Source organism: Pseudopodoces humilis, chromosome 16 (assembly GCF_049639895.1).
Source record: "Pseudopodoces humilis isolate 2021_Gansu_Grassland_sample_001 chromosome 16, ASM4963989v1, whole genome shotgun sequence".
Taxonomy (NCBI): Eukaryota; Metazoa; Chordata; class Aves; order Passeriformes; family Paridae; genus Pseudopodoces; species Pseudopodoces humilis.
In genome coordinates this window covers 13,855,056-13,912,427 of record NC_142215.1, presented here as the reverse complement: position 1 = coordinate 13,912,427, position 57,372 = coordinate 13,855,056, and the positions used below count along the sequence as shown (strand labels likewise).

The following is a 57,372-nucleotide window of genomic DNA, read 5'->3' as shown; positions in this document are numbered from 1 at the left end:
ATGTTCAAGCCTGGCATCATCGTTACTGATGCATGCCTTTGGAAATATATTTGGAAAGGAATATTGGAATTAATATTCATTACTCTGAATACACAGTTGATAGATGAGACTTACAGAAGGAGCAAATGCACTTTTTTGCAAGGCATTTTAAAACTGCTAAGCTGGGTCTCTGAGTTTTTGTGTGTGTTGCATGGTTGATTTAAGTGATAAGAATGCTTCTAAAAGCCAGGTCCTGCCAGTGAGTCTTTCATTCTTAGGGCTGTTTGTTAAGACTGGCCTGCTTGGACATCTGTTTCCCGAAGTGAGCAGGGTGGACTTCGATTTTATCAAAGCATACTCGGAGTTCCTTCCTCACAATGCTCCCCCACCACCCCCATGACTTTTTATAGAAGTGCTTCTCCCTGTAGCTAAATAGCACTGTCTGTGCAAAGGGCATTAAAAGAAAATCCCTTGGAGCAGAGCCCTTCTGCAAATCCTCACAGAGGTGGTGGTGGTGATTTAAATCTCTGTGTAGGGACAAAGACCAGAGGGGTGGAATAATGGCTAAACAGCCCATATACAAGTTTCATGTATATTTTAAAATATAAATTAAACAAATCAATACATAAACTTTCTAGCTAATATTTGACATAATCTTATTTGTACCTATTTATTCATCTTGCACTTTTTAATGTTTTAGTTATTAAAGTATTCATTCGCTTTGTGTGGAAGCTTATATAGCGTAGTCAGAATGGTGTGAGCCTGACAAGGGCATTAAAGTCCTCTTAAGCCATGAAACTTCATACCACACCGTACCATTCATGTAATTTGGGTTTTAGTGTTCCAATATTTCTTTCAGGAAAAAAAAAAAGGAAGGAAGAGGTTTTTATTTCTGAATATTGGAGGTTCATTATTACAGAGAGGTGATGAAAAGGACAGCAGCCATTCTGTCACTCTGAGCTGTGCATGCTGTGACAGGAGTAAGCACCTGGTGGCTTCCAAGGTGTCAAGTTGCTGTATGGAGTGAGACAGGAGTAATTCCAGTGAGCACAGAGTGGGGCACCACTATAGGCACTTGAAACTGTAGGAATTACTTCATTTTTATGTTCAGGTATGGTGAGACTGAATATATTACAGCTTGGACTTTATTCCACTCTGATATCAGAAATTAGTGTAATGGCTGTCAAAACAGGGACAGAACTTGTTTGGGTATATGGTTTGTGAAAAATGGCATCTGAAGTATCTTCATATCTGCAAGAGTTCAAATTACTGAATGTTCTTTTAATTTTCCTCTTGAATCTGTCAATTGTCAAATTGTCTTATCTGAGGATATACCAGCTTCTCTTAGTGGAGAACTGGAGAATGTTTTTTCACAAAATAACAGTAGAAGTCATCAAACTGTAGTATTCCCATTTCTTGAGCTTCAGCACAATGTAGACACTTCTGACTCTTCTTCCACCTGCTTTTCCTGAAGTAATGCCTGTTTCTCCTGAACTTTAAATCCCCTTATCAGCCTTCTTACCAAGTAAGTGATAGTAATTTGCAAGAAATGCCAATTTTGATGTCTGAAATGTTTCTAAGAGTGTAGTTTCTGTACTGGAGGAGTACAGTCCAGTTCTTTCTAGCCTTTGTCTCCTGCTCTGTCACCCTTAAACATCTTCTGAAAAAAGCTTTTTTTGAGGATTTGTCTCAGGAAGCTTACAAAATTCATAGCTTAGAAAGTTGATGATAACTGATGTAAATGCAATTTCAGTGACAGTATTAAATTATTCTCTAAATAGACAAGTACTTTATAAAAAAAGATAACCCTGAAACAGAAGTAAGTGGTAGGTCTTCAGCTTTTTGCAGAAGCAACAATTCAATTCTAGAAACAACCTAGGGAGATGCCTAATTTGAGTTAGCCACACATACTTCTCTCTCCATTTACTCTCATTTTCCATTGTGCTTTGGAAAACTAAAATGGCCACATTGTCATTTGTTCCTTGCCTGCCACACTGCAGGACATGGTCCATTGTAACTTCATGCCCCTAAAAATGCTGTCACTGGGTCTCAAGCAATTGAGTCTCTCCAGTGGATTATAGCTACTGCAAATGTAAAATATCAACCAAACAAAAGGCCTTGGTGCTTACCTCTCTCAGATACTTTCGGCTGAAATTTCCTTCTGTGTATGCTCCTGATTTGACTCAGCCATTGTACTTAAGCAATTGATTCTTACACAAACACAGAATATATTACAGAGCTCTCATAAAATAATTATGTTGCAATATTTAAATATTTGAAACAGCAACCTGAAGCATAAAATTAATCACTTAAATTATAACTTTTGACATACAAGGTAGAAATACTTTTGTGTTTAAAAAACCAGTTTGCTTCATTGAACAAAATCAAAGCACAAATCTTTGTTTTCAGTGAGGAACTAAGGATTCTTCCTCATGGACTTCGTATTCAAATAGACAAATATTTATCTAATCAAGATGATACTCCTAGGAGCCATTTTAAATATTGGAACAGCTTCTGGAATTTACATCTCAGGGTGGACAACAATTCTCATTTGAGATCTCAGTATGCTTCAGTTCCCATTGTAGTTTGTGAGCCTTTCTGATTCTGTATTGAGTATTCCTGTTTGTTTAAAGGGATGGTAATTATTGAAAATAGCTTGTAAAAGAAGTTAATATTCTGAATGGTTGGCAGAGATGTCTACATTCAACATCTGATCACTGTTCACTGCTTGCAGGATCTGCTCAGCTTGTTCATTTGTCAGACTGTCTAAATAAATCCCACTTTATTCCTGATAATATCTGGATATTTTGATTAAAAATTCTCTGCAATATCTTGGTATTAAAAAATATGCTTTGCTTCAGATCTTAGCACTTTCTTGCACGCTTCTTTTCCCACTTAGAGAGCATTTAATACAAATTGAATTCAAAATTCAGAGTTCAAGAAACCTTAATTTTTAATGATCTTGTGCTTATCATAGTGACAAATGAATACATATATATTGATTTCTGTTTCAGTACACACAAGCCATAGAATAAAAACAATCTGAGACAATAATGTTCCTTTCTGACAAGGAAACAAAGGAATATTCTGACAAAGGAAACAAGGGAATTGTATATGTTTGACCTTACAAAGCTTGTTTTTATGCTCTGAAACTGTTTGAAGGTTTAACCATTTTCATTTATTCTGGCAGTTTCAAGTCATGCCAAAATCTGGTACACAGAGATTTAGAATCCAAAAATCTCAGACCTGAACAGATATGATTTAAATGCAAAAATTAACTGAACTTAGTTGTGCTAGAATTTTGTGTAGTATACTAAGCATAATTCAAATAATTAAATTGATAGAAATTTAAATCAGTTCTCTAATTAAAATAGTTAAATAGCAAAGCATTTTCAAAGAGAACAGGGTTTGTTACAGATTTCTTGGATGATACTATTACAGGAGTTTTCATATGGTTATTACAGCTCAAGCATTTTGTATTTTTATATCTATTTGTTAGTATTTTATGAACTATTTAACTCACCCTTCATTAGGAAATAATTTAGCGAAGTTTAAACTGATAGTCATTAGCTATTAGTGTTTCAAAGTATTTATTGGGAAACAAAGTTTCTTTTTTCCCTTAAATCCAACAAAATTAAATTTTTCACAGCTTATGGCAATGATTTTGTCAAATAATATTTTTATTTCTGGTGAGCAAATTTTTTTTCAGATTTTAAACAATTAAAAATTGACAATCTGTTGCCTTGATGAAGCTGCTCACTGATAATTTTCAGAGTGTGCTCCTAGATGAATAAAGAGCGTATTTCAGCTTACTATTGAATGACAAAAACTAAATATCTTCATGTATTTTTTTCACCATCTCTGAAACTGCTAGGATATTTGATGCAGCTGTGAATTTTTAAAACCTTTTACTAGATGTATCATATTTTGAATATTTTGGCAAGGAGTTGCCTTTTTGTGTTCCTGCTCATTTTCTGTCAGATGCTTCTCTCAAAGTGATCTTCACACTTCACAAATGTCTTCTCTTGGGATGGATGAAGGTGAATGTTGTCAATGCTTTGGGGGCAAAATGTATATCTGGAAAGAAAAGACAGCATGTGAGCATAATATTGGTTAGAAGGCATAATGTTAATTAGAATCTCCCAATCTTTAGCCAGTTCCTTATCCTGCCTTTTATAGGAAGGTATCTTTCTGTTTTTAAAGGCTTGTGAGGAAAGAGTTGTATCTGCCTGCCAGATCATAGGTACAGAGGAAAAGAGGAGCAGGGAGCTCCTGGGTACTGAGTGCATTGTGCCTCTGTCTCCCTGGTGTCACTGTGCTTGTTCTTTGCAGCACATCCTCACAGTCACTTGTTCTATTCTGTCAGTGGGGCACTGGCATTGTTCCAGCTCTTACTGTTCCCACCATGGTTGCCCTGTTTGGGCTGCTGGAATACTGGTATTTAGCTGAGAGGTTGCTAAAAATCCGCTCTGTAGGATGCTAACATCAGCAACTGCATATGCTACAGAAATACTTGAAACCAAATGTTAGAATGTGGTATTTCATTGCTCATAATGGTCTGTTTGTTAACTGCTTTTTAAGTTACATCTCAAGTCTTTCCCGTTAGATAATCTAACAAAGGAACATTCATCATATGTACAAAGATCACAAACATCTAGAGGTTGAGATAACCAGAGATAAAATACTGTCAGCTGTTCAAATGCTTGAGAAAGCACAAGAGAAGTCAAAATACATTTCATGTTTACTGTCTTTTTTAATTATTGAATTTCCAAAATTGCTAATTCTGCAATACACGATGTTTGGTCTTCTGAGGAAGGCAAAAATCTACAGACCTATTTTCTTTGAAGAAAATACTTTTCCTTGAGTGTCCTTTGTTTCTCCTTTTAGAACCACCTAATAACCTTTCATTCCCTCCCTAAACATTAATGCAGTATTTCAGTGATAACTGAATGTCACTGCCCAGATTGCAAAGAACAAAACACAGCACATAATCAATGTCCACTAAAAGCTTGGGACAAACTGCTTCCACTTGCAACAAAAAAAAACCTTCCAAGGAGCATTAGGTACCTGAAGATACCAGCATTATTTTTTGTCAGTATAAGTGCCCCCCTCAATCATTTCCTAGATAAGGAAAGTAATACATCAGCAGTAATTGGTTTGTGCCAGGTTACCGGCACAGCTGCACTGGACAAGAGCTTCCTGGTTAGGAAAATGACTTCTCACCTTCATACCTTTTATCTCAAGGTACAGGAACCTGTTCCTAAACAGAGCTCCCTAGTTTGCATTGTGTGCTTTGCTTTAATTTGCTTTGCCAGCTAGGTCAGTACTGATTTTGGTGATATTAGAGAAACTCCTTTTATTTTAATGGCAGGAGCACGTGCCAAGTGCCAGGTCAGGAAAACACCTCCAAAATACACTTCTAGGAGGATTCCACCTAGGAGAATATGATCCTTTCTCTGTCCCCCAGCATACACACAGATTGTCTTATGAAATGTCTCTTCAAATCTGTCTAATTTGTTTTTTGTGTCAATATTAAGGAGATACAGCTCTGCCAATAAGAGTTGTTCTGCAGGAAGTCTGCACCAGTTGTGGTGGTAAGAATGGGAATATACCAAGGAAAAATTGCCTTCTAAGACTGAGCCTCAGATACAAGGTAAGGTATGCTTTTCTCATTAACCTTAATTAAACTGCTGAGTTAAAATTTCTCAAAGGATTAAAGCAGTGAGAATCATTATAAGTTTTTTTATTCTGTCTTCTGGATGAAATTTCTCTGTATGAGTAGGCAGTTTCAAATGTGTTGTTAGCATTGCTTTATGTAGAGAACAAGGCTGCTCAGACTTGGTGATCCAGTTTCAAAGCAATAAACAGGGAAAAGAAGAACACAAAAAATAATCATAGGACTGTATAGTACAGCACATGATCCTTCTAATGAGTGTTTTCAAGAATGGTGATGCTGAGTTTCTCTAGGAAGTAGTTATTTAAATTAAAATAATTAAGAATTGGCATGTTTTTTGTAAGTAGGAATCTGAATATTTCATTATGTTAATGTTGGAATAATTATTTATCTTGCATAATATCTTGTTTCATTGAAATTTCATATGGTCCTTAGGGAGTGAGGTAATTACATTCATTGGTGTGACTGCTGGGGCTGGGATGCTTGTATTTGAACTGGGATAACCTGTGTGCCAAACACCTGTGGTGTTACTGAGTGCTCTCATTACACTTACTTGTGCTGTGTCTCCCCTGCTTTCACTCTTACTGCCTTCACTATAAGTCCTGGTCGACGCGTGCCTTTTGTCCATGGTATTATGGTTTGAAATGTGTCCCAGATATTTTCCCAAACTGGAGTTCCTTCCCATTTCAACTTTATCATTATGATGTCACCGATATCAGTGTCCAGGGTGATGAGAAAGGAGTAGGTTTTATTCCCAGTAATACCTTCAACTCTACAGAAAACAAGGTGAGAACAATGCTGTCTTAAATTATGCTGAATTAAAGTGAAAAAAATAGTTTTTTTCCCCCTGAAAACCAGAGAAATAACTATGTTTCCTTCTCCAGGACAAAACATTAATGTCTTGAGAATGTTCTTCCTCAAAATGCAAAAAAAATGATGAAAGATGAAACATGCTAGGAAAGAAGCAGAAGTGGCAGAAGCTTGAACACTGATGAAGCAGTAGTGGTTTCTGACAGCAAAAGAAAAGGTGTCGCGTAATAGCATCTATTACAATTTCTGCCTGCTAGAGCAAATGCTGACCCACACTCTTGCCTTTGCTTTCACTAATACAGATAGTGTTCATCGTGATAAATATCCAAAACTCTTTATCTTAATTACAGCTGATTTTTTCATTTGTGTTTTAATTGATTATACCTCCCTGTCTTAGCCATGGGCTGGACCAAAGTAAGTGGACAGAAAAATTTCCAAATTTACTGATTGTGTTCTAACAACTTTTTTCTGCACGAACTGTATCATCACTGTAAGAACTTGTGACTTTCAGGGAGTATGAGTGAAGAGAAGACAATTTCCAGTTCACATTCACTTAGCTGTACTAAACCATTTCACTCATAGCATAGATTATCAATGTGATATGATATTACAAGTTGGCATCTTTTGTCACATGCACAGTTACATGTGACACAATACTCACAGTGGGATATGCAGCTTTTTAGCATCCTCCTTAGTCCCTGCCAGAGACATGGTGAAAGCTGGTTCTATCTGCTTGCCTTCGATTTCATTGATGATGTGGATCTTGAACTGATAATGATACACTGTAGGAAGGAAGAATTTGCAAAAAGTGGCAAAATGCATGGTCAAAGAATCAATAGATTTCTTAGGCAAAATATTTTTGCCTTTCAGACAGAAAGTTGATGGTTATTCCATTTTATTATTCAAAATAATTTGTTGAAATTAAAACATTGTCATTTTTTTCTGGTTGTTGCTGTGCTGTGTAATCTGTTAACCTTTGAGGTCCTGTTGCTTTATTTAAAGGATGGAGAAAAAGGTAATCAGTGTGGAGTTTCTTTTTGGGATAAAACATTCTTCCATGGGAAATATTTCAGCTTTTCTGAAGTATAATTGTCAGAATGTCTGGCAATCCCTCTATCTAGTGACCAGGCCAATCCTTGTGACTGGGCATGACTAGAGATGTATGATACAGATCAAAGACCTTATGCAATGTGGTCAGGCTGTTTCTCTGATCAACTGGAAAATTGCCCTGCCAAACAGATGACTCACAAACTTTCCTTGACTGCATAATGATACGTTGTGCTTAAAACACATCTGTTAACAATGTCATTAATGCTTCAAGGTCTGGGCTTGAAGCTCTAGAAACAACACTGTTTAGGAAAGTCTGAACTGAGTATTGTCAGCATGAAAAACACCTAAGAAATCATCAGTCTTCTATATTGTAAATTATGAAAAAGAAAACCCTGACAACATACATTTTGAGCATGTGCATACAGATACTGTCAGCTACATTTGAATGTCCAGAACTCTTCTATCTGGTCATTCTTCCTGCAGCCTTCTAGACAAAACTGATAGATTTAGCTATGAAGGAACATTATTGCATGCTAGTTTTTGAGTAGAGCCTCTTTACCCACTTCAGTGTTCACTGCATATGAGAATGGCTCCCCATACTGCCAATGGAATCATCTTTTTCTGCATATGCACAGATACATATATATATATATATATATATATATAATTTTTTTTTTGTGTGTGCAGCTCAGCATGTTCATGATAGAAAGTATTTGCTGGAATAGATGTATCTTTTTGTTGTTTTACAGTTGTTGCATGTTAGTGAACAATGTCTTTTCTTCTCCAAATGTGTCCCTCAGTGGAAAACAAAATGGTTGATTTTATGCCACAAACCTGATGAGGACAAAGGCAGAGGGGGTTGTCTATTTAGTTTTATAACTAATCTATCTTTCTCTGGGTTTTCTCTCTGTGTAAAAACTGCTTTTTCAGTACATGATCCAACACAGCCTAAGGTTTTGCTGTGATTATGGTGCTTACTTTAAGGAAAAAGCATATAAAAACTCAAGGTGCCATCACACCTTTATTATAAATGTTAACTTCTGTGTAACAAACTGAGGGTTTTGTTTGAGCTGGATTGATGTATGCTTCAGAATCTAATGTTGTTAACTTGAAAATTAAATTTTGTGAAGACAGAGAGGATTGTGAAGTGTAATGCTGAGTTTCTAAAATTTCTTCTGTTTGTGCTTCTCACATGATCTTCAAACTTTTTTTTTAAAAAAAAGCATTACAAAGATGACTTTGTAAGCACCTTCCCACAGTTGCCACTTTGTTTTAGAATTTCTGTGAAAGGAGATCATTGTCTGGGGTACTTTTACCCACATATGTAGCAAGGATGGTTTTTTATGCAAAACCAGTTCTAAGCATAAAAATGCAGCATGTTTAATTGAAATCAAAGCCAATAGGACAGAGATATTTTACCCCAAGCTGAAACTAGCTCCATATCCAGAGAGGAACACAACATAGTGATCACATCTCAGCGCCCAGGTGTGAGAGCAGAGGCAGCACATCGCCAGAGCCTGTCATTCCCTGCTTCTGAGAACCTGACCCTGACTGTGCTGGAGCAAGATAACATCAGGAACTAGACACAGCCTCTGGAGTTTTAAAATCTACTCCAAGTACCTTCCTGAGCCATTTTAAACAGTATTAAGAAATTCAGCAGGTTCAGCTGCTCTGAGTATCATTCAGGGCTGCGCAGATCCCTCTGGAGTCATCACTGAATATTTCACAGCTGTGCTAGTGGAAGATTTCCAAAATTATTTTAAAAGTACCTGAATTTATGTTGGGGTTTGGTTTGGCTTGTTTGGGTTTTTTCTTAAATATGTGATAATGCTGCTGAGTAACTGGGCACTGTGGGGAGACAAGTTGTATAATACAAGCAGCCTTTTAAAGCCTTTCTCCTTACCCCTTCAGTGTTCGAGCCGGGGTGCACGAACGTGCGAAGCGCGTCCCAGGGCAAGGCCCGGGCCGAGGGGCAGGCGGGGGGGAGAGCCCTAAAGGAGGAGGGAGGGTCAGGCCTGGCACAGCCCCGGCAGCCGGTGCGGGGCTCCCGTGTGGCCGGGGATGTGCCGGGGCTGTGCCTCAGCCTCAGGGCAACTTTCCCCGTGTGTGTGTGGCCTGTGCCCGCGATCGAGCCCTGCCCGCGCCGCTGCTCCCCACACGCCTCATGGCAGCCGGGGAAGGCGGTGTGAGGAGGAGAGCCGAGGGCCAGGAGCCTCTGCACTGACAGCCCCTGGGAAGAGGTTGCTTCGTCCTGCTTGTTCTCACTTTAAAATGTTCGTAAACCTTTCCAGTGGCAAGGGAAAGTCTGCTCAACAGCAGCAGTAGGCTCTGGCGGCTGAGTGCAATGGAGGCTGCTAGGAAGGCTTGCGCCCCCTGTCAGGCCGTGGCCCCTCTATCTGATCACACAGCCAAAGATCCACACTGGCTCGATAAAGGAATGTAGAGCTAAAGCCAGTGCCAGTCTTAATTTTAGTGCTACAGTTCAGCCTTGTAAAAGTCTGTGCTGTTCTGTTGTCTGTCCATTGTTTGAAAAGTAGTAATTTATATGTCATTTCATAGTCTAATTGCAGATAAAATTTGGGCAAACACGGAACAGGATGTTTTACAGGCTTTCCAGAGTAATTATGCTGCCTTTTTTGGCTTGGCTGTGTGCCTGCATATGTTACAACAAACCTGAACAGTCCAGTTGTAAAAAAATCCTGCAGATCAGGACCCTGGGCATCTGTGAGCCTTGGGCACCACAGCTTGCCTGGGGCAAGTATGCAGTGTGCTCTTTTCCCCAGAAATATGAGAACCAGGATTTTGATGAAAGGGCATCAAGATGGCCTACTGGGATTCTCAGTTGTCTCAGCAAATTGATTATTCTCACCGATTTTATACGCTTTAATGAATGAGTAAATAGGATCACAAAGGTTAGGTTCAGGCTTCCACTTTGCGATCAATCTGAACATGGTGAAAAGTATTCCCACAAACCTTTGAAGGGCATTCGCGCTCTTGTTTTCAGAAAGAGTCGTCTACTTTTGGGCAGCCTTTCCTCCCTGATGTTGTAGCCCAGGGTGTTACACCGGTTCTTCCTACAGCTGAGGCACAGTCCTTTGTTGAAAGTGTTGATGTCATTGCACCAGTAAGCTGTGCTTTGCTTGTCCTTGTGCAGCAGAGAGTCGATGAACAAATGAACTGACCTCTCATGAGCACATTTCACAGTTTGAGTGATGCCTGAAAAAATGCAACAACAAAATTTTACATGCCCTTGTTTCTTTTCACCATATCAACTGCAGAGAAGTACCATAGCCAACTATAAACTGTAAATATATGTTATTGTTTCCCCACATACACCCCTGCCCTTTGCCATCTTGGTTTTGCCTCAGAAATTGTAGCAATTTTACTTTTAGGATCATTCAAAAACAGAATGGCTGAACTTTCATGATAAGAAACTTTCTGCTTAAACTTCTCTAGCCTGACTGTATCAAACTGTAAATATGAACTTTTATTTCATTGTTCTGCCTGGTTTTGTCAGTAGAAAACCTGAGTTGATGTGTAGTCTTTCAGATTATGCCACATTGAAGACAGCAGTCTCATTCTGAATTGCTGAGCACTCTTGGATTTTGATCCTTAGACAGCAATACCATATTTTGTCCCTATTAGACTGGCAGACTCTTAAGCTGAACTTTTCTTGCAGTTACTACTTGGAAAAAAGGACCAAAAATTTTATTAAACACAATAAAAATATTAAATAGGTTTGCTATTATGAGAAATATCAGGACCTTTTTCAGTATCTTGCATCAGTTTCTCTATACATTTATGTTTGAGTACATTGGAAGTAATCTTCTATAAATAAAGGGTAGCCTGGAACACTGGCAATCAGGTCCTAGAGAGAGCATCATCTGTGCTGCCGAAGGACGTGGAGTTGGGAAAAGGTGAACTAAGGAGGCAAGTAGTACAGACCTGTGTTTTATTTGATTTGAAGTAATTAATGGCACACTAGACAAATTTGGCTTAATTAGAATAAATTTTCTCATCTCCCCTGCCACTGAAACAAATACCATTAAATTATTCCAAGGTGCTCAACAGCAGGATGCTCATGGCCTCATTTTCAGGAGTGCTAGGCAGCTCAATAAAAACAGTCAGTAAAAACAATATGAACTCAAGACATGTAAAAATCAGGTAACTGATCTCTAAACAAGAAAATACCTTGCATACAAGGGGTGATACCACAGCTATGTAGTTTCCCAGACAGACTCAGTACAGCTGCCCCGCTGCCTCCCACTGTGTGCCTTTGGTTCTTACCATTGATCCCGTATTGTGCAATGTGGTTGTACACATACAGGATGTGACAGCCTGGCTGGAAGGTGCCTCCGTTGGGATAAAAGTCAAAATGAGCCACAGGCTGCTTGATGCCAACACTGAGGCCCATGTGCTGTTTAGTGAAGGTATGAATTGCATCTACAAAGTTTGCATCATCTGGAGATAAACGGTCTGTTGGTGACATTCCTTCAAACAAGGGACCGGCAGGGTCGAGGCCTGAAATAAATACAAGTAATCCCATTGTCATATACTGCAGAAAGACTGTTCTACTGTCGCCCTGAGAATCAGACCTTTCAATATTATTTTCATAATTTCTAGCCCCTTTCCCAGGAAAGTAACTATAAACAGGTGTTTATACATTCCATTAAAGATATGCCTTTTGATGGACGTCTCTCACGGCCAGTGTGGCTGGGAAGGTGGTGACCTGACTATCCAATCCCTGGTCGGGGTTGAAAACCTATAAATACTGAAAGAACAAATAAACTTCTTCTTTCACCACACCTCAAGCTGCGTGTGTTTGAATCATTTCATGTCCAACAGTGACGTTCTACCACTCTGTGATAAGTCTGTGATAAGAATCTGAAAACAGACAGCACCTGGTACTTTACAAGGTCTTTCTCTGATGGAAAATAAGAACGCTTGTCCCACAGAGGGTGTACATGGTTACACCTAGAGCAAACACAGGCGCTGTAACAAACACTAACTGGGACCTGCACAAGGACACAGGCCCAGAGACAGGCGTGTTTGTCAGAGACAAACTGTGCTTGCTGCCAGTGTCACTTGAGGGACCTTTACATAATTTTGTTATTTCAAACTCTAGAGGTTATGTGTTTCAGAGGTCCTTTGGAAGACACCAGTCCAGCAAGGTTGACTTTTAGCCCATATTTGGGACCTGAAATTTTTGCCACAGGAGAGTTGTTCTGAATTCACTGTATAGGCACTGTCTCACAATTGAAAACTCAAGCATAGTCAGACAATTTCCTTAATATATTTCTTAAATTACTCGCTAACAATGAATAGTATTTTAATGACTTTGGGTCAAGACAGTGGCTAAAGATCCAAGGTTAGTGGTTAACATTTAGTTTAAGGTGTTACTGAGAATGGATAAGAGATAAATTTAAGCAACTTGCAGCTTGAGGCTTTTGTTTATTATTTCTAATAGTCCCCATGCTTGTGTGTTCTTTATGTCAAAGTTTAGACTGAGATAGGAAAGTTCAAAGATAGAAATGCTATGAGACTTAATTTTCAAAAATATTTTCATTAAGTTTTCTAAATCTAATTTCTAAATCAATGAGGTGAAACTTCTAAACTGTGCTGAATACTGCTGTTCAACAGCTAATTGTCAATATGAGGTTAATATGTCAAATATCTTCATAACTTGATTCAGTTGACTGTTATTTTCTTAAAGGTATCAATCTTTTACCTGTAATTCTTCCAATCTTTTTTGTACCATTGATGAAACTTCCAGCAAATCCTGAAACATGAGCTCCTAGGCTGTACCCAATTAGATGAACATTGCTTCTGGAAAACTGAACGGATTCCTGGAATATAGTGGCAGCTTGATTTAGATAAAGAAATGTAAAAAGTAAACAGTGAAATATCTATTACAAGCTAAGAATACTGTGAATTATAACACAAGAAATTTGTATGTTGATAGTGGTTGAATGAGGTGCATGAATCATTCAGTAAATTTCTACTGGCTGAGTGTTATTCCTTCCTTTTCATGCAGCAGGAAAATGCCACACATCTGGGCACTGCCACTTACCTTCTATGCACAGGAAAACCATCAACACAGTGGAATTTTTGTTGTTTGTTGCAATAGTCATTCGATGCAGATGCTCACTGCCTTTTGTCTGCAGCATTTGGCTTTCCTATGATTATAAAATGGATTTCTGTTCTTTAAATTTGGCGTAAAACAATCCTCTATAAAAAGTGCCTTGGTATTTTTTTGCCTGAGGTACTAGTACAAGCCAAACTAAAGGGATTAAAATATTGATCAGACATGTTAAATGAAACAGCAGTGTACAAAGATGTGCGTCTGATTTGTAACAAACCTATTGAAGCAGAATTGCCCTTCTTTCTACCTAATCGATGCTATATACATCTTAAGCATTTCACCTGAGCTGCAAGGCTCAAAGTTTTTCTGACTTGTAAAGAAAAATGTGGCATATTTTGCTTGCAGGAAAGGAAAACCTCACTTTTGATTTCTTTGTGGATGTTGCCTGTCCCAGTGGAGTGGCTGTGCAGTCTCAATAGCAATCTCTTCTGAAGATGAGGTGAAGCTTGGCAGACTTCTTGTGAGGAAGACAGCTCTTAGAAATCACAGGATCTGACCAATTTTCTTGTCAGATGATGCTGAAAAGGATGCTATTGAGGCTGTAACTGATCATGCCCAATTATTTCTTGGAATAAGAGCACTAATATTTACTTATTGTTTATTCTTTATTAAAATGTTGTGTGGCACTTCAGGTTTTGTTACATCCATTGAGAAATAATTTGAAATAATTTGAAATAATTATCTGCCTGTTAGCAGACAGAAGGATAGCAGAAAGATAGTTGTGGGAGTTGAAATGAAGGGATTTTAACTGTTAAACTGTGGAGGGGTGCTTCTCAATGTGAGGAGCATTTACTGGTTGGATACACTCAATGCTGTGAAAATTTATGGTATATTTGAATTCTGGATCACATCACAGTACAAGAGTAACTACAAGAGTAACTATACTGGAGGAAGGAGTAAGTGACAGGAATCTTATCTCACCTCTAAAGATACACAAAAATATTTTCATAAGCAACCACTTGTTTTTTCCTCTTGCATGATGAAAGTTTTATGAAGTCATATGAAAGTTTATGGAAGAAAAATGTGCACTTCATTAAAGAAATGTGAGTGACTGAAATGAAAGCATTAGCAAACATACTATTTCAGAAAGGTTGTGGAAGTATAAGAACAAGTAAATACATCTTTTCCAGAGAAAACGTGTGTTGGTCTGGGAGTTCTCACCTCCAGCCACTCCACGAACTGCGCTATCTCCTGTCCTGTGGTGCGTGTGTTCTGTACAGCAACGGGATAGTGCTGGTGAGCCAGTGTGAGCCAGTCTGCAATGATCACATTCATTTGGTTATGCTGAGACTTCAGAGCTGCTGCCATTTTCCAAATCCAGCTTTCTAATATCCCATCCACCTGTTATAATTGAAGAACAAACCCAAATAACAAGAAAACCATTGTTATGGGAAAGCAGTCTCTGCCAAATATTTGTTGTGAAAAACATAAGGAAACAAAAACCTGAGTAGGGAGGGATTAAGGTTGATAACTAGATTTTAGGGACTTCAGCCTGCTTCAGTGCTGAGAATCTTTAGGTTTTGGTGGACCAAAAAAATTAAGTCAATATAATAAGGGTATAATAGAGTATGTTTTGTAATAGGAGCTATTATAAGTGAAAATGATGTCCCCAAATACTTCAGCTCATCCAGAGATAATTAGTAGTATTGGTTAAAAAGACAGAAATGCCCAGGAAATGTCTGATTCCATTCAAGAGCAGCTATCCCTGTAAGTATAAGCTAAAAGAATTGGTGGCAGGAAGCTGGAGGATTGCAGACCTGTGGGCATTTGTTGTCTCTAGCCATTCCATTTTGAGAGCTGCTTGTTTTGAGTCATTCTTTTTGAATACCTGGTTACAGTTTTGTCACATCAAAGCATGTTTCTGATTTGATCGACTAGAATTATTATTTAATCTATCAGACTTAATTGTTATTCTAGTTGTATGTATTTACTCAATTAATAAAATAGCATTATCTCTTCTAGTGTATTAGAATTTGGGAGTCTCAGGTCTGGGTTTCCACACACACTCCTCTAAGAGCCCAGAACCTCTGCAAATTAAGTTAATGTGAATGGTGAACTTCAGTGATAGCAGCTTCAGGACCACAGTTTGAGGAGGGTGTAGGTTTTGAACAAATTTGTCTTTGTGAGCTTTGGCTTTTATTTACTAAGGGAATTAAATATATCTCTGTTATTTGCTAAGGGAGTTACATGCATCACGGGGGGTGTTCAAAGTTCCTCTGCATATTTGCAGATGTGCAAGAAAGATCCATTGTCCCACCTTATGTGATTCCATTGGTTCTATGAGAATTCAAGGATCTGTTAAAATGACTCAGTTTCTTATCCTGCCTACTCTTTTGTTCCTTCTCCAACTGAGAAGCTGATGAAAAGTCACTCTTAGTATTGGCATGCTTTTGAGAAAGATTTTTTTATGGTGAATTGGTTTTTTATGGTTTAACTAGAAGCAGTTCAGTGCTAATTCATGGATGTTGAAGGCTCTGCTTTCAACTGAAGGGGCTTGTGGAGAAGTTCTTTTTAAAGGTGTATCTGTGAGAAAGATGTGGGGATATTGTGGGTACTATTCAAGAAGTCTGTAAATATCTGGCAGTGAACATAGAGAAATGAAACTGGTATTCAGCTCTCCAGGGCATAGCACATTAAAAATTCAGCTACTTGTTCAAGCTCTGCTGGCTTTAAACCAGGGCTGAATTTAATCCTTGATATGGGAGTCCCATGTGAAAAATTGCTCATAGACCATTCCTTCAGAATCTGTTGGGAATATCCACTTTGTATTTTTGCTAGCCATGATAGCTACCAGTGAAATCTATCATCTTTCTACCACAACCTTACTTCTGAAGTTGCTTCTGTAACATAATGAGAAGGAAAGTATATCAAATGGGATGTAATATGAATTAAAAATAAAATGTGAGTTCATACCGACCAGCCATGGACTATCATCACCAGAGGAAGAGAGGCATTGAAACCGCATTTGTCAAGAGTCTCCAACTGATTGACAAAAACCCGGCAGCTGCCTTCTGCTGTATCTGTATAGAGTCGAAATTTGGTTTCTAAGTTTTGCTGATATTTCTTTGCTGTAGTGTGTTCACTCTGTGATCCCAGTGCCTCTGAAATTAAATTTGTGACAACAGTCATAATAGGAAGGAATTGAAAACCTGAAGAGTTTTTCAGTAGAGAATACCTAAAATCACTAGTGCAACAGTTTGTAAAACAGTAAATGAGTAAGCTTGGAATTCTTCCTGTGTATAATTGTTGCTTGTTCCAGCTGGGCCTAAGTTGGACATTTTGGGTCAAAATAGTGATCTCTTTCAAAGTCTGAGATGGTCTTGATGTGCCTCTGAGTCCCTCTATGTGAACAGTAACAGTTACACAGGAATAATGATCTGATTGCTGTGGGCCTCTATAAATGCACAAGGATTGTAAGATCACAGTACAGGTGTGATGATGGACCATGGAGTGCATGCACAGACAGGAACATTCAGAGGCTCTTAACTCTGCAGAGCATTTCTACTGATGTTTATTTGCTAGTAATTGCTGAGCAAGCATCATTACACTAAAATAACAATTTTATTCAGGGTTGTAACTGCTTAGAGACCTGGGTGGCTGCTTAAAACTATTAGACCACATCATGCTTTTTTTTTTTCCTCTGAAAAGGCAAGATGAAATGTTTACTTTTAGTTGTAATATTTTTGATGATTTTGATTTTAGATAAAATAGCTTGGTGCATTTTAAGACAGCATTTTCAAAAATGTCAAGTAAGAAAGTGAGGGCAGTGTGAACTGTGGTCTTACGACATCAGGAGCTTAGAAGGAAAACCCATAAAATATAGAGCAATTGCAGAATAAAAATAGAATAAAATAAAGCACAAGCTTACAAAAAGCACCTTGTGACATACAAGCCTGTCTAGTAAGACCTCAGAATATCTATTTAGCTGAAAAAACTCCATATAATAAATATTATTTAAGCTAGAAAAAATGGGGTTTAGTGGAAGAGAAAATGTGATGAACTAGACAAGAAAGAGGTTATACTTTCTAGTATTGGAGAGGAAACATTTAGATTGGAGACATTTTACTAATGGATTTCCTTGGGGACAGTTTTAAAGCTAATCTTGTTTTAATATTTCCATTAAAGAAGCAACAGGAAAGGTACAAAGCTGACAAAACATGGGAGGCCCTTGCTAATAGTGAGAAGACCAAACCATTAAATGTTAAGAGCTAGCTGACAATTTGAAAATACAGCAAGAGAAACCGGTAGAAATCTCCTACTATGGAGTGCAGGGTCATACAGTTTTATGTATTTATATACAGTTTTATGTAAGTTGATAGGAATTTCTCTATAAATGAGACTCATAAATTGCAAGTGACACAATGATAAAAAAACTTGACTGAAGTAATCAATAACAAAACTGACCATGAGTCACTGCTGTCATTTGATTGTGAGAAAGGAAAAGATAATTCCAAGATGCATTAAGGTTTTGTTAGGAAGAGAGGATGTCAGTTGTAAGTTTAGTCCTTTGTAACCACATCCAGAACAGTATGCATAGCTCTTGTTGCCAGGTGCATCTGTGAGAAAGATGTGGGGATATTGTGGGCACTTTTCAAGAAGTCTGTAAATAATTGGTAGTGAATACATCAGAGAAATAATACCGATAGTTTAATTTCAAATGAAGTTGGTGGTTCAGGTTCCATCAATTCTATCTGCAACAGCTGTTCACCAGCACCACTGAAATGGTCAGGGAGGAGGCTTTTGTTTTAATTAGACCTAACAAGTAATGAAATATTGGAGATGAAAATTAAATATTTGATTCAATGAGAAGTTAAAATTATCTGTCTTGTAACATCACTGAAATTAGTTAAATTTTAGTTCTTATTTTTCTTGCATAAAAGTTCTTTAATAAAACATTAATATCAGAAAGATTGTATTTTGTCTTCTAAGACAACACATTTTTTCTTTTTTTTTTTTTCTTGTACATTGAAACTCTTATGTCTGTAGATGTTTTTAGAGAATACCTAAAATAATAGACTTTTCATTTCTGTATTGTATCTGCAAATCTATCCTGGCTTTCTGTGATGTTGTTGTCTTGATGAGATTTTGGTAGTTTACAAGGAACTTGTGATTCATTTACAGGGGAGCCTTTCTCCTGCAAATGTGTGTTGTGACATGAAACTCTTGTGTTTAAATATCTGCAATAGTAGCATCTTGTGATGCAAAGAACTCCAGTGTGGAAATGTGCTGGGTTTAGGTTAGACTGTCTTTTTGCCAGATCTGTTGTTACAAACATTATTCCAGGTTTAATTTCAGTGTAATGATAAGACATGATAAAACACATATTTAATTTGTTTAAGTGTGTGGCAGTTCTGGCAAGAAAAGTCCTAAGCTGACCTGCACTGGATGGGCACTGTTTTCTATTTGTTGCTAATTATTGTTGGTTCTAATGAAAAGGCAATGTTATGTTTCATAGCATGGGAGACATTATTGAAGAAATTTATTCAGCCTTGTACACAAGCTGGAATTTAAAAAGCTTCAAAGTTACAGAAGGTTTGGTTGATAAAATTCATAGTTTCAGTCTCTCACATTTTCCATTCAGGACAGTTTTAATTGTCATAGGACTAAGTCTGATCACTTCTCTCTTACAATGTCCACTTTAAAGAATTTCTGTTGGATTTTTTTTTTCTCTTGCCGAGGACTTAGTTTCTGAAGTAATATCAGTAAAGGGTGAATCTACATAAAGAGCTGAAAATTAGAAGAGCTTTAATAATGTTGATATTCTTAACGTCTGGTTTATTTAGCCTTTGGTGAGTAGGCTCTACACAAAAATCAGCATTGTGTTCTATTTCTAGCGTAAAAAGAAAAACAAACAACAAAAAAGTAGCTTGTGCTTGTTCCATTGTACACATCCTTTCTTTGTTTAATGCCTTGTTTTCATTCTCTTTTTGCTCTCTCAGTGTTTGTGCAATGCAAAGGCGCTTTGTCACTCTGTACTGTTTGTACATTGTACAGAAAACAAGTCTGACTAAAAGCTGTTTTCTTTAGACACTGGCTGGAAAGTGCTGCAGTGCTTTAATGGCTGAGCATTGTTTTGCTGGTAAATCTGGGAGAGGGGATTAAAAATACTGCTTGAACATCTTGGCTATCAAAAGTTAAAAGTTCCTCTAGGATCGGATGTGTAATTCAACAAGGAACTACTTCAATCTATTAACCTGTGTAATGACTTGGAGAAGCAAATAGTGTCTGAAGCCTGGTTTCCACAACAGACTCTTGCTGAAGGTGTCATAGCAGTGACTCAGAGACTTGGCCTCACAGAACTGGGAAGTTTCATAGGTCAGATTGCAAAAACAATACAATTCAACTGCTCAAGATTTTTTTCATGGTAATTACAGTAAAGCGTACAGAGAGCTCTCTGGGCCTCCAAAGAGTTGTGCTTTGGAAAAATGCCAGGTGAGCAGGTTGCTGACTTAATTTCCTTACTTTCCTTTTTCTCAGAAGATCCTACTCTGACATGAATTCTTTCAGCAAAGGCAATGCAGTGTGGCCACACTGATCTATGTGCTTCCATGGATTACCTTCCCACAGAACAGCGCAGTGATCAGTAGCAAGAGAAGCTATTGTGAGTTCTTCACACCCCTGCAAAGGAGGTTCAGCCTTTTACCTTTATATTAACAATGTTTCTGTGAGGTGCAGTAAAGACTGAAAGCTGGGTTTGTAAACACCACTTCATTGCAACATAGCAGATTCTTATAAAATGTTTTGGAGTTAGTTTTGGGCAGACAAACCCAGCTCATTTTTATATATGACCTGAGATAATAATGTTTTCTTATTGAAAAGTAAAATGAAGATAGAATCCCAGTTGAACAAAATAAGCAGGTTAATCCAGGAGACTGACTTGGACTGAATCAACCTAAAAGATAAGAAGGTGTTCCTAAATATAGAATTTTGGAGTCCCTTCTGAAATTTCCAGATGTGGTAGCACTGCTTTAAACTTGCTAATGAAAACTGCAGGAAACTAGACAAAGGTCTAGATGCTGTCCAGGGTTTGAAACTATAAATATCCTATCCTTTTACGGGAGAGAGATCCACAATCGAAATATATTTATGTATCGTGTCTTAGGTATAAAAATACAGTTGCAAAATATCTGCTTCATAGCACAAAAATTGCCTAAACATGTGAAGTAATGAGGATGAAGTATAGTAGAACTGTCTAATGTTTAAAGCAAAATTTTAGTATTTGCTAAGTCATATACTTTAAGTTCATCTTATAGTAGAGCATAAAAATATTAGTATTTCCAAGTAAGGAAAGTAGCTTTTCCACTTAAGAAAAATAATGTTCAGCATCCTTCTTCCTCTCATGGAACTCGAATTGAAGAGGATATTTCAGCGGCTCTCACCTAATCCTTAGACAATTGAAAAGTTAATTAAGTAAATCTGAACAGAAGTTGAAATTTGGGCTCTTGGCATGTTAAGAATGCATAAAAATCACACATCAGAGTGTGAACAGGCACTGCTATTTGCAGGTCCTGGCTGCCTTGTGACCCCAGCAGCAGCCTCCCTCCATGGTCATCAGTGGATTTGTCTGAGCCCTGATAAACCTCCTGCGTCTTTTGGGTGGCTTTTCCTGCTTACAGGGAAATGTTTCCAAGAGTACTTATGTATTGTAATCATATTTTAGTGTCACCAGTATCCAATATATTGCAGAAACAAGTGACACAACAATTCCCAAGAACCAGAAAATTCTGTTGTAAAATTGAGCAAAGGCAGTGATGTGTTAATGATTTTGTTTGTGCCATGGAAAGTGGAATATATCACAGATCCCCCCATTTCCAATAGCAATATTTTTTTTTTTTTTGGTACTTATAAGAGGAGCTAATTCCTTGGCAGTGTTCAAGTCTCTCAATTTGACAAATTCTTCCTGTAGAGCTTTTCTTTTTAGTTGATTTTTATTGTTCCTGTCACTTCAAGGTTTTTGGATGTCATAAACTAATGGTTGATAATTCCATCACATGTAGTTCTTAGGGGAGAACTCTAAAACATGTAATTTTATTTTTGGGGTGGGATGGAGAGAGGGGATCCTAGGCCTTTTTGATTGTCCAGAGTCCCATGCAAGATAAAACAGTCAAAACTAAGGTCTATTGTATTTAAATTTTGTTATATCCTTATGTAGTTCCTTTGTGTTTTCACTCTCTTTAACTTGCTCACCTTGCCGAATGAAAAGTAGATATCACTTAGCAAAGAATGAATGAAAAAAAAGCAAAAAAGCATGACAAGGTTATGACAATCGGCTTAAACATCTGTTTAGAAAAAGTTGTTTTGAAAAAAGCTTTCCTTTCTCTTCAAGTTTAAATGAATGATGAGATTAGATACGAGTAGGTATTAGATGAATAATTAGATTCTCTATCTGGAAAGTATTCTGCGCTGTCATTTCTTGTTTCTCTTGTCCTGTGTGCATGCAGGCATGCCAAAGGTGAGTTAAACTCACAGTGAGTGTAGTTTGTACCCAAACAACCACAGAGGGAGAGTAGAGATGATTACCTAACTGTTGTTATCCCTCTGATAACACACTTTTAACTCTCTGTAGGGAAATCCAAGAGGAGAGCACATAAAATTGCACCTTTCATACTGTTTCATACTGGAGAAGGATGTGTCTGGAAAGAGGCCAATCCAAAATTCAGGTTTTGTTAATGAGGCAATGGCACCTTCAGTGGAAGATGTGTGAGGTGCCTGGTCAGAAATTAGCTCTGTGCTTATCAGGGATGATTCTGCCTCTCTGTGTTCTTTACCATTAGAGTGCAGAGGATACCTTCTTGTTTTCTTTGAAAATCTGACCCATCCAGTATCTACCAGAAGCCAAATTTTGTAACCTACTTTCAGAAGTTGCCTATATTAAAGAATTTGATAAAATAACTTTGTCAGTTATGTAGCTTGTGCTGCTGTTTATTTGAAATTGCCTCTCCTGGATGCATCTGGTCAGGTGATGGAGACAGGAACTGTGTCAGTTCCTCAAAGTGCCTTAAGTGGGACAATTTGCGGATCTGGAGAGTAAAATGAGAACATCAAACAAAAGTCTTGCTAGGAAACCTTGCAAAAGATGGCAAAACAGATCAAATAGCATGTTTTGGTTTCCACTTGCTGTTGTGTGTCTCAGCTATTTAGAGATAACTCTCAAGTAATTTATGATTCAAATAATACATATCTCTTTAATGCCTTCAAAAGAGGGAGAAATAAAATGCAGTGGAACATGTCCTTTAAGAGAAAAAAAAATAGGTTATCCTTTTGCTTTTCTCTGATTTATCTATTTTTTTATTTATACATGTTAAATTATCGGAATATGTATTTTTTTCCCACTTCTTTGTGAATTTGCTTTACTGTCATTGTTTTTGAACACTGGGTTTTTTCAAAATTCTCTAAAGAACTACCTCTTTTTGATTCCTGTACCATACTAATTTACTCTTTCTCTTCCATATAAAACCTCCCTTAGTATGTGAAATTTCAAAACTTACTTTTCACATCTCCTTTAGAATCAATTATCAAAGTGAAGATTAGAACAGAAGGCAAAGAAATAACACCCACCCTCCAGACTGTTTCCAAACTTGGAAACTGGAAGTGCCTAAGAGAAATTCAGTGAGGATTCCTGAGCACCTAAACAGCTCTGCTGAGTCAGGAGATCTGGGAGCTGAGCTGGGGGAAGTGCTGTGTGTACAGACTCTCCCTGCTGAGTGTGCACCTCCTTTTGGCAACCACTCTTGAGGGTTGAACTGGGAGGGCCTGGGTTGCATCACAACATGTTTGATGTAGAGCTCTACCTGGCATTACTTTTGACTTACATTTTGGCTGGTTGTTAGAACAAACAACATGTGAAAAATAATAGCTTTTGGAAAATGTGTCCATTGAAAACTTTTAATTCCTTTTCACATCCAGCTTATCAGTGTAAATACTTCCTGTTCAGCATTATTAATTATCTGGAAGTAGTTGTTAATCTAAAGTAATTAAAAAATAATGCTGAAATCAGAATTGACCGACAGCATGTTTAGGCTAGTTTATGTCAAAATCTTTGAAGTCTTAATCTGCAATTTTGTTACTGTGAAGTTTTGGCTTTTTATCTAGTTTGGGCAGGAAAATGTTCGTGGGATATGAAAATATCCTGCTCAGCTCTTAAAAAGTCAAGTCAGGTTTTACTGACAGGGGAGAGATGGTAAGAGGTAAACAGGAGATCTAGATCAAAGGATTCAAAGCTGTGCATATACTTGCTTATAACATCATCATTTAGAACATTGTTTTTCTCAGTTTTTTTGTTTTTCTCACCAAGGGACCAGGCAAAAACTCTATTACTTATGTGCATATCCCTTGGAATCATTTCCCATATGCTGGTACTCTCATGACAGGTGTAAATTTTGATTTAAAAAATAGACTGTCTTGAAATAGGTAAGAAATTTTTTGAGCTGTATTTTAGGGTAGCTATGCTGGAAGTGGGAGTTCCTTTTCTTCTTATGGCCAGCCTTTTTTTGTTGTGATTCTGCAGTGAAATCACTTTTCTGGTGCTGTCAGAAATCCAGCATGACTTCTGGATCACAGCATTCCATAGTATGAGGAGAAGTTAAATACATGGACTAAGAAATGTGTTTAAAGTTCAGAAAAACACAAAACAAAACCAGAAGAATGAGAAGAGAGAAATATCAGCATCTTTAGAATATTAGCACAGGAAGGCATTGCTGAGTAAAACTCCCATCCTGGGCCATGGAACAACCCTGCAGGGCAGGTTGCTGGAAAATAGATTTATTCCCTGGAAGGCAGAGCTGAAGTGGGGAGTGGTGGGTGTAAAACAGTCATATGTATGTCTGCACAAAGCTAGTGAATTGTGGGTTTATTTACTTATTTGTTTATTTTTTGTTTATGAATTTTTGGTAGTGGCTATCCCACCAAACTCCCCTTGTGAATATTTATGCTTGGCAGCCTTCTGGTATTCAGAAGGAGACAAATAGGACTGTCTCTGTTTGCAGAAAGACAGCGGGGAAATGAGAGGTCAGCAGGGCCTGGAAGATGATTGAATGTTGCAGTGGAAAGGAGGTAGAAAGAGAGGGAAAGTGGATACTCAAGCCTTGTTAAGTGGGGGAATCTGCCTGGATTGAGTAGAATTAAATCTCAGGCTACCAAAGTGGGCTTTGTTCCATTCAGGGACTAGGACTAAGCATCCAAATGTCTCAGTCTGAGTGGTAACTTGGCATCTGGTCCCTTAATTTTTTTCTACTTCCAAGAAACCTCTGTCTTAGAGGAAATATTGAGAGAATTTTAAAGGATATGTTCTTGGGAGCTTTATTTTGCTTTAATTTCCCTCTCCTCCCTTTCTTCTTATCTCTTTTTCTCTTGCCTCTCCAATAAGTTCCTGTTTTTTTCCTTTATGACCTTTGATTTTTTTTTAATAATTATTTTTTAAAATATAGAATTGTTTTGTTTTACTGTTTTTGTCTGAAAGCCTTAGTTATGCCAAAATAACTGAGGGGAAATCCTGTTTTTGCAGCAGATAAAAACTTTTTGCTTTGACAATCACTAGGTGTGTTCATCTAAGCAAGAGTTTGATGGTTTCACTGATATGGTATTAAAAGGCTTTGATCATTTTAAGTGTATCCTGAATTTCTCCAAACTGATCTTTTACAGTAGATGCCTGTAGGTATTTCTTCTAAAACTTCTGCAGTGCACACTGTTTACAAAAGTTATTTCCATGAAATTCTGTCTTTTAGACTTTTTGTCAAATACTGAATGAATTTGTTTTAAAATTAAATTTAAATAAAGTTTAAAATTAAGAGGAAAAAGGATTTACTTGGGATGTATTTTAAGTACATTCTGTCTACAGAACTAGTCTAAGAACTTTTGTAAATGCTGTCATGCAATTTTTTGGACAAGTTTCCTTGTGTAGATGAACAGAGCCCAGGTTATAACAATAGTTCACAAAGAATTGCTCAAGTACATTTTTTTAGTACTGTAGTGCTCTTCTCTTTTAATAAAAGGGGCCTCACAACAGTTTCCTACAAAGATTTGTCTGTGTAAGTTTGAGGTGAGCCATTACTAAAGTTGGGAAAGTTGTTGAGCTCTGCAGGCCTTTCCAGGAGTCCTGTGAAAACTATTACAGAAGATAGCATTTTGTAGAATGCTTGATACAATCTGCATAGTACATTGCAAAATGCTACTAAAAGTATAAACAGCACAGAAAACTTCTAGTTGCAGTTTTATCCCTTTTGCCCATAACACCAGACACCTTTGCACATCATGATTCCAGTCATAGGGAAAATATGTACAAAATGATAAAAACTGTTTTTTAAAAGTCACGATGCTAAGGTCCAGTGAGTTAGATGGCTAGACATGTGATTTGTGTCTCACTCAAAGCCTTAAATCTCAATTTCAAGTGAAATAAAGCTGCCTCTTGGCAGCACTGCAAGGGCACGCAGTGCTGCAATTTTAACCTGTTACTGCAGTGATGGGGAGAATTCAGGTTCTGGGCCTCTGGCAGTATTTGAGGTTTGGGTGCAGAATTCCAAATTTGAGATGGGCAGAGAAAAAAATACTTGTTTTGTTTCCTGCTAACTTCAAAATGTGTAGGTTTTTAAGGGGTTCACAGATGAAAACTCTGGAAACAGTAGCAGGAAATATGTATTAGTGGGCAGCAAAATAGTGCTATGTAACAGCACAATGCTATGTTAGAGTATGATTTGGCTCATAATTGTCCATTATAGCTATGTGATTTATATAATTATCTTACATAGTGTGTGTAAAGTACATACACACATAGAAATGTGTATATTAAAAAAATTATATACATTGGTGTTAAATGCTTTTTATAAATACTACAATGTTTACATGCACCTAATAAAGCATATGACATTCCCCTCATTATTACAGCATTTAATAGGAATGAAACATTACTTTGGACATTTGTCTTAGAAGATTCAAGTGTTTAACATTCAGAGACCATATACATAAAATATCCAATTTCTAAATCTTTGCTGTGCATCCATGCATTGCTGAGCACTTTTTCCAGGCCCAGAGCATGGTTCTTAATGCAGATGAAGCACATGTGAACTGAACAGTTGCAGTAGGTTGGATAACCTTCAAAAAGCTTCAAGGCATAAGTCAGCCACTAATTTTCAAGATAAATTTGTTGTTATCTCTCTGATGAGATTTTTAGGGTGTCTCTGGTTATATCTGTTATTTCAGTTCCTGTAGTCCTAGGTATTTGAATTTTGCAACAGTAAAAGCAACATTGAAGGAAAATTTTTAACATTAATTTTCAGTTGGATTATTTTTTATTTATATGGCTTTTTTTAGCTGTTGTAGACTGACATGAACCAAACTGGGAAGATTTAAGTTGCTTTCCATATTTTGAACACAAATTGATGGAAAAAAATCACTGTGTTCCAAAGTGAACGACAGTATGATTATTAATGTCTTTGACTTTTAGGATATCTGAAAGCACACTTAACTAAACCTATTGTGCTAAACCTATTGCCAAACAGTTGGGAAAATCAATGTATGATCTGCAAGTATTATTTGGAAATTTGGTATTCCTGTTCCAAAAAGTGACTCCCAATAATTTGCATTAAGCAGGAATGGACAGCAGAATGAACTGAAAGCCAGGGGCAGACAAAGGGTTCTGCAGGGGTAGAACAACCCAGGGATGCTTCTGTTCATTGCTGGTTTTGGTCTGTGAACAGGAAATGTCAGTCTCCCAGTCAGGCAAACCCTTTTTGTGAACAACATGTTCCTGATGCTTGATGTAGGTCAAGCAAAAATACATTTTCTCCCCCAATTTGCATTGTTTTCCTACTTGGGATGGGGTTCTATTTTATAACTAGTCTCCATAGTTGGAAATGAAAACTTTATTATTTCATCAGCTGCCCTTGCTCATTCTCTTTAGACTTTCCACCTTCACAAGTTAGGAATTTCAGAAGAGAAATCATTCCCTGGAGTTTCTTTGATCTCTGCTTGTGATGTCTTGTTGATGAGAAATTTATCATAAACTAGATGAACTATGAATGAGTTGCTGAAATTTTTCACACATTAGATTTGCTGGTGGATGTTTAATGAAGCAGCCTTGTGTTCTGTCACCAGGAGTTGTTCAACAAAATCCAACAGGGCAGCACCATGAAAGTATGCTGAGGCCAAGTTTGCTTTGCTTTGCAAAGCAGAATGGATCTGCTTTAGTGGAAAAAAAAATCAACATCCCTGGGCAATATTAAATTTTACTATAAGCTTGTGGTGTTTATAAGTTTGAAGCATTAAACCTTTCCAAAAGGATGGACACTAAGCCTCATTTTGCAAAATGAGGTCTCATCTTTAGCAGTAGGGATTTTGATTGTGATATTTGCTGGGATTAAAACAGAAGAATCCTCCATAACTTAAAGGGGAGTATGGAATCATTTAAACAATGAATATATTAAATCTGACAGTCTGGAAAACACATGTAAAGTCAAGAATACAGTTGCCAGATGTTGCAAGGGAAGATGTTCAGAATTGATCTCACAACTGCACGGATAACAAAAAGCCTGTAAATTTCTCTTTGAAGAGATTAATTTAAATATTGTGAGCAATGTGAAGAAGAAGAAGAAGAAGTGGATGTGTTTATGCTATCTTGTTCTTCCTAAATGTTAATTTTTTAGATTGAGCCTGTCTATATTCTACTTGTGTTTTAAGATATTAATTTAACAAGACATTCTGGACTCATAAATAATCCATGTAATGTACATATTAGTACAGCAGAGTCATTTCCCTAAATCTAGTAACTGAGAGTTGTTATTTGCATTGCAGTTGTACCTGGAGGCCTGTTCAGCATTGGAGCCTCATTGTGGCAAATATTACCAACCATCCAAGATTAGGGGATCGAGTTTTTGTTCCCCTGAGAATCAAAATGATTTAGCAGAATTTTTTATGAATTTGACTTATGTCCTTTTCATGTCCTTAAACTTCACTTCTGGGGTCTTTAGGTATGTGTCCCTCTAAATCAAGTTCATATTCTTAACTCTTTAAGTTCATAAGCTTTTCTTTGCTGAGCTTTGCTGAGCAGGGATGTGTGCTGTCTCCTGTAGGGTGTTGTGACACCAAGCCTTGCCAGGCTGTGCACTGTCACACCTTGCTGTCAACGCACATGAGACTCAGGAAGATTTTGCTGGTGAGGGAGGAACCCCAGCTCCCAAGGCAGAGCCCAGGCCTGGTCCTGGGAATTGCACACCCATGGAATTGTCCTGGGAATTGTACACTCATGGAATTGTCCTGGGATCTGTACACCCATGGAATTGTCCTGGGAATTGTACACCCATGGAATTGTCCTGGGAATTGTACACCCATGGAGGTGATAATGGAAAATTCAGAGGACCCAATTCCCCATACCTGAGCAGTTTGGCCATGATTCTTGCACTCATTTGATTCAGTTCACTCAGCCAACATGTGGAAATTAATTTTTCTTTCTACTGGGCTAGTTTGCTGGTGGCTTAGCAAGCTAAAAAGACTATTGCAAAAACTGCATAAGTCAGCATAAGGAATAAGAAAAGAGATCACAGAACTGATCAGGCAAATTCTTCCAAACCTCCAAATGTGAAAATCAAATGGAAGCAGGGTGCATCTAAAGACTTAAGCAAAAGGTTTGTCACCCAAAAGCAGTGATTGTAGAAAAATTTACATTTTAATTTACTCAAAATTGTTCTGTGAAAAATATCACAGCCCACTTAAACCTTTTCTTATTTTTCTATTAGCATAAGAAAAGGTATCTCTGAAAGTACTTGGAAAGCTGATTTTATAATCCCTGTATTCATTTGCCTAGCACAGAGTTTGTTGCCTCAGAAGTTAAAAATTCTCCAAATAGTTACAGACCAATTGTATTTGGGCAACAATGTGAAACTTCTCTGAAGCAGCTGAGAAAACATAATAAGACGTTCCTCTGTAGTGCTTGAGAGCACAGCACAGCCAAAAAGCTTGGTGAATGCGGTGTGGGGGAAAGGAGCAGTTTGTTATCAATCCAGAACAGCCATCTCACATGGCCAGAAGAGAGATCAGTGCCTCAGCTGAACAGCCAGATAGCCACTTTTGCTGCTTGGTGAACAGCTGCCCTTGCTGAACACAGCAAACCTACAAAAAGCACCAGGACAGTGCCAGAGTGGCAGATTTTTCCAGCCCTTCTGTGCAAAGTGTGGATGTGACACATAAGGGCGTCAAGCAGCTGCATTAGGGCCCACAGTGAGGGACAAGGCTGAGCTTGTTCCTGTAAGTTCTCTGGGCATGGACACTCCAGAGCTGGGAGCCACTGCCCATCAAAGTGTTGGAGCTCTGGTTCTCTGGGACTGGGGGAGACAACAATAACTGGGGAGCTGGAAACCTGACTGCACAAATATGGGGATTACCTTTCTGCATTGTTCTCTTAACTACTTTCATTTGTCTAAAGCTGCTTTACCATATTGTGCATAGGTGGTGCACATAACACCATAGCTCATGCTTCTGGCTTTGGTTGGCATGTTTTATCTAGAATCTGTCATATTTTGTAGGGCAAAGAAAGTGGAACTGCTATTCATATGCAGAGAATTAAAGACACAAAATGGGAGGGAATCTTGTGTAAAACAGTAGCTAAAGGTTCTTACAGAAGGCTTCCATTTTTTCACTATATAAAAATTCACTTTGTGGTTTAAAAACATTTTTTTTTTCTTTTTCTAAAAAAAGCTTTTGTAACAATAGAAACAAAACTATTTGGATGCAGAATTTCCTTTGTATATAAGAACCTAAATGTGCTTTAGAGTGTATTCAGATCATATTACAGCACTGGACTGGCATCCTTGTCTGCAACCATCTGTACCAGCAAAGAGGTTACCACCTCCAGCTTTTTGTCACCTCCCACCTGCCAGGAATTACCACCCTTACCATTCTGCTACCAATGCTTCAATGTTGCCCCTTTACTGCAAGGAGGATCAGCTAGATTACCTCACATCACCTGTTTTAACTGTTTAAACTGGTCTAATTTATACTGCTTGAAAGAAATTCGGGCATGTTTGCGTGATCTCCTACAGGAGTTAGATAAAAGTGGTAGCTGTCAGGAAATGATAAAAATGGGTGGAGTGCTACAGGCAGTAATCATTGACTGACCAAGAATTTTTTTTCATGGCCCGAGACACATACATGCAGTCGTTCACTAACTTCTGGAAAACTCCTTACTGATGTTTATTCTTTGTTTCTTACACTTTCAAATGGAGATCAGGTATATTGGCTTGGGTGTTGTGCTCACTCAGTTCTACTGTGGACATTAGAATATTTTCACTACAGTATAGATATACAGAAAAAAGTTATAAATACCCTTGCATTTTATTGTCATCATCTAGCAAGCAGTAATATCAATTTATCAAACTTCTGTGCCCAGAAATAATTTCTAATTGTGCACTTTTATTAAACAACAAAAAGCTCTTTAATTATCCCAAGGCTTTCATTCATGTCTAAGCCATCATTTTGTTAATCTCTAGTGATCAGACTGGTACTACAGTCAGAAGATAAACACTACAGATAAACAGAATTATTTACCTCTTCATGTCATGCCCAGAACCCCAAGTAGGTGAATTTATCAGCCTTGTTATTTGGCACTGAATTTGAGCTCAACCTAGAATTCTCAGAGCTAAGTTTTTACATAAAAACAAATCTATAATAGTTGTAGTTTATGTGGCTAAGTCACAGAAGGTGATAATGTATTATATACTGCCAAAATATTTTGTTTTCCACGTCTCTTCTCTCCAGTTCATTGCATAATTTCCTTTTCCCTCTGGTCCATCCCTTCCAAGCTGTGATAATATGCAGTAAACATTCATATCAGATCCTAATTTTTAAAAACACATTGTGTTTAATATTTGCTTTAGAATATATAGTCTCCTATTGCATTGTGCTGTTTTATATGGACTGAGAAAATCCCCATGCCCAGACAGACAATTCAAGTCTTCCCTGTCATATAGCAAAGAAAACCCAATATAGAATATTTGTTACGTGTCTTTTCCCAAAATAAGATGCTGGGGTCCAATGCTGCACATGGGACATTCATACTGTCACCAGAACAAGTGCTAGACATGAAGACTCTCCAGTCTCCCTGAAGATTTCCTGTCTTCATGACTTGACATTGCAAAAGCAAATCAAACCCAATTCCTTGTCACCTCTGCTGACTTGGTCAGTAAAAGTCTGCATGATGCAAGAAGTGATCTCAGAGTGGATACTGCTTTTTAGGCTGGAATAATGTGAACACTTCAGTGCCAGCTGCCAGCACTGCCTTTGTCCACTGCAGAGTCAGCTCCAGCCAAGTTTGTTTCATTCATGTCTGCATCTTGGCTGAAGAATGACATTTCTGGTAAAAAATAGGAAATAAGCTGAGCATCAGTAGCATACTAATGAACCCCAAATTCCCTTGCAGCTGCTGGTAGGCCAGTGAATCCTGCTGAATGAACCCTGTGACAGGGGGGCATGTGCCACAGTCCTCACCATCCAGTTCTCAGGCTCTCCTGGGAGACCTCTGTTGAAAAATGCAGAAAAAAAATCTACAGGAAAAGCCATTTGTTCCAACAGGGCAATGGTTTTCTTGGGCTTATCAAAGGCTCATAAGAGTAATGAAACCAGCATGGACAGTTGGACACACAATTTTTAGTTAAGGAAATGTGTAACAACTGCATTCTGTGCTGTACTGACTGGGAATAATGATAGCAGAAATACTATAAATTCACTGTTCTTGTGCTCTTCATATAGCCACGAGGAGAGGGATACTGTGCATCCATACTGGTATCTGGGACAATGTGGGAATTAATGATAACAGGGAGGCAAAGGTCTGTGCATCCACATTCCCTGGCACAGCACATCAGACTCTTGCTCCTGAGTTTTTCCTCTCAAAGATGCACATCATGCACCTCAGTTGTAATAACTATAACTATTTTTTTTCTGTTCTGTAATGAGAAAAGATATGAACACAGGATGATTTTTAGCTAGGCAGTTATGGGTGTTGTTTTGTTCTCTTTAAAAGCTAACATAGTATGTTTAATTTAAGAAAACTGTTGTTCAAGATCAATAAAATGTAAAATGTTAAAAAAAGCAAAGAATGATGCTAGCAATAATTTTTTTACTGCTTGATCAAACACTCAAAAAATTTATTTCTGTCAGAAAAAGAAAGGATATATTTGAACCTAATTTGTCAAAGAAGTAGCTCTTACAAGACTGAAACTACTGAGCAATAGATTTTGGAGGATTTTGGGGGAAATCTTGGTCCATGAGTCTTTTTGTATTGAATGAGCATGTGAGTTTGGCCGTGTGACACAGCAGAATATGAGATCTGGCTTGGCAAGTTTACTGCTGTCTTTTCATTTTTCCAAGTAATAACTTGCCTCTGATTTGGAAATTTTAAAAAAAAACCCAACTTTGTCCTAACATAGTTTCTGATAGCTATAGCTATGATAAACACACTGATAGAATATTTTAATTATGAGATTTATAGAATTACTGATTTTCTATGACTTTTATGTAAATACTTCTCAACAGCAATTGAGAAATTATGTTTATTTTCTTGTGAATGAAAATGCTTCTATATTTCTGCCAAAATGTTAGGAAGGTACTAAATTAATTTCTATAATTATTTATTCTATAGATCCTTAGTGATTAAAGTGACCTTATCTTAACCTAAAGAAAGAAAGAAAAATTAACTTCAATCAATCATTAAGGGTGTGACAAGCCAGTGGAAAGTGGCAGAAGATGGTTTATGATAATTTAATTATAGAAAGAAAACCCCAGCTTATACTGAGCTAATTGATGAAAGAAAGGTTAGAGAGAACTTTAAAGAAGTTAAACCCCACCACTCCATCCCAATTTTAGTTCAATGATTGTTGTCCTGCCTATTTTGCATGTTCTTGGTGCAATCTGGACATGGAAGACAAAGTGAGAATTTATAACCAAATTCAGTGTGGGGCACACTGGCTGCTGTCATTGGCAGCAATGGGCAGCTACCTCTGCTCTGCACTTTCCAGGCATCATGTCTAATATTGCTGATGGACATTGTTGGAATTGCATTTAATGATTAAATTGACATTTCAGACTTTGCTGTTTGTCAGATTGGTCTGGGGATTTGGTTTTTGTTGTGGTTTTTTTTTTTTTGTTGTTTGTTTTGGTTTTCATTTGGTTTGTTTTCTTGTGTTTTGCTTTTGTTTGTTTGCTTTTTGTTTTGATGTTTTCGGGTTTTTTTAAAGTGTCTCTCTGATAATAGATAATCCCTATGCACCTGTGTTGATAGCTGGTGTATATTATTGCTTCTCAGGCCCTGTATCTATCAGTTGGAGATACATTACATGTTTTCTGTGGGGGCTGGCTCAGTTGTTAGAAATGAAAGTGAAGCTCTTTGTTGCCTTTCTTATTCATTTTGTTTTGCACCAGTGCCATGGGTTTTGTTCATATTTATGGGAGACTGCCTAGACTAAACAACTGCCACTGCAAGCAGCAAAAGTCACACTCTATTCAGTTCACTTTGAATTAGAACTATCTATTACCCCTCCACAGTAATTTTAATAACTCCCATATTTTTCTGCTGTAGATTCACATAAAGGGCATGTTACTTTTTAAAAGATAAATACATGTTCTTCTACAAGGACCTGACAAATCTATTAGCCAAACCTTCCATTAGCAGAAGAAAGAGCTTCCTTTATTTTGCACAGGTTCTTTCCTAATCTTTCAGGTAATTAGCTGTAATTATGCTTCTGTGTAATGACAGGGCTGATATTCTAAGCATTCAGAATTTTAACTTTAAGCAGCACTTATTCTAATTTCTGTGGTGCTGTGCAGACCTGAGGTACTGCTCTGGGTTGTAGGCACCTTTGGGGTTATATTTTCTGAAATACAAGGAGAATTATTCCTTAAAATGGATGTTCATTTTATTCTAAGCATAGTTCATAGCTCTCTCAGCTTTATGCTTCTTTTATTAGCAGATTTACAATTTACTTAATCTTGGACAAGGCATTTTGGGGAATGGAAGTAGGGATCTTTTGGCTTTTATTAACAAACCTAGTACTCTTACACTGGTATAAGATTATTTTTGGGGACAGGCTCTGCTCCATACATGTTTTGTAGCTGCCACCCTATCTAGACAGAGCTCTTCCAGACAAGGAGAATAATTGGATAAAATAAAAGGTTTGTGATTGTTTGTACAACCTCTGTCCTAGTGGTTCATTTTATAAAACTGTCCTGAGAAATCCTCAGCCACCCTTGTCAGCTGAACTTTGCTAGGCTGCCACACTTAACTGACCTGTAATTTTCACATCAAAATATTTTTATGTGTATTTCCTGGTATATCAGACTGAACTTCAGAACATGCTGGAAGCATCCCAGAAATCACAAGGGAGGTCACAAGGGCAGGCCAGTATTTTTCACAGTGCTTCAATATGTTTGCAATTCCAACTAGAATTCAGTGGAAATGAAGTAACAATAAATTTGTCAAAAAAATAATGACTTTTAAATTTAGTTTTTATTGTTCTATGTCTGTTAGAGTCTATTCAGTGATTTGCAGAATGGTCTCTGTTTCCTTCACATATGCAGAATAATTAATTGATTCCCAATAAAGTTGTCTGATTGCAGCTTTTCCCAGCAAATTTAGATAATAAAATGTTATTTTTCTGAAAGATATGTCTGAAATATATGTGGAAAAATATAATTTAAATATTTCCCTTCAAATTCTAGATAGAATTAAATTATTTCTTCTTATTAGAGGAGAAGTGGAGAATAGAAGGACTATAAACATGCCATGAGAAAATGAACTTCTAGTCCACATTCACTTATCTCTTTTGCCCCTGACATAAAGTTGAGAGAAACAATCTTTGTGTTAGGTCAGAAGTTCTCAGCTGTGTTCTGATCACCCATTTATATTTCTGCTGTCCTGAAGTCCAGGTGGAAACAGTATAGTCCACAGCTGGTTCATCATCTTTTAAAGGCATGTTATTAATCTACTGTAATAAAGAGTCCCCAGCTTAGTCCCTGCTGGGTCTGGAACGGAAGTGGAATAGTGAAAACTATGAAAAACTCTTCATTGATTCCTCATTCTTTTTCTCAGATAGGTTATTTATAAAACCTAAAAACTGTTTGAGTTGTACTCTTACTACAGTTCTGTTTGGACTGTATATTTCTCTGGACACAAAGCATGTTCCATGGTGTGTCTGTGGTGCAAAATCATCCCAAAGGGTAGAGATGGCCTAGGGCTCAGTGTGGGACAGCAGCAGCCACCAGCTTCAACTAATTCCTCTATTCCTTCAGTCAGAGAGCTGCTCTGTTCTACTGAACACAGGTTGGGGTACAAAGCTTGCTGTAACATCTCAGCCCAGGCTAGAGAGCTGCTCCCTGGCACTGAAGCGCCCTAAACCTCCCAGGCAACAGATTAGAGTTGAGTCAGCCTTCTTCATCTTGTCCTTGCTCTGCAGGATGGGGCTGTGTCAGCAACCAGAGCCTTTGGGCAGCATGCAGGGAGCATGCCTGGACAATCAGGCACACTTTGCATTTAGCATGGATGTGGTGTAGGTGTGCAAACACTGATTCCATTACAGCAGCAGGCCTGCGCCGCCTCCTTTCTTCCCACGCCTACGAGCCTTGTGACTTAACTGCTGGTGTGCTTTGCTCTGTGCAGCTGGGAAAGATAACTCTGTCTGGAGGCAGAAATTAAAATCAGTGTAGCTTTGATATATGTGTAAGAGCCTTTATGAGTTTAAATCCTACTGCTGCTCTATTAGTTTGGAACTAGACATGCCCAGGGCATGTTCACTGAGCATCATTCGTTTGAACAAGAGGCTGTAGTGGTTGTGCATGTGATCCTAAAAGTGAGTATTTAAGAAAAATGTTGCTGACTCATAGACCTGTCAGATAAAAGCAGTATTCGGAGAGGACACAATAGCTGACCTTTTGCCAGCTTGAATATAAAGTTAATTTTCAGTAGGACTGTGTAGACTGTACTGAAAAGGAAGGCAGAGTATCTTGTGGAGAAAAAAATACAGAGACAAGCTTTAAGTGACTTATGGGATCTCTGATTAAACTATTGCTCAGCAAATAAGGAGTTTGTTTGGAGGATTCTCTATTTGTATTGTTCTGATTATGTTTTAATCTAACTGCAAATTCTAAAAGTTGTGGGTAAAATGTATTAGTACACAGAGCAATTTGACACAGCACAGGAACTGTTAGCCAAAGCCCAAAGTCTCTGCAGTGGAGGGGAAAACAACACCTTGGCCAAGGAAAGAAAGAGAGCTGGAATCTGAGTCAATGTTATTGCAAAATGAGAGAATAAACATCTCTTCAAACACCAAACCTTATGGAGGATGCCTAAAATTTTCCTAGGTGGCTGGGCCTTCCTCTGAAAACTGTCTTGCAACAGATTAAGGCAGACAAGCTTCATAGAATCACAGAATATGCTGAACTGGAAGGGACCCATCAGGATCATTGAGTCCAATTTCTGGCCCTGCATGGGACCCCCAAGAATCCCACCAAGTCCCTGACAGTATTGTCCAAATGCTTCTTGAGCTTTGATAGGCTTGGGGGTTTTTTAAATTTTTTTTTTTTGCTATGGAGGCAAACCATTCTCTTTATAACAGCTTCTGATGTTTCAGACAGCCATTATGACAGGATGAAATACTTCTCTGTATTTAATTATCAAGTTTTTAATTTGAATTTATCATGAGACTGGTTGAGTAGAGTCTGTAAAATTGTCAGGCAAAGGAATTTTCTAAAAATAAAATGTTGTTAGCAAGATACTCAGTGTGCATAAGATGAAGGAATTTATAAATAGATTTGGGAAGAATTTAACTCATTATAAAATAAATCAAAGATAGATTTTTAGTGATATGGCCATGTTTCAAAGTTATTTTAAAGGAGCCTAAATCTCCACTGTAGAGATTTTGTCTCATTCTTTCTCTGGCACCAGGTGTTCTCCAGCCCCACAGTGAAAGGCAGTGATAGGAGAGAGCCTGTGTGGCACAAAGCAGGTACAGAGCTGTCTGCAGCAGCAATCAAGGGATCTCATTATTAATGAGCCTTTATCTCCTCCCACCTCCTTTTTGTTGTTGTTTTTTTTTGTGGTGGTGTTTGTTTTTTTTTCAATCAGAAGTGTCATAAGTAGCCTCCCTGGAAAGAAAAGTGGATCCATCAGTGGGGGTGGCTCCTGGGAATCTGCTGCTCTGTGGCTCAGAGCAGGAAGGGTTTGCAGTGCAAGCTGCAATGGGAGCAATGCCTGGTGTGGGAACAAGGAGCAGCAAAGAGACAGAGCCAGTGTGAAGCCATCACATTTTGTGAGAGCTCTGCTTCTGAGCTAATGCTACACTTCCTCAAACAAAAATGTACCTAGAAGGAGATGGAGGGGATTCTTTGTAAAAAAATTTTCCAGATATACCACCAAGAGAAAGAAAAAAGAAACAAGCTGCACAAATTATTGTTAGGGAAAAAAAAAAGTTTTTTCTCTTAATGATGGTTTCTCACAAAATCTCAAAGTACTAGGTAGTTGTATTGTATCCAATTACTTGCTGCTTGTTATGTTTCAGCCACAGTGTAAAATTTGTTTAGACATTGTAAAAAACACTTGAAAAAAGAACATAATTATGTAGATTTTACATATTGTGCTTTTCAAAATGGAAGTCCTGCTCAGCCTGACTGTTAGCTATTCATCTTAGCTATAAGACCTTTTAAAGTTGCTTTTGAATGAAAATATATCTGGAAATAAAGTTATTATCTGAATTTAATTGCATTATTTCAATTTCCATTCCAAGACCCGTGATTTACTAATTCCTCATAATTGGAAAGATAAGCCTTTTTCTTATGTTCTCCAGCCAATTAGATGATAAGAGAAAGTGCCTGGGCAAACAGTTTGTCTGTGTCATGGGAGGAGAACTGAGACATTTTGCTTAAATGGAAGTAGGAGTGAGATGCAGCTACGGAAGGTTTTTGTTCTGTACCAGGATGAGTGAACTCACCAGGAATGCACTTTAAACTCTCCACTCTCCCCATGCTTTGGGTTGTACTGGGGAGTGATCTGGGCACACAAAGCAGGATCCTTACAGCCTAATACACAGCTGTGTTTTCAGAGAGAACTGATGTGCTCCAGCTTCCCATGGATCCTCATCCCCACAAGGAGAGCCCAGAGTGATTCCCAGCACTCCCCTGCAACAGAGGCCCCGTGGGCTCACTTTGGTGTTTAACACGGAATGTCTCACTGCTCACACCTGCTCTTACTGCACTGTAGGACATCTTGCAGTGACATGATCTAAATGTGATGAATGATGTAATTATAATCTATGGCAAGATTAATTGCTGCCAGTGAAGAAGAAATAGTAGTTAGAGCAAATACAAAAGATTTTAAAGAAGAAATAATAGATTAAATAAAGCACACTTCTGCTGTCTTTCTTATACACCATATTTTTTTAGTATTTAAATTTATACTCTCTTGGAAGCTGAGGGAGGCTGTGGATTAAATATTAAATTATTTGTTATGTTTTCATGTATTAGTCACAATACTGCATTGGAGTGTGCACCAAAGCAGAAAGAAAATGTGGTTTTTATTAGTTGAATATAGGGGCCCTTTTCTTGCTTACCATATTTGGGGAACTTATTTTCAGTCTCAAGGGAGATATTTAATAAAAATTATTTTTAAACCCAATGAAGAAGTAAAAAGCAAGAAGGAAATAAATCTCTTTAATTGCTTGCAAATTCCCTTGTTGGCATGCCATTTTCTATTACTTTCATTCATATTTTGCTACCGTATTGCAAGCCACACTGACAGCCTGTCCTTACTTATTTTTTATTTGCAGTTCTATTTGAGAACATGAATATTTTATCTGACTGCTTCATAAAGCAAGAAACTTTTCAGGGAATTGCATCATTTAAGAACTTGGTTGGGATGTTAAGAATGTAGCTTGATTTCAGGTGCCTAATCTTCATGTGATAATATGTTCAAGAATTGTCTTTCTGTTTTCTGACTTACTGGTCACGACTGGAGATTGTGGGGAATGCACATATTTTAAAAACACCTAGTTAAAAAAATCACCTGAATTTATATCTCTTGAACAAATCTGATTTTGTCTCCTTCCTCTGAAGGGATTATTTCCTTTCCAGGAACAAACTTAATGGTGAAATCACTGAAGTTTGGATTACATATGATTTTTATGGAACTGAGCAAACTGACAAAAATCACTGGGCTTGAGCAGATCCAGAAAACCAGAGTGGTCACATAAGAATCATGAATGTAGACTTTTATGTAAAATATTATCTGCTGCTCTTGAATGCTTTTCTCCTGACCGTGTAAAGATGCCTTGTTAAGAAAAGATTGTTGTAATTTATTAAGCAATTTGTTTTTGTATAACTCCTAACAGGGAAAGTGATCAGAGAGAAACATTATGTTTGGTTTGAAAAGTAAGGAATTGGAACATTTGGTTTTAGTAATAGTGGAAACTGGAAACAATTCTCTCCCTTTAGAATTCTGCTTATCTTCTTGCTCCATGATAAGTGAATAATGATCAGTGTCATTTCTTTGTGTGGTGGCTCATATGTAACTGATGCACAGTAGATTACAATACATGTCAACACTGATGAAAACAGAGAACTGATTTCTCTAATAGAAAATGTCACTAAGAGCAGTTAAGATTATATTCTTCTGATATAGGAGAGAGATTTTAAAGCATTATTTTAAACATGGCTACCTCTGTCACTGATGGACATGAAGTATTGAGGGTTCCCCAGACAATCAGACACACAGCAGCCGCTTCTTTGTGAGGCAAAAGCCTTTTTTGCGGGGTTTTCTCAACCCTTAAATAATCTTCTCCGACCAGGTTACCCTGATTGGTAGAGGAACAACACCCTTCTCATCCCATTGGAAAACATCAAGAACATCTGTTCAGAATTGTTTTGAGAAAGATAATCTATTTACAATAAAACAATCCTTGAGAGAAAACTGTTCCCAGGAACTTTTCCCCTGGGAAACAGATGAGCCCCGACAGGCTGAAACTCTCTCAGGCTCAGAAATCATGTCCACATACCTCAGCATTGTTTTCCTCAATTTTTCATAGATGATAAAGAAGACAAGATGGTTATATATCATGACATTAGAGATTTAGTATAAAAAGCAAAGTCTGAAGTTCTTTAATTGTTTGTTTTCTATGTACTTTCTAATCCCCTGGTTTTTACCATCGCTTTTCCTCTGCTGACCCTCCCAGCTCACCAGGAGATGTCCTGGCTGCCTGGAAATGTCAGGTGAACACCAAAGTGTGCCAAAGCAGATTCTTATGCAGTCAGATTCCTCATCTGAGATAGCAGTTGTAATAAAGTATATTTAATGTCTTAAACATTTGAACTGATATATGCTAAAAGGTCTGGGAGAAGTTCAAAGATACAACTACAACACATGGCTTTCAATTTAATGAAAGTGATTTAAAGTGAATAATCCTTATTAAGTGAAATTGTGAGCAAAGCACTTATCAATGCTCGTACACAACTTAGCTGAGCTTGGATGCTTATGAATATGCATTGTACATTTGATTATTTTAAAGTTCTTCAGTGAGCAGGGTGGTACTCACGCCTTCTAGGCCTGAGATACCAGAATCACAATCCTTCATGTCACAACAACAAACAGAGATTTTTGTTTTCAGTTCTCTGATTTTGCACAACTTTCTTGTTGAAACTGAGTGGAAACCATATATAATGTCTCCTAAAATAAGTACTGCCCTCATTCTTTGGATGTATCCAGCTCCTGTTTATTTGGTGAATGGAATCTCTACGTCGATATCCAAGGCATCCCAGGACCCTGGTATACTATCAGCGCTCAGCAACCTTTCCTTGAATTTGTAACCTTATAAATTATTTGTCAATGAGCCAACTGGGTTAGAAGCGTCACAATGAGTTTGAAAATTATTTTGAAAATTATTCTCTTTTCTTTTCTGAGAGTTAGCTATGAGTTAGTAGTGCTTGTTTCTATAGAGAGGTTTGTCTCTGTGAGGGAAGGTGGTCCTGATGCATTTGACACTAATTTCTTTCATAGTGTTTAAAAGGCTTGATTTTAATCAGATGTCCAGAGGTTTAGTTCCAGAATTCCCATTATCCTAATTAGTTCAGCAGAATGAAATTACTCAATGTACTTCCAGGCAATTATTTCACCCTTCAGCTGCTGGCATGATACTAAAAGAAATAGATCATGTCATTTATGCATTCCCAGAAATACACCTTGTTGGCTGTGTCCTGGACTCAGGAAATCAAGTGTCTAAATAATGAAAATGCTACAAATTGTTGAATTGTTGAAAATTATAAAAAAATACCGAGACTCTGTTGTCAGCATCATGTCTCAGTTTGTGGCACTTCCTTTTCAAGAAGTGCATAATACAAAAAAAATAGTGACCTTGATTCATCTTCATAATGGTACTATCACTGAGTAAGTGCAGGCCAGAATTTTGATGCTATTTGTATTTTAGTTTTAGAGGAAATGCCTTGCTGTCTTCAGTGCGACAAAGAAAATTATTCAAGAATGGCATGAGGAGGTGAAAAAGAAGGATTCCAGTCATCACACTGAGTACTCTTACAGTAGCTAGAGGCTCAGGGGTTTTTTGGTGTCTAATTGAAAGCAGAGGTAATAATACTGTTCATGTTAAAATTGTGGCCACTGATGCTTCAGAATTGTGGAGTCGTTTGTTAAAATCTTGAGTGCTACTTTAAGGATGGTGTAAAAACCAAAGGGGCTGGCTGACCATTGCAGCCACAAAGCTGATGTGTCATGTCACGTGGAAGGGACTGATGCATATCCTAGGGCCTTATTCCCAACTCTGTGAACTGACATTTGGCTGTATGAAAATGTGGGGGAGTGCATTGCCAAGTGGAGCTGGTGGGGAAGCTGCAGCCTCTGTGACAGACACAAACTTGAACACAGCTCAGAGTGACACAGGCAGCCCCCAGTTTGGGTGACATTGTCAGCTTTCACCTGGTGGATTGTATGTCCAGCCACTGAAGAGCTGACACTTGTCTGTCTGCACTGGGCTGGGCATTGGATTTTTTTAAAGCCATGTTTGTTCTGTGTTTCTCACTCTCTGCTTTTCACTTTGAAAGGAATGGTAGCTGCAGACACATCTTGCCTATTGTCTTTTAAGGTTTCCAATTGTTTCCAACTTCCTGCCATAGAGAATAGTGATTTTTTTGGAGATTAATCCTGTAGGTTCCTGGTTCTCACATAGGAAGTTCTATAAGAAATATTTGCTAGTTTTATTTTGGATGATATGTTATTCTTTTGATTCCTGCTTACTTTCTTATTTGACAATTTTGCTTTCTCTTTGTAGAAAATGTATCTCTAAAGGTCATACTGGCAGTTATCTCATACACCCAAAATAGCTGATTTTAACACATTTCTTTCTCCCCTCTTTCAAATAAATCTTGCTACTACTCTGAAGCAGTGCTTTTGACTAATGAGAGCTATTGCCAGGCTTCCCTGTTATGTCACTTTGTTAGAAATGTGCCTAACATACAAAAGTGACTGGGCTTTCATCACTTCTTAGCCACTGTCACATTTAGGATCAGTGTTTTATGTGGAGCTCAGTGATTCAGTTCAGATCTCTCTAATTCTCAAGGGAGGCTGCTCACAAGAGCAAAAATTCAGTTTTCATACAGACTTGTCTTCAAAGTCCTACATAAAATACTACCTTAAAAGAACAGCACTGTTACTGAGTGGGGTATGAATTGTCTGTAACCTGGTAGAAAGGTAAAATATAGCTCCACTTCATTAAATAAGACAAGATGTCTTTTCTGACTAAGAGTCTGTTTAGACATTTGTAGAATTCCTTGGTTTTGGAAAGTTTCATCATATCTGTCCTTCTGTAGATCATTTGGTACATGGATCAGACAGAATTTTATCAAAGGCCTATTCACATGCAATAGAGCGGTCTCATGTTTCTGAAGAGGACCAAGTTCTCTGATTCTTTCAAAGATGTGAGCAAATTCTGCACCATATTGAGTGCCCTTTAGCTGCAGGTGAAGAATTCAACAGCTTGTGGGAGTGCTAATTAGTGCTAATAATAACTTCAGTGACCTGCCTTGGCTTTAAAATGCCTGACAGAAATTGCCCTGTCCTGGAAGGACAGAGATTTTGTTTCTGTGTACATCTGATTAGGGATGCTCATGCCTACATGTTTCTGTGTTTAATGATCACACACGATTACCAAGTCACTGCTTGTGTATGAATAAAAAAGAAGTGGGTGGTGTTGGGGAATCAAGAGGAAAAAAAGGCAAAGAGACCTCCTGAAAATACTACACCAGAAGTCTGTTATTAAAGGGATTTCTTTTGTAGTCTAAATAGCCTTATTAAAACTAGAAATAGTAATAGGAAAGCATTAGATTAGGAATTGGATTATTCAAAATTAAATCTTGTCTCTCTAATTTTGGTACTTTTTCTCTGGTTACTCTGCTGAAATATGTATGAAGGGTCTGAGGAAAATGGAAACAGTAATTTGAGCATGTACACAAAGAGCTCCAAAGTATGAAATTTTTATTTCATCTGGATAATGGGTTGCTGATGGTGCAGAAAACAATTGTATTTTCAAGGATATTGCCCTAGACCTTTCTAATATGAATTTTATTAATGCTAGCCAGGAAAATGAATTATTTTATGAGCCGGAATGTTAAATTAGGGGTTTTCTGACTTCTCGTTTATTTGCTAAAGTGATTTTTGAAAATCAATCAAATTCGAGGAAAGTGTCTTTCAAATAGTAATAGAGGCTTAGTTGAATGATACAAACACTGGTAAGGTAGCAGATTTACTTATTTTTTAAATTGAGGACAAAAATATAAAGTTAAAAAAAATTGTGACTTGTTGTTTTGTTCCTATTTGGATTCACTTGGCTTCAGCTCTGCCCAAGAAACTCTAAACAGAATTGTTCCCTATCTTGCTGCTACCCACCCACTCCTGACCTCCTGCTGTCCCATCATTGCCCCAGCACAACTGGTCTCTTAATTGCAGAGTGATCAAGATCAGGGAGCTTATGCAGCTAAAAAGCAGGATGACCAAGAAAAACCAGGATTGGATCTGTTTCCAAGCTGATTGGCTACAAGAGGAATTGTAGAATCACTGTGTGACTCCAGGGAACTGTGCTGGCCAGGGGAGAGCCCTCTGAAGTACCAGCAGCAGTAGCCAGAGGGAAGGGATGCCTAAGTTCTTAATGTCACCAAGTGAGTCATGAACTACAATCCTTCACTTTACATTAAGATGTCTGCCATGACTGGATACTGGTGAAGTACAAAGCACAAAAAGTCAAGTATTTGAGGCCTTGCTTTTCCCCAGAGCTGCAAAGGTGCAGAATGTCTTTAGTCTCATTTTGGTTACTGTTAAAGAGTATCCTAGAAATCAAAGAGCAAAGAATTTGGCTTTTTCCCATTTGGTTGCCTTATTACAGTCAATTAAACTTCCTCAGGAACACATTTTTGTATTGAGGGATTAACTTGCTGCACAGCAAGAGGGAAAGTATTGGTTTACTGCATTTTCCTACTACCCACACCATCCCAGAGAGTGCAATATACAGTCAGTGTGGAAATATCACAGAAAGTCTGTGGGGAAAGCTACTACATTTTAATGAAATGAAGGGATATCTGAAACAAGCAGTCTTCCATCTGGAAATTCTAGGGATCCAGAGTGTTCTGTAGTACAACGTTTAAGTTGTATGGCTATCTTGGCTTTGAAAAACAGAAATGCAGGTAGCCAATAGCTGAATTGTGACTTAAAGTAGATTACAGAGGAGCTGAAAAAGATCCTTCAATCACTTACTATAGACACAAGATTCATTTGTTTGGATTGCTCTGGATTGGTCCAGAATGTCTGAAAGGAAGATCAGAAGCAAAGAAGTGCTGGGTTTGCAGGGTGCTAAGTGCTGCTCTGACTCCTGTGTTGTGAGAAAACCTTGTCAGCTCAGAGTACCCAGGCCCTGAGCAGATGTCTGAGAATTTGGTTCCCTTCTGCACATCAGGATTATCATATTCAAAGTATCCAAAGTGATTTTTTTTCTAAAGCCAGTTTAAGAACTAGCACTGATACTTCATAGACTGAAAATCACTAATAATTTAAATATTTTTCATATGCCCATAAATATAAGCTCTTTGATGATATTCAGCAGAGTAACATTCTATTAAAATGAATGGCAAGAGACATCTTAAGGCCAAGCAGTTATCAGGAATTGACTAACAATGTTCTGTAAATTTTCAATTTACATTTTCAATGAATATACACCATCTTCATAATCTAGAACAGAAAGATAGAAAGGGGCATGGGATCATAAGAGAAATCATAATCCAAGGTGTAAATGCTATGAATTTATTAAAATTCCAGAAATGGGTTTGGGAGAAGGGTTGTGCAAAACTTCTTCTTGGACGGAATAATACATCATATTCCTGGTTTTATTTTTATTCTCTAAGAATCTCAGTGGTAGTTGTGCTAATTTCTTCTACCAGATAGAACACAATGTATTCAGCCATGGGAATGTATTCTTCCCATTGCCACTTCCTGTGAGCTATGATTTAGGGAGATTAAAATAGTAAGCAGCACAAGTGTCTCCTCTGGGAGCTGGATCAAAGACTCTGAGTTTTGCTCCAGTTCCAAATCTCCATCGCATTCTTTAGGGTGACACGAACACTACCAAGCCAAAAGGTGCTGAGGGGCACATTTCTTGGCTGAAATTTCTTACAAAATTTGCGGTTCCTTTAAATTAACATATTAAAGTAAAAGATCACATTGTGGTCACAGAGCATGTGAGAAGAGACTAAGGCTATTTAATGGCATACATCAGGATCGTGCTGAACTCCTCTCTCCAGGAAACAGTGCTGAGATTGCTCTTGGGATGGAGGTGGAGTTCTGACAGAGAGGGAAGGCACACTCAGTTTTTGGAAAGAGTGAATCCTGAATGTATCTGTGCCCTAAGAAACGTGTGGAAACCTCACAGTGCTCTGTGGGACACACTATTGTCCTGGTGTAGAGTGGAGGCTGAAGTGTATTAAGCTTAGGTATTTCACTGAGTTTGAAATGCCTTATTGGCTAGAGAAATGCTTTTGGGGTTTTTCTCTGCCTACCCTGGTGTGCCCCAGAGAGCAGTAAGTACAGGTCAGCTGGAGCAGGAGGAGTTGTCTTTGTGGTGAAGGCAGTAAGGCCCAGATGCTCTCACTGTTCCATTGCACTGCAGTCAGCCATGGAGCCTGGGGATAATGAGGCACTCACTGCCCAGCTGGAGTAGAGATGACTGAATTAAATTGCAGTGGTCAATGAAAACCAGAAGAGTAACTTCAGTACTGCTCACTGAAATGTTTTGTGTGGGAATCTTTTCAGAGCTTTGTTGGGATTTCTGATAAAAACACCTCATTAGTACCTCAGCTTTCATGACAGTTTGGTGTCATCCACTAAGAAAACAATGATTTATGATGTTCTTTACAAAAAAAACTCTTCCCAATTAAAAGAAAAAGCTCTACTTTATATTTCTGGGTAAGCAGAAGGTAAGCATGATGGATAAAGACCACAGTAGATTTTCAGATGATGTGCCAGCTGGCTTTCTGTGTAGTTTCTAGTGCTTTATGCTGGTAGCTGTGTTTTTTATATATGATTATTCTCCATTCCCTTCTTTCTTTCTTTTAGGTCTAGACTCTAATTCTGCAGTCCACTCTCATTCCACAGTCCACTCTGCTTATATCTGTACCGACAGAAGAGCAGGCCAGAGAATTACCTGTAATCTAGTCACAGTTCCCTCTATTTCAACTGGTTCTTGAAAATATGCAAAAACTGCTTTGGAGTTATTTTCAAGTGTTCAGAGAAGACTCCATTTGTCTCCTGGCTGCAGTTGGTCCTTCACTTGAAAAGCAGATTTGGGAATCCTGCACAGATATAGTCTGTGAAAGTCTTGTTTTTGAGGGTGAACCTCTGCTCTGGGTCATGCTTCATCCAGCTTACTCTCATTTGCATAAACACATTAAATGCAATTAGGGCTGTCAGGTTTCCTTGTAGTTTATCTAAGAACTGTGGTGTAGGTGGCAATTTATATGTTGTCATAGACAAGCTATTTTAGTCAGGATCAGTTATGGAATTGTTCAGATATTTCAAAGGTCATTAAGGTGCTGGCTCTAGTGACTCCCAGAAAAGCAATATTAAAGCATTAATAGGAACTGGAGTCTAGGATGAGACATTAAAAAGGAGTTCAAACAGATACTAAGGACTTGATTCAATACCTCTAGAAGGTTTTGGGGCATTTTTACATAATGTAATTCAGTAAGAAAGATGAATAGTTTAGAGAGATGAATTTGGCACAGTAAATTGGAGGTTAAGTAATTTCCACATGTCCTAATGGCACTGCTAATTCATATTGTTATTTCTTTCTCATGGTACAGGCACCAAAAGTAATATTCTGCTTCAGTAAATAATAATCAGTTTCAGAAATACAGTAGTTGTCATGTCTTTCTGAAAATAATGATAAGGGTTTTAAATAGTATCCAGCATTCTTACAAATAATTAAACTTTTCAAACAATTTTTTGAAGATTGTAAGCTCTCTTGCATGATACTATTTAAAATATTGTTTTGTAGTGAATAAAAATTGCGCAAACTTTTCCTCCTCAAAAAGAAAATCAGAGCTTCTTCCATGTCCCTTCTATTCCTAGTGTCAAACCCTAAAAAGCAAACCTTGAAGGCATTTTTACTGTCATCTTAAGTCAAGAGTACAAGTGACATAAATATGAAAACTAGCAGTTTAAAAACTAGTGGTGAAGTACTAATACTACATACTAGTATTTCACCACAACACAAAAAAACCCCAAACATATGGAAATATAACAAACAAAATACTAGCCTCTTAAGTATGAATATAATTTTTTAACACCCTTTTTTGTCAGAAAGTCCACATAATTTAATTATTTGTATTTTTATAACAACTCATAGAATTTCAGTCAGAGGTACGCTTTAGTCTCCAGACATGATAATTACCTGGACATTATATTAATTATACAGTGATTTGCCTGGTAAATAAATTAGAATGTATTTTGATATTGTGTATCTATCTATCTATCTATCTATCTATACATATTTATTACTACAACTAAGGAACACACATACACTGCCACCCCAATTTGACAGAATCTCTAATATGAGTGACTTTTGGAAACGCAGGTTGGCAAACATGGAGTTAAACCTTAATTGATGTGCTCCAACATCCCTTATGACCCATTGCTGCTGAAAGGGAGAAGAGTGGTGCTTGAAAGAGTAAGTAAATTCTTCATTCTGACACTATTATTATAGATTACTTGGAGACTGAGATGCATGAAGTAGAGTACAAGTGATCTAATATAGACAAGATTTTAAAATGAAAAATTTCCTCTCAGCAGTGTTTCTATCTAATGGTATACAATGTTAGCATTAAGATATAGGAGAACATGTCAGTGTAGCAGAATTCTGGGGAAGTTTTTCAGCTCCAGACACAAAGCAAAATCAAACATATGTGTATGTTTCTATTTGTGTCCTTGGACCTGCTCTGTCATCATCTCCTCCATGGTTTAGTGCCTCCCTCTGTAAGCAATATACAAATTTAGAAAATGCTTTTTGGATCAAATATTTCAAAACAACAGAAGTTCAAAGGTTTGTCTCATAAAATTTGGGTTTTCAGATTGGACATGCTGGTTTAACTCCAGAGAGCATTATGTGTATAAACACCTTATTTCCTCATATTCAGTATTTCTACATCTCTTTTTTGTTATTTGTTGCACTTGGAGCAACACCAGGAATTCTGGAGGCCAAATAGGAGCCCAAATATAAACAGTATTATTGATAAAAGATTCAAAAGATTTTACTGGACTGGGCAAGCAAACCAGAGAATTTCTATAGTTTTAGCCAACAACTGTTTGTGCAACCATCTTGTTTTAGAAGCATTTCATCACTAGCAAAAGCTTTTGTTGGCTGATTATAATGGGTATGTGGAAGGGTGTGCAATCCTTTGCAGTTAATGCTTTCTGAGAATATTAGCAACTGTAACAATTTTTAAAATATTGAAAGGATCAAACAAGAAAGTTATCATAGTAATATAAATTCAAAACCAGTATATTTCTCTAGAAGAAAAGTTACAAAGTGTGAAAGAGGTCATTTTAACTTGGAGCATAGACATTAAACATTTTTTTTTGCAAGAGCTGTAATTCACATTTGGCCTATGGCCAAAGCAGTGAACTTTATCACCCAGTCTTGGCATGTGCAGATAGATGGTCCCTTCTGTCTCTTTTGCCAGTTATTGCTCATGTTGCCAGGAAATCTTAATCATGCTGCTTGGAAATGGCTGCTGGCCCATCCACCTGCTGCCAAGCTATTCCACTGTATAAGGAGTCCGATTCAGCTTCAGCAAACAGACTCTTAGCTCCATCTAACATAGGAAAAAAGGTCACTGTGCTAAGGCCACCCAAGGGGACCATATGGTGGTAGGACTTAGATCATCACTATTGCACTGCAGTTGATGCAACCCTATTAATAACCCTGAAGATTCACATGGATTTGCCATAACTAGGTTTTCTAAAAGGAAATGTGTAATATAAACCTAGAGTGGACCACAAAATAAGAAGAAAAATGTTCTCTTTACTAATGAGTCATAGAATGGTTAGGGTTGGAAGAGAGCTTAAAGATCATCTAGTTCCAACCCTCCTGCCATGGGCAGGGATGGCTCTCATAGGTCAGGCTGCTCAGGATTCCATCCAACTTGAACTCTTTCAGGGATCAGGCATCCTCAACTAGGCAACCTCTTCCAGTGCCTCACCACCCTCTGAGTAAAGAATTTATTCCTACTATCTAGTGTAAAAGTACCCTCTTTCAGTTTAAAACCACTGCCCCTTGTCCTGTCACTATCTGCCCATATAAAATGTTCCCGTCCCTCCATTTTATAAGCCCTCTTAAGGTACTGAAAGGCTAAAATGTTCTCCCTGGAGCTCTCTCCAGGCTAAACAACCCCAGCTCTCTCAGCCTGTCTTCATAGGAGAGGTGCTCCAGCCTCTGATCATCTTTATGGCCTCTGGACCCACTCTAACAGGTCCACATCTTCCTGTGCTGAGGATCCCAGAGCTTGATGCAGATGTTTTTATTGATACTTGTTTTCCACTGAAACTATGTATTTGTATTTAAAACTAGTTCTAGCCTTCTCTAGCTTGAGAAAAAGGAAGACAATCAGTTAAGATTGCAGTGCCACATTACCAGGAACTATTCTGTATGTTCAGCTTTTCTAGTGTCATATGCAAGCACTATTCAGACAGCAATAGTCAGAAGAATGTAGTGCTCAATTCATATGAATTGCAATCCACTGGTGAATTTAAGTTCCTCATTAAGATGTTCAGTCACTTGCTTTAGTAGAAGTATTGAAAGTTGTTTCATGCATGGATAGTTCCTTTGTCATTTGGATTCCTGTTATTGTCTCTTTTCATGGGAAAAGCAAAGAATCTTCTGTTAGTTAAACTGTGATTATATTTTGCATCCTGTAGTGAAAAATTATGTCTGAAATTATATTCATAGATTTTTCCAGATGACAAAAGGAAAAATAACTGGTTTAGATCATAGAAATTTTGGTAGAATTCTAAGACTCTTGGGAGCAATGCAGATCTTTAACACAGGCATTCAGAAAATGGCAGCAAATAGTTTTGCAGAACGTTTCCTGATAATATCATAATATAATAATATAATATCATAGATCATTAGTGTAACTGGTATCTGAACTTTAAAATTCCAGGACTTCTTGGAACATTATTTTTGTATGTCACAAAATTTAGCTCCTGAATCCCTGTTTAAGTGATCTAACTAGAAGTGATGTGAATTTAAACTTCAGAGGTGATCAGTAAGTCCATTTAAGTAAATAATAAATATTAATGGTTTCTAGACTTGTTTCTATGGGCTAACTTTAGTTCTCTATCTCTACAATTTAAATGGCTTTTGAATCTTCTATGTTTTTTGTGTTTCTAATGGTTTTTCAGCTTCAGATAGAAATTATTATTTTGGTGGTTTATTGGATCAGATAAAGTATACCCCACACACTGCATTTTGTTGAGGAATTTTATATAGACTTTGATACATACATGTTATACCAAACATCTCTTGCATCTGTAATCCACTAGGGGAATAAAGAAAACAGCTATTCAGATTTTTGGCCTGTGTATAATACCAAGATGATGGTAGTGCTGCAGTACTTAAAACATAGCAGAATTGGATGACAATTAAGATGTTACCTTTGCTTTTGGGCAAAAAAAAGTTCAGCTCAACTGCCAGCTGTGAGACTGTCAAGTGAGAAGTGCTAGCTCAACAGCATGCATTTTCATGTCAGCTACTGTATAACTTTGCTCTGCACAAGGAAGTGGAATAATGGAAAATATTCTTACCTACTTTTATGTTTATGGGAAAAGAATCAAAATAAATAAGAGCTTATGTTGAAATATTTTTCACATGCTTGTAGCAAGAATCATCTTGGCTCAGTTTCAGGGATGTTATTTTTAGGTTCTTATTTCTTGTTCTGGGATTCTGCTTTTAGATAATGAACCGTTGCCAAAAATGCCAAACTTCTTTCCTGCTATATAAATGTACAAGAAAACCATGCCATTTCAGAAACCCTCTGTGGTTTTTTAAGAATAACCCTGTGTGTGTTTTAAATTTGGTGTTGTCTTTGCTTGGTAATGCAATCCATCTTATTCTACATAATTAAGTATAAAATAAGTACCTACAATATATATTTTTGTACATAACTTGATCAAAAATATTTACATATGCTCATCTAAATTGATTTATGTGCTGCGGTCTAATTCCTATAAGTTCTGATTTTGTAATGTGATTTCTTCTACTGTGTAGGTGGATACAATGATACAGAAAAAAAATTGAAGTAGTTGTTTTATTTTCTGGATACAATTTAATGAGTAGGACTTTTACGTAGTGATTGTTCTTTTAGAGAATGGCTCTCTCAAAAGTAATTGCTTGTGCTAGAATTATGTACCAGACACTCATCCCTGAGGAGGCTTTGCACTCCTGGTAGCTGTGCTGTTCTATGCTGTAGTTCCTGCTAAAACAAGAACAAGCGAGTTCCAAGGAAGGATATCCAGGTAAAATAGATACAATGCTCATGGAAAGCTGTCTCCACTTGACAGCATTAAAGGGCCTCTTATGCAGAGTTAAAAGTTTTGCTCCTTTCCTTAGTGTGAGGTAATGCCTTACTGTGGTTTGCATCTGCCTCACTGAGAAGTGAAATGAGGAAAAAGACCTGGGGCTACCAACGCACACAGAACAAGCAGAGCTTTGCTGAGAAGTCCAATGGTTACAGAAATAAGGCAAGGTTTTGAGAACTGGAAATTACATTATCTTCTGGCCAAGGCTGGTGTGGCTAGAGGTTGGATTTGAAGATACCAAGGGAGTGAAAGATGATTAAATACATGTTAATGCAAATGGACAGTTGGAATTGGAATTGGACTGATTTAAGAGTGACAAGAGATGAGGGTCTTAGTTCAAGAAAATGGAATACCAGGGTCTTTAGTCTTGTAACTACCCCCTGTAGCAGATCTCATTAGGCTGTGGGGAGCCTCTGGAGGAAAATACATAAATTTTTTGCATTTTTAGAAATAAACCTTCTCTGCTTCTGAAATCAGTCTCTTGCCTCAACATACTATGAGCTGGGCGTATCTGCTAGTGCCAATGTGACATGCGACCTGTTGTTTGTGGCCCACAAGTAAGGTTTTAAACTGCAGAGCAAACAGATGAAGTCCATGATACAGGAGTCCTAGGTCATGAGGGGAAAGGGGATGGAGAGAGTGAAGTAACTGACCTTGCTGTAAATGGTGCCAGAGGTCGTGGGGGTAGGAGAACGTGAGCTGCATGAGGCAGGACCTGTGACTGTGAAAGAACCGGGGGACAGTGACTTCCTCTCTGCCTTGTGTGTCTATGGGGAACTAAACTTTGCCCACACACTGGGATCTGAATAGATCTGAGCAAAGATTATGGGAGAAACCTCAAACTAAAGTTAGTGCTCTTATTTTAAGTTCTCTCAAACATACAGAATTGGTCAATGTTTCTAAATAGCTTTCTAAGGTTCAGCGACTGTGAAGGGTATGCAGGCCTTGTCTGGTAAAACAGGCCAAGTTATTGCAGTAATTGAAGTTTCTCACAGGGTTTTAGTTCTGGGATTTTATATTGTTCAAAGTTAAACCCAAGGGGAAATTTAATGTGCAGAATGAAAGAAAGGTAGTCCTGCCTCCTGTAGATCGAAATCACTATGCCTATTGCATATAAAGCATTTTTGTATCAAATTGTAATTATAAATTAACAAAAATAAAAAGCACAGCTGCTGTAAGGGGGCATACTTTGTGAATGTGCATATCTTTCTTTATTTCCAGCCAAGGAAAAAACTACATGTATCCCTTCCAGACTTAGAGTATTAGAAATGCAGTTAGATAAGTAGGAAAACTAATGCTTGGTTTGTATACATCAATAATGAGGTCAGACATGGCATTGTCTTTGTCTATCACATCTGAGAGGTTTTAAGAAATGCAGTTGTTTGATGCCCTGTCTTATTCAAAAGTCACACAGATACTGACATAAGGTGCAGTGTCACAAATGCCTAGGAAATGGTTGTAAAATCACGCCAATGATAAAGACCCATTGCAGTTCTGATCCTCCTGCAGATGTATCTCTCACTCAAAGATATTAATCCACTTGAGATGAAAGGCAGTCTGCATTAGGCAACTCAGAAAATGAAAACTTAAACACTGTCAGGTAGCTGGAAATTTTGATTCATAGTAGGAGACTAAATCTGTCACACAGAATAATTCCAGCTGAAGAAGACTATAATATTATCAATTCAGTGAATATTTTCAAATTAATACATTTTAAAATTAGCTTCATCAGAGGTTTTCTTGAAGGTCAGATTACCTTAATTCTGTACATTCTCCACATGTATGTGTTCCCCTGGGAAATATTTGTGATAACTATGAACAACTACATTTTCCACTAATACAGGTATAAATGCCATGTTTTAGGGAACATAACACCCAAACCCAACATCCTGATGACCAAACTATACTACTAAATCATAGTCAATACTATTAAATTTTTATAGCATAAACATTTTTTAAAAGTTCAATATCATTATTTATATTTGATAGTATATTACCTTTTTTCTTTCCTTCATTTGTATTTGCTGAGACGATGATGCAAGAAAGCAATAAAAATAAAAGAAGTTGCACACTTTTCATTTTTTCTTTCTTTGAATGAGAACTCTGCTAAATTCTGCCAAGAGATGGGAAAAGGAAAGAATTAGCAATGCTTTGCAAGAAATTCTTTGCCCATTAATCATTAACTTTGATTTCTTCTGTCCCTTGCTCCGGTTTTTCCTTTTATGGAAGGGAAATTAGAATTTGCCTGTTTCCAGCCTCTTCATTTTAATTTTATGCCACTTGTGGCAGAAATAATTTGGAGCTGGATCCTCTTGTTCAACACTGCTCAGCTCTCAATACAGACTTGAGGGCATTTAGTTCTCTAAAATACTGCTGAAGGCCAGGGTAACCAGTTTGAATTCAACTGGTCAACAGCTCAGTCTGAACACATTGCAAAATAAGGGCAAGAGCTGAAGGTTAATCTAAATATTTCATTAACATGGACAAATCCCAGCAAGGCAATCATCAAATTTTATATATTAAACACTTTTCTTGTTTCAGTGGTTAAATCAGTATCAGATTTTGGATAATCACAAAGTCTTTCCTTTCAAATTAAATGAACAATTTTTAACACATAAGACATTTACGAGTACAGCACAATTAACCAACATCTTTCTCCACTTCCAATAAAAGCATCATGAGATGTAGGTACTAAATGTAGGAGTCATTTCAGAGGAAACGTTTCTACTAAGATAGTATGGTTTATACTGGAAATCAGAGCAGAATTTTAATTATAGCATGTGTACGTATGCAACAAGGAATAGGTACATATTGCAAAGTGTGAGAGGACAAAAATTCCAGTTGGATGGGCACCAGGCATCACACCCAGCTGCATCTCACACACGAGCAGGACACCATGCTGGCCTCTACCATGGTAGCATCAGTCTGCAGCATCACAGTTTTGCCACACCATGAGAATGCTCTGGCTCATTTTAAAGGAGCAAAGTGCCAGCTAGGATGTATCCATGGCAGCACAGGCCTCAGCATGGGCTGCAAATCCACTTGCATTTCCACGAGTCACTGGATTGCAGTTTATGTGGGTTAGTGCTGCAAACCTCCATGGCTGCCTGCACACCTGAGCTAAGGTATAATTAGCCAGCTAGGTGTGTCACACCCCACTTACATGCTTTGCACCACTGTTGAATTTTCCTAAGAAATATGCACAGGAAACTTTCAATCATTAAGAAGCCCTAATGCACAAGGATGGCTGATAGTGTAAATTCTTTGCTAAACTTAGTTTATTATGGATTTGCTGTTAGTAATAGCAAATGGAGACAATTTTTTAAGAACTCTAGTTCTGTGTCAAATTAAATGACTGAAACAGAGCCTATAAACTTAAAAAAGTATATTTTGAGTATTCAGTGAACCCCAGATTCTTTACAAAGCCTTTTATGTTAATTACTAAATTTTAAATACATGAAATGATAGTCATACCATCCCAGCCTGAGGAATTCTTCATTTTTTCTGTTGTTTTTGTAATCAAGGAATATTTTAAATTGTCCCAGATAAAAGTTTTCTCTTTTTTAATGACTAAGTCTCATACAACCAATATGCTATATCAGAACTGACATGCTAGACAAAAAAAAAATTATTCTCAGCAGAGAAATTCTGCTGGCTTGCTTGATGTATTGTTCAGGCATATAAGAGCATGCTTTGTGGAGAGGAGTCCATACTGCTGGATGCTGCATGAAGGCAGGAGAAAAGTGCAGATCACTTTCTTTTCTTGCTCATTCCAAGCAGCTGTGAGTCCAGGATACAGCAGACAGCTGGAAAACCTTCAAGCAATCTCTAAGGTCACACCGGTCACCATAGCTGGCAGTGATCTTGGCACATCTGAAGCACTGTCAAGACTGATTGATTCATGTGTGTGTGTGTGTGAGAGAGAGAGAGAGAGAGAGAAGGTATACTGAAAAAGAAGATATCCAGAATAGGAGGTGATTTTGATAAATAAAAAATTCTGATCACAGCAGTATTTTTAGTGAGCAAGAAAAGGAGACAAAAGATAGAATTTGGACAAGAATTTAGGCTTTGATGCTGGACAGGAATTACTGGTTTTTAGTAAAGTTAAGACTGGTGGAAAATACTGGTGTGATTTAGCAAAGCCTTGCAGTGAACTTAGAATAATGTTGGCTGAAGGTTATGTGAAGATGACAGATCTGACTGACAGGTTGAATGGTGACACTAGGCATAGTAATCAAGGAAGCAGAGAGCATTTAGGGGAGAACAATTTCAAGCTTCACTTTCTGCAGACAGGAGTTGTTCTGGAACAAGGTGGTAGATCTGTCAGGGACAGAACTGTCTCTTGGATCTTTGTGAAGAGATTGCCTGAAAATAAAGTCTAAAGGGATCAATGTTTGGATTTACTTCTCACTGTGGAACGCAGGTTGACAGGATGATATTTATAAGCATTTTATGAAGGATTGCTTGAAGTGGTAGAAGGAAAACTGGGGGGAAAAAGCGGAGGAACCTGCCTTCCTTTGGCAGGTTTTACTTCATTTGGCAATTGTGTGTCAGCTATTGCTGATATTTATTTGT

The 57,372-nt window shown here is 37.7% G+C and overlaps 1 protein-coding gene across 1 annotated transcript; it reads right to left on the bottom strand.

Moving 5' to 3' along the window:
* Positions 1–2,907: 2,907 nt before the first annotated feature.
* LIPC (lipase C, hepatic type) lies at positions 2,908–55,007 on the bottom strand. The gene is made up of 9 exons (XM_014251346.2): positions 54,795–55,007; positions 16,569–16,756; positions 14,817–14,996; positions 13,242–13,359; positions 11,801–12,034; positions 10,487–10,729; positions 7,125–7,245; positions 6,207–6,425; positions 2,908–4,056 (listed from the first exon to the last, which is right to left on the bottom strand). The coding sequence occupies exons 1-9, from the start codon at positions 54,874–54,876 to the stop codon at positions 3,957–3,959; spliced, it is 1,485 nt and encodes a 494-aa protein (XP_014106821.2). The 5' UTR covers positions 54,877–55,007; the 3' UTR covers positions 2,908–3,956.
* Between the last annotated feature and the right edge of the window lie 2,365 nt (positions 55,008–57,372).

Excerpts from the sequence above, each read along its gene's own strand:
- LIPC (XM_014251346.2), bottom strand. The coding sequence starts at position 54,876 with ATGAAAAGTGTGCAACTTCTTTTATTTTTATTGCTTTCTTGCATCATC. Across the intron at positions 13,360-14,816 it reads AGTTCGTGGAGTGGCTGGAG|GAATCCGTTCAGTTTTCCAG; the intron begins GTGAGAACTCCC and ends ACTATATTCCAG. Across the intron at positions 12,035-13,241 it reads AAAGATTGGAAGAATTACAG|GCCTCGACCCTGCCGGTCCC; the intron begins GTAAAAGATTGA and ends TATTTATTTCAG.